General features: G+C 44.4%; 1 protein-coding gene and 1 long non-coding RNA gene across 3 annotated transcripts; one reads left to right on the forward strand and one right to left on the reverse strand.

Annotated features, from left to right (window-relative positions):
• Positions 1 to 17,353: 17,353 nt before the first annotated feature.
• LOC113525268 (uncharacterized) lies at positions 17,354 to 19,166 on the reverse strand. The gene is made up of 4 exons (XR_004580133.2): positions 19,097 to 19,166; positions 18,780 to 18,802; positions 18,527 to 18,667; positions 17,354 to 17,578 (listed from the first exon to the last, which is right to left on the reverse strand). It is a non-coding gene; the product is annotated as an uncharacterized LOC113525268 (long non-coding RNA).
• Positions 19,167 to 31,338: 12,172 nt separating this feature from the next.
• Positions 31,339 to 58,133, forward strand: LOC113525266 (E3 ubiquitin-protein ligase Mdm2). 2 transcript variants are annotated; one of them, XM_026911739.3, is made up of 11 exons: positions 31,340 to 31,499; positions 38,392 to 38,456; positions 38,548 to 38,622; positions 52,176 to 52,309; positions 52,597 to 52,646; positions 52,759 to 52,817; positions 54,571 to 54,646; positions 56,362 to 56,447; positions 56,575 to 56,718; positions 56,952 to 57,017; positions 57,205 to 58,133. In XM_026911739.3, the coding sequence occupies exons 2-11, from the start codon at positions 38,397 to 38,399 to the stop codon at positions 57,763 to 57,765; spliced, it is 1,311 nt and encodes a 436-aa protein (XP_026767540.3). In that variant the 5' UTR covers positions 31,340 to 31,499; positions 38,392 to 38,396; the 3' UTR covers positions 57,766 to 58,133. The 2 variants fall into 2 exon arrangements, with proteins under 2 accessions (XP_034169658.2, XP_026767540.3); XM_034313767.2 differs by lacking the exons at positions 52,176 to 52,309; positions 52,597 to 52,646; positions 52,759 to 52,817 and having other exon boundaries at positions 31,339 to 31,499.
• Positions 58,134 to 72,089: the final 13,956 nt, after the last annotated feature.

Genomic DNA, 72,089 nt, shown 5'->3' on the forward strand with positions numbered 1-72,089 from the left:
TGCAGGTCAGAGTAATGGGCATATTGAAAGGTATGTGCATGTTGAAAGGTTGCTCTTATTGGTGGAAAGAGGTTCTTGCTGGGAACTGATCCTGCCGTGGCAAATACTTCTGCAAATCAGAATAAGAAAAATAAGTTGCAAAGTCAAGGGGTTCTAGATGCCAAAAATCTATAGACTTTATTGAATCAAACAACAAAGCCGAGATGGTCTGCAGAGCATCTGATTTACATAATCGTGGCCCATGCTTTTATACAATTCTAAAACAATAATCTCATTGGATGGAGTTTTCTCTTTTTTCTTTTAATCACACATCTGCCTCTCGTCACAATTATTTCACTGTCCCCTTATCTTAGTTTTAACCGCGGCGAGAGTTCAGTTAGTTTATGTTTCAAAAACAACACTAGCCTTCACCTTAAAAAATTCCATCTTCAAGGTCACACCAGTCCGTTCTCACAGAAACATCCCTGCAGGACCACAGGCCTAGAGTCACCCTTCTAAATGCACTAGAAATGGTACAGTGTAGTATATAAATGAAGCTCTAAAAGTTAATACATGAGGTGATTTAAGGTCACTTTTCAATACTGTTGCATAGATACTGATTGATATAATACTGATTAACAAATGATATTGATATAGATGACAGGAAATTCCTCCATACATCCCTCCTCTGGGGCTTATCAAGCCCCACCTACCTCAAGAGAGCAATCTCACAATCCGGTTCTTTCATACATATTAACTAGTGATCAATGCCTGATCACTCCTTCTTCTTACCAATAACCAAATCCTGAAAACGCTCTCTTGTGGAGAACAGGACCAAACGTCTCCCCTCACACTCGAATAGGAAGGAGTAAAAGATCCTGTCTCCCTAACCTAGCTGTCAATAAACAAATCAACATTGTGTTTTAAGCATGAGCATGCATTTGGTTCAGCACTTGCCTGTGGTTGTCACGGTTATGTAGAGTAATACTGATTGTTACATAATTTCTCAAAATTGATTATAATATTGCTTAATCATATAATTGCTAATAAAAATCTATCAACAACAATCAACATAATCAGAATAAAGGCAAAGTACAAGTCTTTCTTGAGATAACTTCTTCAACCCAGATACTTTGTGTATCGTAGAGGGTCACCCTTGGGGAGAGGTTAGGCTAGCACTTACACCCAGGGCCTGGCTCATCCCATAACTACTTCTTCTTCGTCCTCACTGGAGGAACTGGAATCCTCTTCTTCCTTCCCTTGCTCCGGAATCCAATCTGGCTTAGGGGGCCAGTCCAGAGTACAGTCTGGACTAGTGCCAGCAGGCTCACTTGCCAGTCCATCATCATCAAGCATAGGTTTGTTCATAAGAGCCATTTGTTTAACAGTTGCTTGAACAAGAAAAGATCTTAATATGGGCACAACACAGCAAAACAGTAGTCCTGCAACAACCACTACAATTGCTATCATAACTCCCACTTTTGTCAATATAGCTCCCCAATTTCCAAACGGTGAAAACCAATCCCAAGAATGCTGATCTCTCCCTGCATTTCCAGCTACTTCATGCCCTAACTTTTTCAACTTATTCGTAGCGTCAGTAAATGCTCCTTCAGTGGCAGTGTTGTTAGGGATAAAAGTACAACATTACATAACACACACTCCTCCTTTTTCTGCCAACAACCACATCCAATGCTTGCCTGTTCTGCCATGTCATTACTAGTAGCATCTAACTGTTCACCTAATGGTGATAGTGCCGCATCTGTATAATTAATGAACCGCTGTTGGTTGTAGTAAATATAATTAATCCACTCTGTATTCTTGTTAGGAGTTATCCATATCAAAATAGACTCAAATCCTGACATTATCTCATTTCTTGCTTTAAATTGTTCAGGTATTCCTCTAGGCTGGCCTATTGAGTCTATGTACACCTTTAAAACCTCTAGTTTTTTCAAGGAACTGATCATACTCCCAGTCAACTATCACAGTTCTTTGAATCAACCGTACTCTAGTGCAGATTCCCTTCCAATTTTTAGGTAAATTCATTCTTAAGTGTGTCCCTGCACAGAGCCAAAAATGATCTGCTACTGCCTGAGATTGGTCAGTCAAAGCGAACCGCAATGGTGGAGTTTGATTCAAGTGTCATCTAAGTGAGAGTTGGATAGTACTACTGTCATATTGGTGGTTACTGTTGCTAGTGCATGACCTTCAGACCACTGGATATATTCTATGTGTCCAAAGAGGCGGGAATCCAAGTGCCACATTACTGCACAGTTACCTTGGAATTTACCCAAATCATGTCTCCCATATGACTTGTTAAAGCATTCATACTCCAAAGTGTAATCTATGTTATACTGCTGTGGTGTCTCTCTACGTTTTTCTTTATTCTAACATCCAGTCGTGGGCACCACCCTTTCCATGCCTCTGTGTTATGCATTAAATTATAAAGCGGGTTGCCTAAATATGTTAAACACTCAGCTGGGCAGTACGAGTAGTCTGTTGTATTATCCCAATTCTGTTATATAATCCCAATATTGCCTATTGTATTCTGTACAATGTCTGTAATCGAATGGGGTCGGTACCACTACAACCCTGCTCAATGGAGAAGGTGAACATACCAAACAATTACCCTTATTCAAACTACCAGCAGTGTATTCAGCCCACTTATACCACTTACTATCTTGTGCTACCTGTAACAATGCATCATACGTCATCTCTTTTGCAGTGTCATTTAACATCTCATGTGTAACTTCTTGATACACAAGGTTAACTAGTCTCTCATTGCCTTTACTCATCTGAGAGAGCTGACAATGGCTACTCTTCTCCCCTTCAGCAGACATAGCAGGCTCATCACTTTCAGGTGGAACATCAGATGCAACAGTTGGCTCATCTTCTCCTTCAGGTTCCACCTGGGCTGAACCTGGTTCGCTGTCCCCTGCATGACTAAGGCCTGCTTCTGGTTCTCTCTCTCCTTCATCTTCTATTTCTCCCTGACTGCGTTCTGGGGAGTCTGCCACTAAATCTCCCTCTTCTTCAATGGTTTGAATATCTTCTTGTCCCCTGGGTCTAAGCCTAGGCACCCTTGTACAGTGATTCAAATGATATCAGGTAGTATTACCTTCAACTTGCACCGCTGTAGGTGTTGCTCTTACCACTGTGTATGGTCCTTCTCTTCTAGGCTCATTCCACTTTCTGAACACTCTTAGGTATACCTTATCTCCAGGAACAACTGGACACGGCACTTCAGCATCTTCTCTTGGCTCCCTGCTTTGTTCCTGTGAACAGATAGCTTCATGTATTGCGGTTAGTTGATGCATGTAAGCTCTCAGTTCCATTTGTAGCCGATCCAGAGGTGGTCCATCATAAGGACCCCTCAAATATGGCACAGGCATGGGTCGACCCGTGAGCATTTCATGTGGTGACAGGCTAGTAATTCTATTGATCTGCATGCGATAACTCATCAGAGCAAGAGGTAAAGCATCAACCCAATTCAGTTTTGTATCAGCGCATATCTTATTAAGTTTAGCCTTAAGAGTACCATTCGCCATTGACTGAGGGTGATAAACACACCCCAAACGCTGTTTTATTCATAACTGCTGCAACACTGTTTTTACTGTCCTCTGAACAAATGCCGAACCATTGTCAGAACTTATCTGAGATGGTATGCCAAACCTAGGAATCACTTCTCTTGTCAGAAACTTAATCACTGTTCCTGCAGCCTGATCTTTTGATGGCACAGCTTCTACCCAACTACTGAACCTATCTATTATCACCAACAGATACCTTTTTCCTCCTACACTTCTTACCATGTCTACATAATCTATTACCAGATGTTTGAATTGTCCTTCTGGTACTGGTATGTGCCCTATTGGTGCTGATGTTCCCTTCCTGACATTATTCTGTGCACAGACTTCACATTCAGATAAGAAATGATCTACCATAGCCTGTAGATATGGAAACCAATAACCCTGTTGTTTTATTTTCCGTAATACCTCCCCCCTTCCACAGTGGTCAAAGCCATGAGTATCTGAAATTAATACAGTGAGAAGTGCTGTGGGTGCAATTATAAGTCCTTCATATATAGTCCTTCATATGAGCGCCATATACCATTTACATCTCTAGTAGCTCCTCTCTGACGCCACACTGAATGCTCATAAACATCTGCCTGTCCCTGAATGCGAACAATATCATCCAAATTGGGCTCAGGCTGAATGAGTACCATTGGGGCCATTACTGCTACCTGGCACTCTGAAGCTTTCTTAGCTTCTATGTCTGCAGCATTGTTGCCTTTGATAACAAAATCATTTCCTTTCTTATGTGCCTGGCATTTGATAATTGCTAAAGGCCTTGGATGCATCATAGCTGAAATCAGCTGAACTATTTGCTCAGCATGTTGTATGGGCGACCCATCACTTTTCTTAAATCCTCTCTGCTTCCAGACAGCTCCAAATAAATGACAAACACCATGAGCATAAGCAGAGTCAGTATATATATTTGCGATTTGACCTTTAGCTAACTGACATGCTGCAGTAAGAGCTTTCAATTCAGCCAACTGAGCAGAACACGGTTGCTTACAATGCTGTGAAATTACCGTTACAATGTCCTCATTCTGTCTTCTCAACACTGAAAACCCTGCACGATTACCCAAATAGTCTCTGAAACAAGAACCATCCACAAAATATTCAACATCTGCTTCTGGAATAGGTGAGAACTCTAAGTCAGGTCGAAGTCGAGTAAAAGCCAGTGAGTTTGCTACACAATCATGAGGCTGTCCTTCATATTCTAAAGGAACCATGTCAGCTTAATTTACTGTTGTGCAGCACTTAATAGTGATGTCTGGGTCATCATCAGAAGAGATGAATAGGCTAAGCACCTAGCCTGAGTTAGAACAAATCTCCCTTGTTCTAATAATTCCACTACATTGTGAAATAGGCTGTTTCTTTCTACCACTGCATATTTCCTGCATTAGCACTGCTGATGCATATCCATCTGCTTTGTTAGCTACACACAGATGAAATAGTTAAGTATAATCTGGAGTGGCTAAAGCTGGTGCAACCTGAAGCTCCTTTTTCAATTATTCAAAAGCTAACAGTGCTTCACTGTTCCACACTAATGGTGAGCACAAATTCTGATGCCCTGCTTGCTTCATGATTGCCCTCAAAGGTGCAGTTTTAATTGCATAATCCTCTATCCAGTCAGAACTAAATCCTGTCATTCCTAAAAAGGTCATCATTTGCCCTACTGTCTGTGGTAGTGGCGCTTTACTGATACCCTCTATCTGAGCTGGAGCAATTGCCTTAGTTCTGTATGCAATTAGTCTCCCTAAATACTCAACTTGTGGCTGACAGTACTGTAGCTTAATTTTAGATGCCTTATGTCCTCCCAGGGCTAATTTAGTAAGTACCTTAATGGAATCTGTGTGGCATTGTTCCAAGGAGGCGGAGCAAATCAGCAGATCATCTGCGTATTGCAACAATATGATATCTATCATAAGATCTTCCAAATCAGCCTTAAGAACTTGGTTGAACACATGTGGTGAGTGTTTGAATCCTTGAGGAAGTCTTGTGTACTTGTATTGCTTCCCAGCATATGTGAAGGCAAATAAAAGTCTACTTTCTTCAGCCAGAGGAACACTAAAAAAGGCAGAGCAAAGATCAATTACAGTAAAATATTTGGCATCAGGAGGAACATTAGTCAGCAATGTGTGAGGGTTGGGAACTTCCGCTGGTCAATCTTCTACCACCTCATTAACTGCTCGCAAATCATGCACTAAACGCCATTTTGATTTATCAGCTTTAATAACGGGCAATATTGGGGTATTACAATATCTCATTGTCTCAACTAGGACTCCAGCCTGAACCAATCCCTCAATAGTTTGCTTAATGCCTGCCTCTGCTTCAGGACGCAGTGGATATCATTGCTTTCTAGGTAACCGAGCACCTGATTTAATTCTAATTCTGACTGGGCTAGCAGACTTCACTAGACCTACATCAGTATCAAGTCGGGGCCACAAGTTAACTGGTACCTGTTTTTCCATTTCTCTCAACAATTCAGCTGTCTTGGACTCTGAGTTGACTGCCTCACTCATGGACATCTGTGCTTTTTCAGTGATCACCAACACCTGTGGAATTCCTGTCATGAGAGTAGTACACAAAATCTTAATATATGACTTATCTTTTGAAAGAAAAAATAAGGGATGTTCTGTAGCATGCCATTTACTTCTTTCTGCTTTTGCCATCATGGAACCTAAGTCTTTTGATTCCCAGTCTTTTCCCACATAAAGAGTGACATGGTGAACAGAATTAGGGACCTGAAACCACTTGTCAATAAAATCATCATTAATACAATCATCACAAGGATCTATTTGCATAGCAGCTCCCTGTTTCCCTATAATTATGCATCTAGACACCAAGGGAACTTTTTGACCCTCTGTTTCTTTTAACCACCTTTTTTCAAGCTCTGGGTCACGTGATGAATCATATAACATTGTACAATGATACTCAGACTTAGGCATTGTTGCACCTGGGATCTGCGCTTCAATAAATTTTCTCCACTTACTAATTACTAGCTTTACTTCACTACTTACCTGTCCTAACCAATACACATTAGCTTTCAGCTCAGAAAGCACCATTTGAGTTTTTACCCCTGTTATATCTACATAAACTCCTTCTGGAGAGCACCAGATTTGGAGTCCAAGTTTACACAATGCATCTCTTCCCAACAAATTAACAGGAGTTTGTTCTGATACTAAAATAGGCAAAGTCACCTTTTTATCTTTAGTCTGCAGACTAACTGGAGCCGTCATTGGAATTAGCTGCATTTGTCCCGAGAATGGGGAGGTGAGAGGCATAATTTGGACTTACACAAGTGTGAGAGGCTCCAGTGTCTACCATCATGGGTGTTAATTTGTCCTCTATTTTAACCAGCAGCATAGGTTCTTGATCAGCATCAGTTGTTAGAATTAGAAGCTGACCCTCCCCAGTAGGATTCTCTGGGCACCCCTAGTACCCCTGATTAGACTCACCCCATGGGTTCACTGGGCCTTGTGGAGATTGTCGATAGGACTGGACCCAACCATCCCCTTCACCACCAGGTTGCTGTTGCCATGGATTGGTGGGGCAATCATGCCTGTTATGTCCAGGTTGTCCACAACCCCAACATATTCCTCGAGGACCAGAAGTGGGTCCTCCTCTTCCTCTTCCTCTTGGGGGTGGCCTTCTTTGCCAGTTCATGTTATTTGGCTGCTGATAGACATTAATAATCAGCACTGCAGGCTGTTGTGGAACTACGGGAGCAGCTGGCACAGCTGGCGCAGCTGGCACACTTTACTGGACAGTAGGTGGTGGAGGTGGTGGTGGTGCATTCAAAGGAGCCATCACTGCTGATGAGCAACCATTATTGCTGTTCTGAACAATGATGACATCACAGGATCTGCCTCTGGATCCCTTTCCAGTTCTTGTCTCCATCTTTTTAGTTGTTTCTGCACATAAGTGGTGGGATTTTCTGTTTTTCCCAGCTGTTCTCCTTTCAGCGACCTTGGGTCTATGGGAGATGGATACTCTGCCCTCAGTGTTTGCCATAGGCATGGACGATATTGATCAAACTGTGTCCCATCCATTACTGGAGAGTTCACTGCTCTTTGTAGGTTAGCAGCTGTGAGGATCTCTTTCATTCTTAATCCTCCTAAAATTTTGCTTTCTCTCTCTTGTCCTCTCTCCCTTTACTTTTGTCCTTGGCTTTGTAGTTCTTTATCAGTGTTTCCATCTCCTCACACAGAGATACATCAAATGTTCCCTCCTCTGGCCACTGTGTTTTCTTATCTTTAGTTCTCTTTCTCCACTTCTTTGAGCACTTCTCTATAATTTCTTCACATAAGGGATATCTGGCTCTTAATAACTCTATGGGTGAGGATGCCATGATTGGTCCCTGTATTCTGCTTCTGCCTGTTGCCATCCTCCTTGGAGACGGTTCACTATTACAGTCTGGAATAAAAGTCACTAAGATTTATCTTAGAGTCAGCCCTTCTACAGTCTTAGGTTCACGTGGCTCAATAATTCTTTTTGCAGAAAGCCAAGTAACTCTTCTTAAGACTACTGACACCTCAAGGTCAGGGTTATTTAACTGTCTCCCAGTTACTCCCTTGCCTGAGTCTTAGTTCAGTGTGCTGTCAAAACGAAAAGAATAGCATTGCTCAAACAGCTCACTATGTCTGTACTGATATATACTCGGAAAACATCTCTGGGTTACGCATGTAACGAGACGCTGCGTCGAAACGCTATGGGAACACCTTCAGCGTGACCGTGCTCTGAATCGCGTGTGTAATCACTCCAATGGATGGGCAAGACATCACAGGCGGGGTGACGTAGCGACCCGGAAGCTTAAAAGCACGAGCGGTGGGCGCCGCGCCAGAGGAATGAAGCAAGCGCTGCAGGGATGCCGGAAGTGTGGCACTGAGACGCAGCATCTCGTTCCCTTGGGGAACCATGGTTACATGCGTAACCCAGAGACGTTCCCCTTCAGGAACTCGAGCTGCATCGAAACGCTATGGAACGAGTATGCCCACGCTGCCAGACTTACAGGGCAAGAGAACAGAAGAGCCGGGATTGGCTCGCATATCCAGGCCATAAAACCTGGCGAACGTCAGGGGCGTGGACCAACCCGCAGCATTGCAGATGTCCTTTATGGAAACACCTGCCAGAAAGGCCTTCTCGTGGAGTGAGCCTTGACCCCCAAGGGTGAGGGGAGACCAGAGGACTCGTAGGCCAAACAGATGGCATCCACGATCCACCGACTGAGGGTCTGCTTAGTACCCGGAAGACCCCTCTTAGGGGGACCAAAGCACACAAAAACAGGGCAGCTCTGTGGACTTATGCATCCAGTGCTCGCACTGGGCACATACAATTAAGCCTCTGATGGTCGGACTCCTGAAAGGGAGGAGGACAGAAGGCCTGCAGTACGACCGGCCGTGGTGCCGAGGAGGGAACTTTCGGTACATAACCCGCTCGAGGGTAGAGAAACGCTTTGGCCAAACTGGGCGCAGAGTCTAAATAAGAGGGGGCCACAGAGAGGGCCTGAAGATCCCCCACTCTCTTAAGAGAGGAAATAGCCAAAAGAAAGGCAGTCTTTAAGGTCAAAAGACGGTCAGAAATCTCCTCTATAGGATTGAAGGGGGTTTTACAGAGAGCCTCTAACACCACGGCCAGGTCCAACGGAGGGATACGGGATTGCACCGGAGGCCTGAGCCTCAGCGCACCGCGGAGGAAATGTGTAACCAGGGGGTGTCTGCCCACAGACTGACCACCGAGAGGAGGCCGCAATGGCCGCCACATAAACCTTCAGGGTGGAGTGGGGTCAACCCTGTGGAGAAACGGGCCTGCAGGAACTCCAGCACTGTACCAACTGGGCAGTTAACTGGGTCGAGCCGGCGGTCTCCGCACCAGGAAGTGAAACGTTTCCACTTCAAGGCGTACAGTTTCCTCGTTGAGGGAGCTCTGGATTTGAGAATGGTCTCAACAACCTCGGCTGAGAGACCAGAAGCTATGAGTTGTGCCCCCTCAGAGGCCACACCCACAGCTTCCACAACTCGGGGCGGGGGTGGAATATGGCACCCCCCGCCTGTGAGAGGAGATCCCTCCTGACGGGAATGTCCCATGGAGAGCCGTCGAGAAGGGAAATCAGGTCTGAGAACCATACTCGGCCCGGCTAGAATGGGGCTACTAGCAACAGATGGACCCCGTCCCGGCACACTCTCTCCAGAACTCCCGGGAGCAGAGCGACCAGGGGAAAGGCGTACAGACGCAACCTCGGCCACGTCTGTAACATAGCATCCAGTCCGAGAGGAGCTGGATGAGTCAGAGAGAACCAGAGGGGACAGTGTGATGTCTCCTGAGTCGCAAACAGATCCACCTGAGCCCGGCCGAACATTCCCCATATCTGCTCCACCACCTCAGGGTGGAGCCTCCATTCCCCGGGCACCAGTCCCTGCCTCGACAGGGCATCTGCTCCCATATTGATACGGCCGGGGATGTAAACCGCTCTCAGCGAGAGGAGTTTCCCCTGGGACCACACAAGGATCTGGAGTGCCAGCCTGTAAAGGGGGCGCGAACGCAGACCTCCCTGGTGGTTGATATAAGAGACCACTGCTGTGTTGTCAGTGCGCACCAACACGTGGCGACCTCTTAGGTCCGGGAGAAAGTGTTTCAATGCTAGAAACACAGCCAGCATCTCCAGGCAGTTGATTTGCCAGGTGAGATGGCGGCCGCTCCACAGACCGTGGGCTGAGTGGCCACTCATGACCGCTCCTCATCTGGTGAGAGATGCACCCATCGCTAGTGTTACATGGCGACAAGGAGCTCCCAGCACCGGGCCCTGGGACAAGAACCAAGGTTCCCTCCACATGTCTAAGGCACGTAGGCACTGCCGCATGACCTTGATCATGCAGAGCGGGTTTCCCCTCAGGGAGAACCCCCTGGTCTTGAGCCACCACTGCTGGAACTGCTTTACAGTGAGTGACCGGCCTTCTCTCACTCTCGCGACTGCAGTGAGGATCGACCCGATCCGAGCAGGAGACAGACGTGCCTGCATCGTGGTTGAATCCCACACCACGCTCACATAAGAGATTCTCTGTACTGGAGAAAGCACACTTTTCTTGGCGTTCAGTCTTAACCCCAGCTCTTTCATGTGGGCGAGAACGACATTTCGATGCCGAACCACCACCTGCTCCAATCGAGCTAATATCAACCAATCATCGATATAGTTCAGTATGCGGATGCCCTGGAGTCACATAGGAGCCAGAGCAGCATCTACACACTTCGTGAAAGTGCGGGGTGAGAGTGCCAGGTCGAATGGAAGAACCCGATATTGGTAAGCTTCGCCCCCGAAAGCAAACCTCAGGAACTTCCTGTGTTGGGGAAGGATGGAGATATGGAAGTATGCGTCTTTTAGATCGATCATGACAAACCAGACCTCGGACCTGATCTGATACTTAAAAATAAATTGTAAAATTAAATAAAATTAAATAAATAAATAAATAAATAAATAAAACCTGCAACCCTAGTATTTTAGCCTTAAACCTAACCCTAATACCTAATCCTAACCTTATTTTCTATCCCCAAAAGCTTAACCCTAGTTTAAAGACCTAACCCTAGGCCTAAACCTAACCCTAACCCTTACCTTAACTGTTATCCTAAACTTAATCCTAGAATACAGGTGGATCATGACTGTAATCCTAACCTCAATCCATTCTAGAACACAAATTTAAACTCCTATAATACGATTGGACAACAATATGCATTATTCAAATTAGGCAAACTGCAGAGGATTGTGGGAGTAGGGTCTTTTAATATCTTATCTTCAATACGTCAAAAACAAAAGAAGATAGGCCCTAACAGTTTTCTATGTTTGCAAGTATTTCACTTGCCAAGTGAAATTAGCTGGTCATGATCTTAGCCAGTAGGTGTCACTATTTACTCACCATAATGGTGCAGAGCGGGCCATGTAATGACCTGGACTGGCAATCCAACCAAAAATTTCAGCAATTTGGAGATTGCTCAGCCTTTTTGGCAGGTGATCTCCAGAGGGTCCTCCCAGTAGAAGCTTGTTGGCCTGCATCGGGGTCATCCGCTGGGACTAACGGCCCCCACCCACCTCGCGGGGCAGAAAACTCTGCTAGAGTGGCTTGGGAAACCTTGCGGTGTTAACAAAGAGCCACTCGCAGAGAGGTGAGTTTCTCAACTGCACCTACATGTAGGAAATAATAAAACAAAATAAAATAAAACAAATTAATTGATTGATTAATCAAATAAAAATAATAAATAAATAAGTAAACCTATTTTAATATTAACAAGTAATGGTTAATATTTGCCATATTTAAAGCATGGTTATTTTACTATAAGTAACATTTTATTAGAAAAAGCATCTCCAAACAAGCATACTAAGAACACAAATAATTAACAAAAAAAATTTAATAAATAAATAAATATATATAAATACTTAATTAAATTAATTATTTAATTAGTTAAACTAAGAATGAATATGTAAACACCATCCAATTGGATATGGGACACAAGCCGAGGACTGATCCACCTGCGGCTGGCCGCCTCAGACGAGGGTGTACAGTGTTTAAAAGGCCGAAACACCTGACGACTCTGAGGTACACTGCTGATGATGTTTCCTGAAATTCATTAGATAAGGCTTAATATTCTAACACTGAGATTAAGTAATTTGTATTTAATAAAATTGAATTAATTAATAAGGAACCTTGGTCCTAAACCTAACACCTCACCCTAACACTTACCACTTACACTCCTTTTTCTCACACCTGCCCAGCCTTAGATTTGTCAAATGATGGTAAAAAGGATGGGTAGGTGAGCAGAAATATGTCCATACAGACATAGAGGGTTGACCTGCTCAGTCTAGTGGCTCGCCCTCACTCTGCTCTCCCTCCCATAACACCAATCAAAATCCAACTGAAAGTCAACAGTGACAATTGAAAAGCCCAGTAATTACCAGAGCTATAGCAGTGCTTAACAGGCGCCGGCCCGTGCACTTCCCTTGGCTCCCTATACAACCACGCAGTTTTCAGACTGTGATGGGGGGGGTCATTGTAAATTCACTAACCCTAACCCTAACCCCTAACCCTAACCCTAACCTCCACCCTAGTATCTTAGCCTTAATCCTAACCCTAACACTTAACCCTACCCTTAGACTGATATCCAGAACCCTAGCCCTAAACCTAAAAAATAAATTAAAAAATTAAATTAAATTAAATTAAGTTAAATTAAACTAAATAAATAAATATTTAAAAAAAAAAACGTAACCCTAGTATTTCAGCCTTAAACCTAACCCTAACACCTAATCCTAACCCTAACCTTATTTTTTATCCCCAAAAGCTTAACCCTAGTTTAAAGACCTAACCCTAGGCCTAAACCTAACCCTAACCCTTACCTTAACTGTAATCCTAAACTTAATCCTAGAATACAGGTGGATCATGACTGTAATCCTAACCTCAATCCATTCTGGAACACAAATTTAAACTTCTATAATACCATTGGACAACAATATGCATTATTCAAATTAGGCAAACTGCAGAGGATTGTGGGAGTAGGGTCTTTTAATATCTTATCTTCAATACCTCAAAAACAAAAAAAGATAGGCCCTAACAGTTTTCTATCCATTAGCATCCATTAATGTTTAACGACCTGTCGTTTAGCCTAGACAGGCTGGAGCCATCTTAGGTCCGTTGGGTGTGAAGGGATGTCTTTGTCCTGTGTGTGGCTGGAGAGACAGTCAGTTTCTTCAGTTTGATAGTCTCGATTCCTACAGCTCTGTGACCAACAAAAGCTTATGATTCTTACACTTTTTGTTCATCAAGATTTTCACAAATGAACACAGCTTTTATGAATTTGAAGCCTAAATACAATCACCAGAAGTAAAAAGCTAAAGTTAGGCTATAAACAACCTACACCATGGTCACACGACTTAAATGTCACCACCACTAAGCTTCTGGAAGTTCTAAAATGCAAACTAATTTCCAGATTTAGGACTCATTACTCATTTTATACTGATAAAACCTTTGGTTAAATAATATTTAGAGTACAGTATAATACTATTCATTTAAAAAAGACAAGGCTGAGGACTATGTAAACACCTAGCAACAGCGTGGCTCAGCACAAGTCTGGGTTTTGTGATTTATGTGTTTTCTCTGTTATCGTTTGGGGGTTTGTGACAGTGGGCTGGCAGCCCACACACGGGAATCATTCATCGCTCCTCACACGACTGCCAGCGGGTCCTGAAAAGACAGTGCCGATTCAGCACCCCCATTGTTTTGGACAGCCGGAGTACGCATGGCTGTGAGGCAGAGCGAGTTAATGCAGCATGTCTGGCAGCCAATGAGGACCGCAATGCCAAACTACCATCACAGAGAAGATAGAGGGCTATAAAAGGATCCAGCGGCTGCTATCCAAGGTAGGAGAGGTTTATGATCCCTCTAATGTTTTTCCCTATATTCCCAACAGACGGGGATGTCAGCGAGGAAGACAAGCCTCACCCTCTGCACGCCGACAGCCCGACTCGCTGAGAGCATCTGCTGTGCACCCTCAGTCCCGCTGCTGCTGCCTGCTCACTGTGCTCAAACCTGGGATGATGTCTACCTCAAGTCTTCACTCACAACTCCCTCACCTTCACCCCGACCTTTTGCCTTCATCAATTTCTTCAGTAAAGAGCATGTTCCCCACATTCCTGTCTCTAGGTACTTGTGTTCAGCGGGAAGCCCGCAACCCCAGAGAGATGCTGGAGGCTCTGGAGCGAGCAATGTCTATGCTGGAGATCGGCAGGGGTGACCGTCGTGAGTTCTCCCGACCTCCACTGACGAGATGCCTGGATTTGCACACCCAAGGGGAGGGGAAACCCAGCCAAACCCGCTCTGTTTCTGGGATGCCGCAGGATGTGTCCATGCTGACTGAGCCGGACCCTGCTGCTCCTTGTGTGGAAAAGCCCTGGCTCACCGGATGCACCCTCCATAAGGCAACCCCTCGCCTACCCACCATCCCAGTCAAGGTCAATGGCAGGCCAATCTTGGCCCTCCTGGATTCCGGGAGGAAGGTCACCCTGGCCTGTCCCTCCATTTTCATTTCTCCTTGAACCAGTGGTTCCCTGACAGTTTCATGCGTCCACGGGGACGTCTGAGAGGTCCCAGCAGCCCACGTCACTGTGAACCACCAAGTTAAGGAGTGGCCCCTCCTTGTGGGCCTCATCTCGGAGCTCCCCGTTCCCCTGCTCCTTGGCCGAGACTGGCCTGGGTTTGCCAAAGCCAGGGCTCCACGAGCCACAAGGAAGAGGAGGACCAGGAAGACGTGGTCTAGGGACTGGCCAGCCTGCCTAGCCCAGGGTGAAGGAGACGCCGGAGTGACCTCAGCAGGTGAGCCCCCCTCCCAACTAATCCTGTGTCCTGTGTATTCCCAGGTTGCTCAGGAAGGAAACTTCAGCTGGGAGCAAAAGAAGGATGCCAGACTGAAGAACTGCTGGGCCCAGATGTGGGTCATTGAGGGAGTGCACCAGCAACCTGACCAGCGGCTGCCAACTACCCACTTCCTGGTATGAGGGGACCTACTCTATCTCAAGACGGAGCATCCAGACCAACTGTGTAAACTGCTGGTTTTGCCCCGCAGCCACACCCAGGCCCTTATGCACCTGGCCCATGCGCACCCACGGGGGGTATACCTGAGGGCCCGGAATGCCCTTGAAAAACTTAAGGACCGGTTCCCCTGGCCCGGTATGCCCTTTATGTCTTAACTAATGGCAGATCTGTGTCAGCTGTTGCAGATGAAACACCTGAGGACGTCTCCGTCGCCCAGACTGACGGACTGTTAGAGGTTTAACCAAACTCTGAAGAGGATGCTCCGGAGGGTGGTAGACTAGGAGGCAAGCACATCGACAAGGTGATGCCCATTGTTAAAGAGCACATGGAGGCTGCTCAGCAGGAACAGAGGAGGGCCTACAACTGTCCCGCTCAGCCCCGAGAGAAATTCATGGTCCTCCAGGAGGTGGGCCCCATCAACTACCACATGCAGCAGCCAGGTAAGCACACAGACACACATATATATCACATCAATTTGCTTAAGAAGTGGACTGAGCCTGCTCCTGTTGTGTCTGCATTTGTGAGCCTTTCCCCAGATCCACCGGAGCGTACCTTGGTCCGCTGAGTAGAGGAGCTCACGCCAGCCCAAAGCCAGGAGCTGGCTGAGCTGGTGGACCAGATTGCAGACATCTTTTCGTCCGGCCTTAGGCACCCGGTCCACCACGACATCAAAACCCCTGCAGGAGTCGTGGTCCGACAGCCGTCCCCATGTTCCAGAGGCCTGCTGCAGGGCAATCAAGGAAGAGGTCAGCCGGATACTCCAGGATGGCATCATTGAGGAGTCCACCAGCCCCTGGTACAGCCCCATCGTTGTGGTGCCCAAACCTGACGGGAGCATCCGGCTGTGCAACGACTTCCGGAAGCTGAACCAGGTTTTGGAGTTTGACAGCTACCCCCTTCCTAGGGTCAAAGACCTGGTGGAGTGACTGGGGAGGGCCTGCTTCATCTCTACTGCACTTGACTAAAGGTTACTGGTGGGTGGCCCTGAGTCTGGAGGCCAAGCCCAATACATACTTCTCCACCTCCGGTGGCCACTTGCAGTACCAGGTCCTCCCCTTTGGGCTGCACGGGGCTCCAGCCACGTGGCGTATGGACATCGTCCTATGGCTCCGTCACCAATACACCACGGTCTACATCGACGACATTGTAATACACTCCTCCACCTGGTCCGACCACCTGCACCACCTTAGGGAGGTCCTAGGGGAGCTCCGGAAGTCTGGGCTGACTGCCAACCCCAAGAAATGCCACCTGGGACTAACGGAGCCACAGTATCTGGAGTATCAAATCAGCCAGGGCCTCCTTATGCCACAGGAAAAGAAAGTGGAAGCCGTGCATGAGTACCCGAAACCCACCACCAAAAAGCAGATATGTGCCTTCTTTGGATTGGCCAGGTATTATAGACATTTCGTGCCCAACTTTTCCTCGATTGCCTCTTCCCTCTCAGATGTCACCAGGAAAGGCCAGCCCGACCAGGTGCAATGGATTCGGGGTCCTCAAGCATTTGAGGACCTGAAATGAGCAGTCATGACACATCAGAGACAGGACTGGGGGCTGTCCTCTTGCAGATCTTCGACAGGGAGCAGCACCCGGTCCTCTTTGTGAGCCGAAAGCTGACCCCCACGGAGAGGAACTACGCTGCCATGGAAAGGGAGGCCCTGGTCATCAAGTGGGCCATGGAGGAGCTCAAGTACTACCTGGCCGGACGCCCCTTCACCTAAGAGACTGACCACACTCCTCTCCAATGGATGGCCAAGGCAAAAGATACCGCCTATTTCAAGCCTTCATTCACAGTTCCCTCACTTTCACCCTTGCCTATTGCCTTCACCAATTTCTTCAATAAAGAGCACATTCCCCACATTCCTGCCTCTAGGTACTTGTGTTCAGCCTACTCATGGTCTAGCATGTCACAGTGTTATCCACATTTAAAGTGATTTAGCTGCCTCTGGCACAATATAATGATGATCTATGGCATGCATTTGTCTCTATGGCCATTAGAATGCCTGGCCCTCACAAATGCTCAGCAACCTGTATGTGTGTGTGTGTGTAAGTAAGAGAGAGGGTCAGAAAAGAAGAGAGACACAGAAATACCATAACAATGCCTTTATGCTCTCACCAAAGATTCAAACGTCAAACATAACTTTTTAAACATTTTTTCAAACATAATTTCTTAACACAAAAATTTAAAAAATAAAATAAGATCTTAACAACATGTAACACTTAACGCTTTCAAAATCTTTTATATTAAACATATTAAAATTTTAACTTTGAACATTGTTTTCTTTTTTCATTGATTTATTTTTTTTCTTCCTCCTTCCCCTTCTTGTCAGGATCCTGGACATACAAGAAAAGGATGTTTGTTATTGTTGTAGTGTTTTGGTGTTTTGTGTTTTTTCTTTTTTTGTGCTTTACCTCCAACTCTTTTGGTTTTTCTTCTTTGGTATTTTGTCCTCCTTCTTCCTCTTTTTTCTAGAAATTCATTAAAAATATAATTTAAAAACCTCAAAAATATACAGTCTTAAATGCTTCTGTTTGGTATTCTTTTTCAATTTAACACGAAGGTTTTCAGTACAAATGATATTTTCAGCAAAAGTAGAATCTTTGAAATCTTTACTTGAATTTCAGACTTTTAGTATTTGGTACGTCCCCTTTTTGCAAGTTTGTGCAAAAGCTGATGATCCATTTTAGATTTAGAGTGTTGTCTGATCACACTCTTCAATAGTAGAGACTAGACATGAGGAAAATCTTACCTTTTATACAAAGCAGAACCTTGACCAAAACATGGTCAATATCATACATTTGCTTAAATTTAAATGGGGACCTAGAAATTGTGTAATTCAATTCAATTTTATTTGTATAGCACTTTTAATAACGGACATTGTCACAAAGCAGTTTTACAGAAATATATAAATTCGGGATATAAATTTTAAATTTATGAATTTATCCCTAATGAGCAAGCCAGAGGCGACGGTGGTGAGGAAAAACTCCCCGAGACGATATGAGGAAGAAACCTTGAGAGGAACCAGACTGAAAAGGGAACCCATCCTCATCTGGGTGACACCGGATAGTGCGATTATAAATCATTCCCGTCTATAACTGTACACTATATGGTCAAAAAGTGCAATTGTGTAACCAAGAAACATTACAGTTTTCACATGGAGTATATTTTGTTGATATCAATTGTTCACTGTAACATCTTCAATACTGAATAGTTAAGATGTTGCACATTTCCTTTTTTTGTTTTAGAATTTGTAAAACTTTCTGTTTAATTCCAGTTTTAAATTTTAAAAAATCCCAGATTTTCAATGTGGTCTCAAACTTCTGGGCCCCACTGTATTTTATTTTGCAGTTCAATGTGTGAGATGGAATGTATGCATATGTGGAGGTATGCTGTGCGTGTATGTTTTCCACACTTACCATACGTTTTGCTTGCTGAGCTTCTTCATAGCGCTGCTCGCACTGCTGGTGGTGTCTCTTATAGCGATCCATACGCCGGCGAAGGCGCTCAGCGGGATCTTCCCTAGGTGTTCCTTCCTTAGGGCCCTCTTTTTCCATGTTCTAAACAATTTAAAAGGAAAAGTGCAAATTCCATATTAGGCACAATAAACTACATGCACACTAACTCAAATATATAGCAGTAATGTAAATTTTAGCATAAAAGATTACTTACGTTTGATCAGGTTTGGAAGAAGTCTGGAATTGTTAAAGGTTTAAAAAGATGAGATATTGTTCATTTATAACGCACACTGAAATTGGCCCAAATTGACCAATAATTTTTTAATCCAGAAATTTGATTTTTAGATTATTTTATGACCTCTGCATTATTGAACCAGTAAAAAAACATTTAAATTTCCAGACATTACTACATTATTACAATATTTCAACAAAGCATTAAATGTTGTAGAAAAAATGTTTGTATGTCAGTAAGAAAGTAACATAATACACCACTTTTCAAACAGAAACATAATGAAGGCTGTCAGGTTTTACCTGCAAAAAGAGAAGCAGGTGTGTCAGTCAGAGTCTCCAGAAGAACTGTGGCAGATTCTGCAAGATGCTCAGTAAGAAAAATTATAATTATAATTCAGAAGGCATTAGATTTATTTTTGTCATTTTTGTTCAGTTAAAAGATGCATTTCAGGTGCGGTTCTCAGGAAGTGTCTTAATTGCAACCTTGAAAATGGACTGAAATTGGCCCAATTAGACAGGAGGAAGACATCAAATGTTGTATTTTAATATAAAAAAGCTAAATAAACACTCATAATCTGGTCTCTTACTGATATAGAACTGCTCTGATTTTCTGATCATTTTCTAACCTCCGACTTTTGTTCTTCACTGTGCTTGTTTCAACCATACATACTATTTTTCACCATATTAAATCTATCTTTTAAAAGAATATGTCATATAAAGATCTCCTCATCACTGGAGTCAATCTTAATTGGTTATTAAGCTGTGTCCAGGGCCGAGTGAAGCTTCCTGTGTTGAGTCAAATTAATCTGCAGGCTCCACTGCTGGTGGTGCCCTTCCATCAATTCTGTCAAAATGACAGTTCCAAGCTGTCATTTTTAGTTTTTACAGCATATTAAATCTCTCTTTCCCTTCTGTATGTTTCTTTAAGTTTCAGCTTTGCAAACGTTGTCCCCTCAGCATCAAAAGACTCCTGGTTTTCCACACACACCTGCCTGGCTGGTCATGGGGGAAAAGAGACAGCTTGTTGATGGCATCTGGAAGACAGCATCTGGAAGAAGTAAAGCTTTGCAGTTCTCTCCTTTAATTTTTCAGCCAGAAATCACAAGAAGTTTTACAGTCAAAAAGAGAAGGGCACCCCGGAACACCTAAAGGCAAACTTGGGGTCATTGAACTTGGGGCCTCTGTGTAATGCCGGCAGTTGAGCAGCAGGTATTTTTTTTTTGGACTGAAAAAGGAACCTCAGCTGGTGTGGCGATGATGAGAGGAGGGGGTCCCTGGTTCTGGGCCTCATCTAGGTCGTTTGCCCTTCTCGGAGCACCAGCGGCCTTGAGCAGAAAGACATGAAAAGTGGGTGAGATATGATATTGTGGAGGTAAGGCCAAACGGTAAGAAACTGGGGTTATTTGTTTAACGACTTTGAATGGACCCAAGTACCTGGGATTGAGTTTGCGGCAGAGTAGTCGGAGCCGAAGGTCTCGAGTGAGAGCCAGACCCACGATCCCAGGACATACTCAGCTTTGAGACGTCGGTGGTGATCTGCTTGTACCTTCGGTCTCCTGATGGCACGTTGGAGATGAGTATGGGCATCATTCCAGGTAGTTTCACTCCTCCTGAGCCGGTCATTAACTGCGGGTAATTCTGTGGGCTCCCCGGACCAGGGAAAGAGAGGTGGGTGGAATCCAAGCACGCATTGGAAGGGTGTAAGCCCGGTGGATTGTTTGCGCAGGGAATTTTGTGCGTATTCTGCCCAAAACAGATATCGGCTCCAATCAGCTTGATTGCGGTGACAGTAGGATCTTAGAAAGCGAGTGATCTCTTGATTACCCATTGGATTCAGGATGGTAGCCCGAGGTAAGACTTATGTTAAGAGATGTTTGAAGAAAGCTGCCCATACGCGAGAAGTGAACTGAGGGCCTCTGTCCGAGACGATATCTTCGGGGAGTCCGTAGAAGCAGAACACATAACTGCACAGAGTCTCTGCTGTTTCTAGGGCTGTGGGTAGTCTGGGTAAGGGTATCAGGCGACAGGACTTAGAGAAGCGATCAACAACAGTAAGAATGGTGGTATTGCCTCTGGAGTTGGGGAGGTCAGTGATAAAGTCGATGGCGATGTGGGACCAGGGTCTCTGAGGAACAGTTAGAGGCTGGAGCAAACCCGCCGGTAACTGTTTAGAGGATTTGGTGGTGTTGCAAGTTACGCAGTTCTTAATGTATGCAATGGTGTCAGTACGAAGTGAGGGCCACCAGAATTTGTTGGTGAGAAATTGGATGGACGCAGTTATTCCGGGGTGTCCGGAGCCGGGGAGGTCGTGAGCCTGTTGAATAACTCTGTTCCTCAAGGAAAGAGGTACAAAGGTCCTGGTGAGAGGACATGCAGCAGGTATGGGATCCATGCCCGGCGTCTCCACAATTTCAGTCATGATGTCCTACTGCACCGGTGCCACAATGAGAGTGGAAGGTAAGATGGGATCGGGAGAAAGGGGTTGGTATGCGGACTCGAAATGGCGAGAAAGCGCATCTGCTTTGGTGTTCTTGGAACCTGGACGATAAGTTACTGTGAACTGAAACCGTGTGAAGAATAATGCCCACCTAGCCTGTCTGTAATTGAGTCTCTTTGCAGTACGGAAATATTCCAGATTGCGATGGTCGGTGAGAACTGAGAAGGGAAATTTGGCTCCCTCAAGCCAATGTCGCCACTCCTCCAAGGCCACCTTCATAGCCAATAGTACGCGGTTCCCCACATCATAATTCTGTTCCGCTTGGTTAAGCTTGCGAGAGAAGTAGGCACAGGGGAAGAGTTTGGGTGGACTGCCATGATGTTGCAAACGAACGACCCCGACGCCTGTGCTGGAGGTGTCTACCTCCACTATGAACTCACGCTCAGGATCAGGGTGATGGAGTATAGGTACAGTGGAGAAACGTGCCTTGAGGTGATTAAAGGCACTGTCAGCTACGGGCGACCAGGATAAGCGACCTCCCCTCCAGGGGGGCTGCGATGGAGCTGAAGTCTCTAATGAATCGTCTGTAAAAGTTAGCGAATCTAAGGAATCTCTGCATCTCCTTGACAGTCGTAGGTTGGGGCCAGTTCAGGACGGCCTGCACTTTGCGATTATTCATCACTGACCACATACCCCAGGAACGTGGTGGAAGTCTGGTGAAACTCACATTTCTCTGCTTTAGCATATAACTGGTGGGAAATCAAACGTAGAACGGCTCTGACATGGTAAATGTGTGTTTCAAGAGAGTCAAACGATGACCCATCTACTGAGCATGTCATGGAATACATCGTTTATGAATGCTTGGAAGACTGAAGGACTGTTGACGAGCCCGAACGGCATGATCCGGTACTCATAGTGCCCAGAAGTGGTGGAGAAGGCCGTCTTCCACTCGTCCCCCTCAGATTGTAGGCATGAACTCCATTCGTGATTGGGATGGGGACCACAGAGGCCAGATTCGTTACACCCGCAGGCACTACCCATTAATGATTCTTCCACAGGTTCACCTAAGGAAACCTTGTTACGACTTTTACTTCTTGTAGATAATCAAGTTTAATCGGCTACTTGGCCTCTGCCATGGTCCGTGAGGAGCCTCGGGGTGCCGATCCAAGGACCTAGCTAGGACTTCCGATCTGTAGTAGCGACGGGCAGTGTGTACAAAGGGCATGGACTGAATTAATGTGAGCTTATGACCTGTGCTTACTGGGAATTCCTCGTTCATGGGGAAAAATTGCGGTCCTCATCCCAATCACGAATGGAGTTCAGCAGATCTGATGCTGACCATTGTGGATCACGTACAGCCCCAGACATCTAAGGGCATTACAGACCTGTTATTGCTCCATCTCATGTGGCTGAAAGCCACTTGTCCCTCTATGAAGTTGGACGCAGAACTATTTAGGATCCCGGAGTCTCGTTTGCTATTGGGATTATATATAAATATATACAGTCAGGTCCGGAAGTATTTGGACAATGACGGAGTGTTTGTGATTTTGCCTTTATACACCACTTCGATCACGTCTTGTTTGAAATAAAACAATCAAAATATAATCGAAGTGTAGACTTTCAGCTTTATTTTAAGAGGTTCCACAAAAATATGGCATTTACCATTTAGGAATTACAGCCATTTTAAGCAAAGTACCTCCATTTTCAGGGGCTCAAAGGTATTTGGACAATTGACTGATAAGAAGTTAATTGACCAGGTGCGGTCTATTCCCTCATTACTTCAAGACAAACGAAGCAGATTAAAGGTCTGGAGTTGATATCAGGTATTGAGCTGGCATTTGGCAGCTGTTTGACTGGAGCTACCAATATAAAGTCCAAGGAGATCTCAATGCAAGTGAAAGAGGCCATCATTAGGCTGAAAAAACAACATAAATCTATAACAGAGATAGCAAAAACCTTAGGTCTGGCCAAATCAACAGTTGGGTACATTCTTAAAAAGAAAGAAAGCACTGGTGAGCTCAACAACATCCAAAGGCCTGGAAGATCATGGAAGACAACTAAACTAATCTAAAGTGGATGATCGCAGAATCCTTTCCTTGGTGAAAAACTCTTTCACAACATCAACAGAAGTCGATAGAAGTATCGAATTGAATAAATATATACAACAAGTCACATTAAACAATAAAGAATATTTATTGATATATACAAGCAATTTTGATAACATAAGTTGACATAATTTTGACTTTAAATGAAAAACATCTAGTTCTCTTCATTGTCTTGCTGGACAGTCCAAATATCACCAAGGTTCAAGTTCACCACAGAAGGCATAACTTTCTTCCTCAAAATGGCTTGGTATTTCTGTGAATCCATGACGCCCATCACACGGTCAAAATTGCCAGTTTCTGCAGCAGAAAAACATCCCCACATCATCACTGACCCACCTCCATTCTTGACCATGGGGATAGTATTCTTCTGGTCATAAGCCTCATCTTTCTTGCACCAGACAAACCACTGATCCATCTGATCAAACAGTTCCAGTTCTGTTTTGTCACTCCATATAACTATGTCCCAGAACTTGCAGCCTATCCAAATTCCTTCTGGCATATTCCAATATTCCAGTCAACCCTTTTTGTGCTCCTTGGTCAAGAGTGGCATGCGTCTTGGAGTCAGGCTATGAAGTCCTTGGTTATTAAGTGATCTTCTTATGGTTGCCACTGACACATTTGTCCCAGTCTTCATTAGGTCATCCTGTAAGCATTTTGCAGTAAAACGGGGGTTTTTCTTCATTGTCCTGATGAGATGGCTAAGGCCTCTTGATGAAATTTTGGGCTTTCTCCCACGGCCAGGCAGGTTTGCTGCTGTGCCAAAATTTTTAACTTCCATACAATCCTCACAGTGCTGTCTCTAGGAATGTTCAAGGTCTTGGAAATCTTATACCCATTGACCTTTGGTGCAATGAAATTATCTCCTCTCTCGGGAGAAATTATCTCATCTCATCTCTCTCTCTCTCTCTCTCTCTCTCTCTTTTGTGACAGCTCTTTAGTCGTCACCATGGTTGCAACACACCTTGAACACATCCCTGGGTGGTGTTTATATAATGTCATCACATCTGAAGCAAATTAAGGGTCGTTATTGAGTTCCTAATGGGTTAATCATGTTTTAACCAAACTTTAGTTCATATAGACTAGCAGTAGGTTTTAAAATCAGCAATATTATATACGGGTTGAGTACATGTGACATGGCAGTATTAACAAAATATCCTGCTACTCTGAAATATTACATCATTCATTTTCTTTGTTCATTTGTTGTATCATTCAACCGATAAAGACTTAATTTAAAGCAAAATCTAGCTATGCAGAAAAGTTTAAAGTTAAAGCCATACTTCCTTCGGGGGTTTGAATATTTCTACTTGCAACTGTATATACAAATATTGTCACATATCCCAAACTGCCTTACGGCCTACAAACATGGCCGCCATGAACTCCAGTTCTCAACTCACCTCACTACCTTTAATAATGGCCGACTCGGATTTCAACTCCCAACATGCTTGCTCACTGTCATGTTCATGACAGTCTGTGATTGCACACACCTGGACTCGAAGGCGAAAGCCATGAGCTAGTGTCGGCCCATTTGGTTTTGTGTTTTTGTTTGAGTTGTTGAAGGTGCGCTGTGCAAATAAATACAAAAAAGTGCGGTGCAAATTCTGTCTGTCTCCTGAGTCTTCCTCCACACCCTTGCACACCATGTTCTTCAGTGAGGTGGAAACCTGGGATGCTGGAAGACTCAGGCACCCCCATTGAAGCCTCCCCACTCAGTAAGATCATAAAGTTCCTTGCCACCCTCCACCAAACCAACACCAATCTCTCCTCAACCTGCCACCACATCTCCAGGTGTCCCCTACCACCATGCCACACCTGATGTTCACCAAGATGGCCTCCACGGATGATAAGGATGCCTTCTTGGAGCTTTTTAAGCATGCTGCATCTCTGTAGAAATGGCCGGAGGAGGAAAGGGCTCTCGTCCATCATATACTCTTTCTGGTTCGCCAGCTACTCTTTTTCTTTGCAATTTAGTTTCTTTTGCAATACAAGTCTCTTGTATAATTAAGCAGCATTGAATCCCTCTGCAACCCTAGTTTGGGCAGAATTGACAACGCTTGTAAACCTCTTTGGGTGAAGGTTCTTGCCACACAAGTGGCTTCAAAACCCAGCTGTGCAACCAATTCTCATTTATTTTCAATGGTAGTGCTAAACCACTATGGATGTGATATAATTTTGTCCACTGACACTCTTGTGGTGCTCTTCCGTACTTTTGTGCCACTGGGAAATTTGAAGTCGCCATTTTACTCTTGTCCAAGTAAAAGAGACAACGCATGTTGCTGGACTACTTTTGTTCACTTTATTCAATGCATTCTCAGCTCCTCGATCAAAGGTAAATTACTCTATATTACATCAGTGTTTTATAACCATTAATGCTGAAATCAGATTAGTTTCTCCGTACTCATGCATGTAATGCTCCTCCTATGAGAGAGTTACTGCTTTTAACACTCTCCAAAAAAAAACTGTCCAAAATATGATAACAACACAGCCCATATGTATTCATGTAAGCCTGAAACATGAATATTACCACACTAACGTCTAAGCTAATGTTAACAGCAGCAAAATTTATTTACCAGTGCTAACATTAGTGAATTTGCCTATATCTACATACACCATTATTTCGAGGGTAAAACTTTCCAAAACACCACCAACTTCAAAATGTATGTGCCATCGTTCTCACCATTATGTACATATCTGCATTTTGTGAAACTGTAATATGAATTTAATCCTTTCCTTACCTGATATAACTACAAGGATGGTTCTAGATCCAAAAACACACTGGTGCTTTCCAGATCCAAATTGACCTTTGGAAGACTACAAACTGTTCATGGTCATCATGATTTCGCGGTCAACTGCATGTCAGTGCATGTGTCACTGTATGGAAGGATCTATATGGTCAACTATAAAATATGAAATGTAGCAAGGAGAGAATTTGCTGACAGAAACAATTTTGACTGGCCAAACCATTTGGTCACTAAAGATCAATGACATTTAACCCAAATAGCAAGCTGACATTGATCCATTGTTGATTTTTTTTTTTATCAGAATCATAATTTTGGTTGAGATCGAAATTTCTATGTCAGATCAACAGTGGACTATTATTGAAAGCTGACAGCTTATAATGTTGAAAACAATGACATTGAAGTAACATCTATTTATAGTAGAAAGGATGTCAGCCAAAAATAATTAAAACATATGGAAAAAGATGTAGGAGGACCCAGGAATTCTGCAGATGTAACTCTATTCCCTACAGTTGTGAAGATATAAACCACAAGGTAAATTTGTCTGTTGACGGTGGAGTGGCTAGCCGCTTTATGTCCCAGGGGGCCTTGGGTCTGTGTTACTTTCTGGCTCTTCCTTTTAGTTATGCTGTCATAGCTAGTCTTGCCAGAGTCCCTGCTTGAACTCTGCACACAATGTATATTTTCTTTAACCATTACATGACCTAACCATCTGTGTTTCTGTCTCTCTCTCTCTTACTCTCTCTCTCTCTTACTCTCTCTGTCAAGCTACACGAGGTCTCCGGACCTGCCTGATCCATCCTGATGCCCTTCTGGCTGGAGTTCTCATCACCTGAAAATCACTCTCTGCAGCTGAGGATGGTACCACTTAGAAACCATGAAGATGGCTTTGGACAGTTTTGCACTCAAGTCTCCATCCGTGAACAGTTGATAAATTCAAAAAAATAGACTTCATGTTAAAACTGTAATGAATTCAAAAATAACTCTGATTCTTATACTGATCAGTTGGTCATAAGCTCATAAGCTCCTAGTTACACATTCACACTTTTTGACCATATACTATTCAGTTTAGAAGGGAATTATTTATAATCGCACTATCTTGAATTTATATATTTCTGTAAAGCTTCTTTGTGATAATGTGTATTGTTAAAAGCACTATACAAATAAAATTGAATTGAATTAAATTTTACTATAGTGCCCCCTTCAGGTGGGTATATATCATTTCTTTTGGCTGAGGACAGGGTGGGATATGGGACATAACTACCAAATTTGGTGGTGATATTTCAATGATAACCCTGTCTTATAGCTGTTTAAGTATATTGGACTCTGCCTCACTAGAATTGATTGACAGGTGGTGCCATATTATTTAAAAATCACAACATGTTTTTTTCATAAGGATTGAGGTTCACACTGTGATGAGTGATTTGACCCTTAAATTTGTGAGGATGGGCCGAAAAAAAAAATTCTCAGAATAGTTTACAAAAGTAGGTTTCACATATTCTAAGTGGGTGAAGTTTAATGATTCTTGAGGATATTTTTGTTGGGAGAACCCAGGGATATTCTAAAAAAAATGTAAGAATTTTGTTTGTAGGACTCACAGTTCATGAGGTATTGACCAAAATGTAAAGCCCACTACTATAGCGCCACCATTAGGCTGATCGGGCCTTTGTCACTTGCCTGAGTAGCTTGGTCTGCATGATTAGTTTTAAGGCAGAAGAAGAAGAAGAAAAAGAAGAAGGAGAAGAAGAAGACAGAAAAAATCCTGACAATTACAAGAGGGTTCCAGCACCTTTGGTGCTTGGACCCCTAAAAAATAAAAAAAATTTAACAAAAACAGTAGGATTGTAGCACCTTTGGTGCTTGGACCCCTAAAAACATAAGCTTTTTCACACCGTCCATTCTTTCTGACTAAACCCACTTAATTACCACACATAACACATGTAATTACTATGGGATGAAATTAGTTCCAAAATTATTAAAAAATGCATACACAATTATCCATGAACTTGATAAATGTTGCAAATGAATCTTACTATCCACAAACAAATGCCTTACAATTTGAGTCTGGGAAATTCAGAATTAAATGATTAAATTATTTGTGCAAATAAAGACATAGTTGTGACTACAAATGTTCTATTTTGTATTACTGTATCATTTGTGCATACCAAAAAGATGATGTGCATTTGTGGATTAGGTGACATGCGTGCATTCATTGACATCTTTTCTGACTCAATTCTGTTCAGTTCATTTTGATTTTGAGAATTTATTTCTGCAGTTTTAGCCTTGCGCTATCCACACACAACTGTGCTTAGGCAAGCAGCTACTAGATGGCAGTCTTAGGTTTACAGAGTTGGTGGCACCTGCCTACTTGTGCTTGATTTGAGAACAAGTGCTACTGGACATTTTTGGCATGTTCCCAAAGAACCTCAGAATATCTAGTAAAACGGATAATGCTAATTTAAACCAGTAAGCTGGATGGGTATGTACAACCAATTTGAACTACGTAACAGGATGACAAGTCTTCAAGCTTACTTTTTTATCTAGTTAAAAGAAAAAACAATTACCAGCGTGGGCTTTGACTTATCAGAATTTGTACCAGACTGGACAGGGACAATTGTATAAATTATTTTTTTTTTTATCTTTGTCTTTTGTGATACTTTGTTTCTTGGTTGTGGGTCTTGGGTACTCTCTCACTGCTTCCACTTTCTACTCCTCTAGCATCAGGAGCCCCCTGCTGATGTGGTACCTGAGGTACTGTGCCTCGGTTAGACTAGGGTGGGGTTGGCGATCAGCCCAGACTTCCGGAGCTCCCCCAGGACCTCCCTGAGATGGTGTAGGTGGAGGAGTGTATGAAAACGTTGTCCATGTATGCAACAGCATACTGGGTGGTGGGGCCACAGGACAACTTCTGTCAGATGCTGGAAAGTGGCTGGTGCTTCGTGCAGGCTCAATGGGAGGACCTGGTACTCCCAGTGGCCGTGGGAGGTGGAAAAGTCCATCTTGGGTTTGGCCTCCAGGCTCAAGGCCCCCTACCAGTAGCCCTTAGTCGGGTCAAGGGTTGAAATGAGCCAGGCCTTCCCCAGCCGCTCCACCAGGTCCTCAACCCTAGGGAAGGTGTAGCTGTCAAAGTCCAAGATCTGGTTCAGCTTCCAGAAGTCATTACACAGCCTGATACTCCCATCAGGCTTGGGCAGCACGAAGATGGGGCTGGACCAGGGACTGGTGGACTCCTCATTGATTCCATCTCGGAGCATCCGGCTGACTTCCTCCTTGATTGCCCTGCAGCGGGTCTCGGGGACGCTGTAGGGCTGCTGTCGGGCCACAACTACTGGTGGGGTCTTTATGTTGTGGTGGACCAGATGCGTGAGCCCGGGGATTGAGGAGAAGACATTGGAAAACTGATCCACCAGCTCAAACAACTCCTGGCTCTAGGCCGGCGTGAGCTCCTCTCTTTGGTGGACCAAGGTACATTCTGACCGGATCTGTGGAAGGCTCGTGTATACAAACACCACAGGGGCAGGGACAGTCCACTTTTTTAACAGGTTTATATGGTATATTTGAGTGTCTTTGCACTTACCTGGCTGCTGCAGGCGGTAGTTGACAGGGCTCACCTTCTCAAGGACTGTGAACAGGCCCTACCATCGAGAAAGGAATTTGCAGGTGGCATCGGGAAGAAGGAGGAGGACCTTGTTTGCAGGCTCCTCTGCTCTCGCTGGGCAGCCTCCATATGCTCGCTGACAAGGGGCATCACCTTGTTAATCCACTCCGGCATCTCCTGGATGTAGACGATAAGGGAGCGGTAGGGGGAGGGCTGCTCTTCCCGTGATTCCCAGGCCATGTCCAGCAACCCCTGCGGTCGCCGGGATGTCTCGGACAGTTGAAGAGGACTTAGGGGAGGAGAAGGTCCCAGTTCTTCCCCTCCTCATCTCCCACCCTCTGGAGCATCCTCTTCAGTGTCTGGTTGAAGCACTCTATCAGTCTATTGGTCTGGGGGTGGTAGACAGACGTGCTCAGATGTTTCACCTGCAACAACCGACACAGAGCCGCCATTATTTTAAACATAAAAGGCGCACCTCGTTCGGTGATGATGTCTTTCGTGACTCCAACATGGCTGAAGAGGAGCAGGAGCTCACGGGTGATGTTCAGGGAGGTGGACTTCCAAAGGGGAACTGCCTCGGGTAGTGGGTTGTATAGTCTATGAAGACTAAGATGTATTTGTTGCCCGGGGCAGACTTTGGCAGGGGTCTTACGAGGTCCATGCCTACTCTCTCGAAGGGGACACCGATAATGGGGAGAGGGATGAGGGGCATGGGAGCAGGCTTATAAGGGGTAGTCCTCTTACACTGGGGGCACTGCTGGCAGAAGGCACAGACTTCTGTGTCCATTCCAGGCCAGAGGAAGCGGTCCTTCAGTTTTTCCAGGGTAGTAAGGGCCCCCAAGTGTCCCCCCAGCAGGTGCGAGTGGGCCAGGTGCGTGATGGCCTGGGTACGGCTGCGAGGATCCATGCACAGGCTGCCGGCCCGCCGACACAACTCATCGTTAGTACTCAAAAAAAAAAAACACCATACTTTTAACTGCTGTATTTTTCTTGATTTTTCTTAGACACTTTCCCAAAATGTTTAAATCAAAAACTGAAGCAAAGAAAGGCAAAGGATGGTTTGCTCAGCTTCTATCAAGTGCACAGACCTCATAGTTTGCGTGTTACCCACAATTCTAACACCAAAGGCTACCACAGAACTGGAACTAGGGAAAAAAGTAGTGTCAGTCCCAGAGGACTGCAAACATGAAGATGTAAGTGATAATAATATTGCTAGTGTTGATTTGGTATTTCTGTATGCAGTATTCAACAAGCTATATGATATGTTGCACTTAAATACCACACCAGCATGACTGTAGTGCTTTAAAATCCTCACACTGTAATTTACAGGAAGAAAACACTTTTCTCAGGCCTCCAGGTAAGTCTGTTCCCCCTGGCTTCCCAGTGTAATAGAGACTGTTCTATAGATGGAACTTGTTATACATAAAGATGACACTTAAATACCTCACCAGCGTGGCTGTAGTGCTTTATAACTCCTCACACTGTAATATACAGGAGTCTCAGTGGAAACGAATGCTCTGGGGGTGAAGTGTGTTGAATAGTTTACCTGATTAAAGATGTACACAGTACTGGCATCAGAAGAATTTCACGTTGTTAGACAGTTTGTAATTAAATACATACATTAAAGTATGGAATGTATTGTCACAGCGAACGTCATTTCGCACATGCGCAGTGAAGGCAAACGGGACACGCTGACACTGGACTAATGTAACAGGAGACTCAGCGCGCGCCTTGTTTACGCGCGCGTGCAGCACGTGCGAGCGAGCTGATTTCGAAAAAAATATCTTCAACCGTCAAATTTTAACCGCCGACCATCAGAGTTCGTAAGGTAGGAAATGTTTAGCTTTTGGTTAACTCTTATTTAAGCGCGTTGTTTTTTTTTGTTTGTTTTTTAAGTAATAAATCGTATTTGTTGTCAGAGAACATATCTAGGATGTCTATTTTAACTGCACACTATTTGTTTGACGTTAACTAATGTCTAATGTTATAATGTAAATTCTAACAAGCTACAAGGAGAGTTTATAGTCATTTTAGCTCGCAAAAATGCTTGTCAGGGTATTATATAATTAAATCCAGCTAGCAAGATAACACTGCTGTTTAGGCGATGCTAATGTAAACATGCTTGATTCTGGGCTTTGCTCAGAGAATGCATTTTACTGGCAAGATAAGAGGTAGGAATTTATAGTGGTGTTTGTTGACATTACACATGGGTAAGGTTACAAAAAAGAAGCAGTAAAATAATTTATTTTGCAGTTGGCAGCTGTCAGTTGTTATTGTCAGGACTTGTGCATTTTCTCTTGCAGCTGTTGTAAAAGCAAAACATTTTAAACCAGATATCATTACCTAACATTTAACTTGCATTAGATTTATGTGCATGCAGTACATGTTTTGCTGGAAGATTCTAATCAGTTCAGGGTTATGCACATGTACATCACATTTTTAAATATGTTGAGGTGTTAACTCAACCCCAAGCATGTGTACTAGACATACACATGATGTAACCTCTCTAGCTGTGTGCTGAGAGAATCAGTGTTTAAGCTGTTCAGTCTTGGCACGAGGTTGTGTTCTCATTACACAATGCTGGAGGCTGGTTTAAACCGCCCTGTCACGGTACGTTCACTCATACAGCGACTTGCAGCGACAAAGCGACAGGAGACCGTTCATTTTCAGTGAGAGCTGGTGACTTCCTGCAACAGGACTGACAGCGACTGTTGGCTACGAGTTGTTGAGAAAAGTTTCTGCAAATTTGGAGCCACTTGGTGCAGAGACTACCAATGGGAGTGAAGACAGTACAGCGTACGTGATCTGTAAACCGCCATGTTGCCTGCGGGTCCAAATTGTTTCGTGGACCCAGACAATCCAGCACTTGCACTTTTGCTGCAGATAGATGGCCACAATGGCAAAGAACACACACTGCTTTTCCTTCATCTCTTAGGATATGATGCCTACATACACTGGTGAATTTTATATACAAACGCTCTCCCTCCAGGATGTTTAATTTTAGCGGTTTGTTGTCAAAAGTGGAAGGCTAGTTGCACCACCCACTGATAAATGTTACTATGGCAACCAGTAGTAGGAACGCCTACTGGCGACTTCATGTTTGAGCGTAATGAGACATGTCCGGGCATGTAGCGTGCGACACCGATTCAGCACAGTGATGGGAATTCCGTCTCTTTTTAGTGAGCCAGATCCTTTGGCTAAGCTCAGCTATAAGAGCCGACTCTTTCGGCTCCCAAACGGCTCTTCATTTAGTACCCTTTCTGGCTTTTAGAATTCAGCCAGATTTAGCAATGTTTTGACCTATTGTTGGTATGTGTGCACATATTATTCAGTGTAATTATACTAAAGCCCTAAAGAGGCAAAGACCCCTCTTGTATTCGTTTGTGTTCTTATTAATATTATTCTTCTTCCACCATGGAAGTCTATGGCAGCCCATAGAACCGTGTGGTAAAAAGTTGTGAAATTTTGCACACAGATAGAGGACAGTCTGACCTGTTACCACACCAAGTTCGAAGTCTCTATCTCAAAACCTCTAGCGCCACCAACAGCTCAAAGTTGCACTCATGTTTATGCTAATAACTTTTCAACCATAAGGGCTAGAGGAAAAAAAAAGCTTCCTCTAGTTCCTTGGCCCATGCTGAGTTGAATGCCACGATTTTAATTTTGATGAGATTGACAAGATTTTCCACCATTTTGAATTTTCTGAAAAACCTACTTTTTCAAACTCCTCCTAGACCATTCATCTGATTTTCATCAAAATCGAATCAGCTCATCATCAGACCATGCCGACAAAAAATTGTGGAATTCAAGTTGATTAGGACGTGAGGCTATATCTCCGTAACACTTTAGAGTATTCAGACTAAACTTAGTATATGTCATAGCCATCATGACTTGAGGGTAGCCACACAGTTTTGGAACAGCACCACGAGATGTGAAAAAAAAGCATGCTTTTGCTTTTTGGACCGTTCATCCAATTTTCACCATATTCGACTCAGATCATCTTCCGTCCATGCCAGACCAAACCGAACTGTCAGTCCGAAACCACTGATATTAATTTTTCCAAAATAGGCCATTTTGTCTGTCCACTATTTTGAGTCATGTTAAAAACCTACCTTTTCAGAGTCCTCCTAGACCATTTATCCAATCTTCACCACATTTTACATAGATGATTATCGGAGTATGCTATCAAAAAACTTTTTGATATCTCCAACCATTTCCATTAAATGCTTTGACATAAGCACCGCATAGTGTTTTATGAAATATTTTGGCAACACTACTGCTATTTGCACAGAAACTTGATATGTAAATCATGACCATGCTCTGACGCTTGATTATCTCCTTACTTTGTCTCTGTTGTGCTTGGCCCCATAATTGCTGCTTGCAGCTTTATTTTTACATTATGTTTGGTATAAAAACCTTAAATAATGTAAAAACCTCAAACACTATTACACGTGTATTGAAAGTTGTATTTATATTGAACTATCCAAAATAAAAACCATTCCAAACAAACGACACTCAGTGGAATACGGTGTGTCATATAATGAATACAAAATAAATTACAATGTGCAAAACAGCAGTATCTGGCAGTTTTAGCTGTATTTATTGTAGCAACTCTAGGATACAGTGGGCTGAACACAGACACACAAGAGGCGGATTGCAGGAAAAATAGTACTCTTTTATTAAGGAAAGTCTGTGAGGTGGGGAAAGGGAGAGGGAAGTGAGGTATGCGGAGGTGTTCTGGGTGAGACAGCCAGGGAGCGTAGTTTTCCTCTGATCCGGTGTCTCCTGTGAGAGACACTACAGTTAGGGAAGAAATTGCTCACCTGCCTGTGTATGGACAGCCCTTTTATGCTCTCCTGGTGGCTGCAGGATGGCGGAGAGCTGCTGCTGTAATCATTAGCCACCAGCCGTGTGTGTTTAAGCCACCCTGCCTTACAGCCACGTGCTGTTGGGCTGTCCAAAACAGAAGGGGTGCTGAAGCGGAGCTATTCTTTCACCACCACAGTGGCAGATGTGTGAGGAGCACTTTTCTTTCTTAGTGCGCTGGCTATTCACACTATTAACAATGAAACAGTGAATCATTGTCTTTGGGGAGATTGGCCTAAAGAAAGACTAAGTGCCTCAGCTTAGAGGAGCTGGTCTGGTTTCATCTCTCTGTTATTATCTGCCCTGTTTTGGAGAAGATTATTTCTGAAGGGACTGATGTTGCTACCTGTCATCACTTTGATGGTGAGTAGACTGAAGCCTTGGTCTCCCACCAGCTTAGCAGGTCTGCAGCTCTTTGGATATAGGGCTTCTCAAGATAGGATCACAGTAACAAAATTATGCTTTGTTTTATTATGCGATATATGGACTTTGTTCAGTTTATTCTTCTCTATTATTACTGCCATAACATTCACCTCTAATATGCAGTTATATAATAATAAATAATGTAATAACAATTGTCCACTGTACCTGTCTGCATTGATCTCCACAGTGACCTGCTCAAAGGGTTCCAGAACGGTGCATGTCTCTCGCACTTCCTCCTAACCACAGCAAAGCACGTTTTTTACTTGCCACTCTTTTGCCACTTCTCTGAAGTGTGTCTGTCACTAAACTCAAAACAGTCCAGAAGACAGGACACCATTTTATCGTTTTCAATGAAGTGACATATAACAGACATGAAGGAAGTGGTGGCTCTGGATGTCCAGCTGTCAGTTGTCACCCAAACTGCTGGCACTTTCTTGCAGTGAAGCATGTTCTCTGTCATGCAGTTTTTTGAATAGTTGTTTAGAGTGTTTTCCTGCTTGGAAGAACATACATTGGATTGAGAGCATGTGTGTAGCTTCTAAATCCCTTGTCCTCCATGATTGAGAATGGTTGGAAATCCCTTGCAGTCATTTTAGGTAATACCTCATCAGCTGTGTTCTGTCTGACTCATCATGATTGATGCTGAACACAATTTTTTTTCTTCCTGGAATGGACAAGACACCTCCTTCTTATCTTTTCATCATTGACTAAAACTGAATAAAGGTAATGATGATGGCAACTTCATCCATCCTCTATTTTACGGAAAATCTAATCCCTCTCGACCTGATAAACACAACATTTAGTCAGTGCATGGAGTGTGCATGGCCGAGCAGTGTGGCAAAAAGATCATCCTATTATTCTGTCTTGTTTTAATTTCCAAAAAAACTAAATTGGCAACTCACGCTAACTCTTGTCTCATACTAGCATGCTAAACAGTATGCAAAAAAAATCACTTTTTTCTGCACTAAAGAGTGTTCTCAAATCTAACGCCTGCGTGCTGCGCCAGCACCATGGTGACGTTCTACAATTCTACGTTGAAATGGACCCTGCTCTCACGCTATTCTATCACCATGGTTACCGTGTGCACTCCAGTCTTCCACACTGACACTGAACAGTATTCTAAATCAGCCAATCATGTGGCAGCAGCGCAATGCAAAAGATCATGCAGATACAGGTCAAGACCGTCAGTAAATGTTCACCTCAAACATCAGAATGAAGAAAAGTATAATCTGTGTGACTTTGATCGTGGCATGGATATTGGTACTAGATGGGCTGGTTTGCGTATTTCAGAAACTGCTGATCTCCTGGGAGTCTTTAGCATTTACACATAATGGTCAAAAAAGTAAAAACATTGAGTGACTGTTCTATAGTTGGAAACGCCTTGTTGATAAGAGAGGTCAGAGGAAAATGGCCAGAATGGTTTGAACTGCAAGGAAGAATATAGTAACTCAGATAACCACTCTTTAGAACTGCAGTGAGCAGAAGAACATCTCAGAATGCACATCAAACCTTGTGGTGAACAACAGAAGAAGACCCCATCAGGTTCCACTCCTGTCAGCCAAAAACAAGAATCTGAGGCTATCATGGGCACAGACTCACCCAAACTGGACAGTTGAAGATTATAAAAAATATCACTTGGCCTATTTCCAGTCTTCAACTGTCCAGTTTGTATATGCCACCTTTCTAGGAAACAGTTTGGTTGTGTCTGTGCCCATGATAGCCTCAGATTCCTGTTCTTGTCATGAGGAAATCCATGGAGACAGATGCGCATGCAGAACTTCTTTATTTAGGGAACCATAACCCAAGGAAACAGGCACAGGAAACACCATAACACCAGGATAACCAGAAACTGAGCCAAACTAAGAAAACAAGACTAGAAAATGCTTAAACTATTAAAACAGACTATGCATAGTACAAACTATAACAAATGCAATAAAACCAGAGACACAAACATAACCTGACTTGACAGCAACTAAAAGAAAAAAAACCAAAGAACTTAAATAGAGTAACTAATCAAGAAAACAGGAAACTCATGAGCATAGTTAATACAGGAAATCAGGGAGACAACAGAAGTCATCTTGCGAGACAGCCAGGGTACCTTCTAGCAGCTCAAGTTGGAAGTGCCCCAGATACCATGACAGTTCTTGGGTGACAGGAATGGAACGTGATGTGGTCTTCTGCTGTTGTAGCCCATCCATGGTAAGGTTTTATGTGTAGCGCAGCTTCTTTCAGTTGTTGTTTGTTTTGGGTGGTTTCTCCCTTCAGTCTCCTCTTAAGGAGGTGAAATGCTTGGGTTAAGGTCTGGTGATTGACTTGGCCAGTCTAAAACTTTCCACTTTTTTTTTCCCTGATGAAGTCCGTTGTTGTGTTGGCAGTGTGTTTTGGATGAAGTTCCTCCCAATTAGATTGGATGCATTTCTCTGTAAATTGGCAGACAGAATGTTTCTGTAGACTTCTGAATTCATTCTGCTGCTACCATCATGAGTTCCATCATCAATAAACATTAGTGAGCCTGTTCCAGAAGCAGCCATGCAAGCCCAAGCCATGACACTGCCTCCTCCATGTTCCACAGATGTGCTTATATGTTTTGGATCATGAGCAGATCCTTTCTTTCTCCACACTTTGGCCTTTCCATCACTTTGGTAGAGGTTAATCTTGGTTCCAGAACTTTTCTGGCTCATCTCTGTATTTCTTTGCGAATTCCAATCTGACCTTCTGATACTTACTGCTGATGAATGCTTTTGCATTTTGTGATATGGCCTCTATATTTCTGCACTTGAAGTCTTCTCGAATGGTGGATTGTGATACCTTCAACCCTGCCCTGTGGAGGTTGCTGGTGATGTCACTAACTGTTGTTTTTGGGTTTTTCTTCACAGCTCTCACAATGTTTCTGTCATTAACTGCTGTTGTTTCTTTGGCCGACCTGTTCAGTGTCTGGTTGTTAATACACCAGTGGGTTCTTTCTTTTTCAGGGCATTCCAAATTGTTGTATTGGCTATTCCCAATGCTTGAGCAATGACTCTGATAGATTTTCCCTCTTTTCTCAGCTTCAAAATGGCATGCTTTTCTCCCATAGACAGCTCTCTGGTCTTCATGTTGGTTTATCCCATTTTTTCAAGTGATCAAAAATATTGGAACCTGTGACTGACAGGTGTTTCTTGTTGCCCAGGTGTGCCCTGCTAAATTGATTGTTTAAAAAATTAATAGCTCTGAATGTCTACTCTTGGGTTTTGCCTGTGAAGACTGCATTTGTTGTTAAAAAGGTGTGTTCAAAATTTTGAAGGGGTAATATAGAATGTAATGAATGTAATATAGAGATTTATTTATTTGATTCAGGTGCTTTGCTGTGTTTCATTGAACAAGCTGTTAGATAACAAGCTGTAATCATACCTGCATTTGTTGTTTCTTGTGTTTTTTTTTTCACTCCACAGATACCATGGCTACAGAAAATTGTCTGAGCAGTTCGCAGCTAAACAGGATTTACAATGAAAAGCTGGTGAGTTAAACTAGCATTCAGGAAGCTCTCTGAAACCTCGGAGTTGTGATGTCAATCTTTATTTATATATCCTTTCTTTTTTTTTCTTCAGTTAAGACCCAGAGTGCAATTACATACCCTGTTAAAAGATGCAGGTGCAGATAAGGATGTTTTCACCATGAAGGAGGTAAGAGGGGTGCATATGGGGGGAAAGGGGTCTTACCTGTCATTAGGGGTGTAAATCGCAAGTTTCATGACAATATGATCTAATATTGATTCTTTTAGCCAGTGATTTCAGTTTGATCGATTCGAGGGCCTGCGATCGATATTAAACGATGTGTCTGTTTCTTACAATCAGTAACATTTAATTCACAGATAGAACCAAAATATATTTTGAAAAGTTTCTTGAGCTTTTGTCATTATGAAATGCTATTTCAGTGCAAATAAGGACTTAAAGTTAAGTAAAGTTGACATTTTCTGAACACTGAACAAAACAAACCTGGAAAAAAAACCTTTCCTACACCATGGTGGGATTTTTCTGTAGAATTTCACATAAATGTTTAGTGCTTCAGTAAGAGCATAGGGTAAGTGTGCCCATTAAGCCCACCAAAATCTGTTTTCAGGTATTTTTCATATATATTGATCTGATTTATAAGGGAGATTTGTAAAAATGCAAGTCTTTCATTTGGAAAAGAATAACTAATGAAGACCAGATTTTTAAATCAACAGTCCACAAGACGGCGCAATGAATAAATACAAACCAAACGGCGCTGTTATATTGTTTACAAACCTGGCTGTTAACAAAGTGCATAAGTGCATTTATTTTTAAATTAAAGTGCATAAAATTATAAAATCAAAAGATTTAACCTAGGCTCTCAGGCCAGCTCCACTGTTTTGTGTGTGTGTGTGGGTGTGTGTGTGTATGTGTATATACAAACACACAGCACTCTCTGAAAATATTGGGACAGCAAGGCCAATTTTCTGTGTTTTTATACACACACACACACACACACATATACATACATATACATATATACATAGATATACAGTATATGTACGTACATATACATATATAATAATCTATAGGTTCTCTAATGATTCACAACATCTTTACAGTATCATGATCTATATAGTCAGGTCAAGTATTTGGACAGTGACACAATTTTCATGGTTTTGCCTCTGTACACCACCACAATGGATTTGAAATGTGTAGACTTTCAGCTTTAATTTAAGGGGTTTAACAAAAATATTGCATTAACCATTTAGGATTTTTTTTTACAGAGTCACTCCATTTTCACAGGTAAAATTTCACAGGTCCATTTTCACATTACAAAAGTAATTAGACAAACTAACATAATCATAAATATTTGGATTATTTTTAATACTTGGATGCAAATCCTTTGCAGTCAGTGACTGCCTGAAGTCTGTGTTGTAGCCAGTAATGAAGATCAAAGATCACTTCGGAGAGCAGAGGTTCGAGGCCATAGACTTTATTCTTCCAAAAAATAAAGCCGAGCGGTTCTCTGCAGAGAAAGCTCCCCAACTCTTCAGAGGGCCAACATTCCCATATATGCTTATGTTAGTGTTTAAGGCAGCCTTTCTCACTTAAATTTAAAATTTCTCCCCACTTAGCAGGATACCGATGCCTATGTAAGGTCATATAGATCACGTTCAGGCCTCTGTGTTACCTTGAGCACTACACTGGTTCCATACATCTATAACATTGAGGATTACATGTTATCAAATATGAGTACACATTTCATGGTTAACATTTTATGCTTACAATATTTTTTATATTTATTTATATACAATATTTCATGGACATCACCAAATGCTAAATTTCCTCTCTTGAGCTGCTTTGCCAGGCCTTTACTGCAGCCGCCTTCAGTTGCTGCTTGTTTATGGGTCTTTTTGTCTTCAGTAAGTGAAAAGCAGCTCAATTTGGCTGAGGTCATCGGACATTTAAAAACATTTAATTTCTTTGCCTTAAGAAGCCTTTGAGCTGCTTTCATGGTAAATGGTGGCAGTGATAGCACGCAGAGTGGGACTAAATTATAAAGTGTTATCTTATTCCACTGCTCTCATATGACCAAGGACGGAAATAAGTGCGGCCAAAGGTTAAATGCATGTTTTAATTTTATGATTTAAATATCTGACTCCAATACATTTAATTACTAATCTGACTTCAAAGAATTATCTTCTAGTTATTGCTAGAAGTATATTATGTCAAGAATTTCCCCCTCGCGTTGAGTATCAGAGCGCTCAGCTCAGCGTGACATCGCACGCTTCCAGGTTAGGACTTTTTTACTGTTTACTTTCACATGTGTGTTCTGTTTTGGTTCATGTCCTGTCTCCACCCATGTCCTGTCATTGGTTGTCTCCCCATGTGTCATCATTGTTCTCACCTGTTCCAAATTTAGGTGTTTCAATAATAAATGAATAAATGTGATACGCCTATGTAATAAAATTTGAGCACAGATATCCTAGCTATATGAAAGTCAAGAGGAAGAATAAAAGAATGTTAAGAAAGCAAAAATAAAAATAGGATAACTGTAAAATTTACCTATATAAAGTACACTTGAAGTAATGTTACAGTAAATTGTGAATGATCCCTCAGCAATTATTTTCATGCTGTGTGCGTCGTCTTTAATGAAAGTTCACAGAAATTATTCAGAATGGAAAGTGACCAACTGAGTTTTTTATCCACGTTTCATTTCACATGCGGCTGCGTCCACTGCAGCCACACTGCACAGCTACATATACAGTTAGCCCGAGCTAAATATAATACCGTGCAACATCCTGCTCTTTCTTCAGCTGTGTAGCCCTGACTGCTAGCTGCATAGCTTGCAAGTAATGGTGATCTTCAGGCTGTCTATGTGCGGCCATCCCCAGCAGCAGCGAGTGATCTCCAAGTGATAAGAACTCCAACCAGAAGTAGGGCATCAGGATGGATCAGGCAGGTCCGGAGAGCAGAAGGGGTCAGGATCACTGGTATCTCAGAAAGATATGTTTTGTGCCAGGGTTGTCTCATCCTAGAGAACTGTACGTTAATTAAATTCCTGAGGAACACATAAAGTGCAGTCTTCCCAACACACTGGATCTATTTCAGTATGCCTACTATCCAACCGCTCAACAAAGATTGCCATATCTGCTTCCATCCACCTTTCTCTGACCCATCTGGACAAAAAGGACAACTATGTAAGGATGCTGTTCATAGACTTCAGTTCAGCATGCAACGCAGTCATCCCACAGAAACTAAAGTGGGCCAGCTGGGTTTGAACATCTCCCTCTGAAACTGGATTCTGAACTTTTTGACCACAGTGAACACCAGCACTCCCCAAGGCTGTGTGCTCAGTCCACTGCTGTTTACCCTGCTGACTCACGACTGTGCTGCACAGTACAGTTCAAATCACATCATCAGGTTTGCTGACGACAATATAGTCGTGGGCCTCATCAGCAACAATGATGAACCAGCATACAGAGAGGAGGTGAACCAGCTTGTAGAATGGTGTAGAGACAATAGTCTATCTCTTAATGTTGATAATAATAAAACAGATGATTGTAGACTTCAGGTAGACCACTCATGACTGCACATCAAGGGAACAACTTGTAGCGCTGCCACATAAAGGGGTCTTTATAATACATACTTTTATACTGTTTTAAAAAACATCGAGGTATTTAGGTCATTACACAGTACACAGTTCTATTTGAAAGTGAGTCCAGTGAGAATAGTGCAAAGAGTATAAGAGTACAATATAAGTAGCTGAAATAGTGTAGACATAAGAATAGCAGCCTATGTACAGTATAATAAATATTGTAGCAGCATAATGTAATGTACAAAACTTGCAAAAAAAAAAAAATTGCAAAGAGGATGGAGGATGCACAGTTGTCTGTGTGTGTGTGTTCCTTCAGTCTAGTTTCTGAGTATTGAGGAGTCTGATGGCATGGGGGAAGAAACTATTGCACAGTCTGGTCGTGAGGGCCCAAATGCTTCGTTACCGTTTATCAGACAGCAGGAGGGTGAAGAGTGTATGAGAGGGGTGTGTTGGGTCAGCCACAATGCTGGTGGCTTTGCGGATGCATCGTGAGGTGTGAATGTCTGTGAGGAAGGGAAGAGAGACCCCGATGATCTTCTCAGCTGTCCTCACCATCTGCTGAAGGGTCTTGCAATCCAAGACGGTGCAATTCGCAAACCAGGCAGTGATGCAGCTGCTCAGGATGCTCTCGATAGTCCCTCTGTAGTGGTGACGATGGGGGGTGGGAGATCTGCTTTCCTCAGTCTTCTCAGAAATTACAGGTGCTGCTGGGCTTTCTTAGTTATGGAACTGGTGTTGAGTGACCAGGTGAGGTTCTCCGCCAGGTGAACACCAAGAAATTTGGTGCTTTTGACGATCTCCACGGAGGAGCCATTGGCGAACTTGATGATGTGATTCAAGCTGTGCATTGCTACACAGTCGTGAGTAAGCAGAGTGAACAGCAATGTCCCGATCCGGACTGACTGAGGTCTCCCAGTCAGGAAGTCCAGGATCCAGTTGCAGAGGGAGGTGTTCAGGCCCAGCAGGTTCAGCTTTCCAAACAGGTGCTGAGGAATGATTGTGTTGAATGCAGAACTGAAGTCTATGAACAGCATTCGAACATATGTGTCTTTATTGTCCAGGTGGGTGAGGGCCAGATGGAGGGTGGTGGTGATGGCGTCATCTGTTGAGAGGTTGGGGCGGTAAGCGAATTGCAGGGGATCCGGTGAGGGAGGCAGCAGGGTCTTAATGTGCCTCTTGACGAGCCTCTCGAAGCACTTCATGATGATGGGTGTAAGTGCAATGGGACGGTCATTGAGGCAGGACACTGAAGACTTCTTTGGCACAGGGGTGATGGTGGTGGCCTTGAAGAACGTTGGAACAATGGTACTGCTCAGGGAGGTGTTGAAGATGTCCGTGAAAACATCCGCCAGCTGATCTGCACATCCTCTGAGCACCCTGCCAGGAATGTTGTCTTGTCCAGCGGCCTTCCGCAGCTTGACTGGCCGTGGTTAGACACAGCACCTGGTCATTGGGAGGAGGGGTGGACTTCCTCGCTGTCACATCATTCTGCGCCTCAAACCGAGCGTAGAAGTTGTTCAGCGCGTCTGGGAGGGAGGCATCACTGTGCCCATTGTCTATCCCAGTAGTCATTGTACTGTCTTGTGCTGTCTGCCCAGTCAACAATTTGATCTCACAGTGATCTCACCATGAGCTCCCAGGATACTCATGATGTGGTCACAATGTGAGGTCACAGCGAGCTAAAAGTGTAACCGCGCAGCGCACTCACTGTGTGCTCATAATGTTGTTACTACAAATACTGTTGTTTTGGTGACTTTTCGAATCTTAACTTGTATTTCTTTTTCCCCTTGGAAATTCTTGACAGATCCTGAAACACAGAGAACAATAAGTCAGTGAAATGTATTGCTAACAACTACTGGTCTTGACATTACATTTTCTGTAGCAGTGTTCAGATGCACAAACTTCAAAATCTACACTTACTTTTCAAACTAATTTCAGGAGCACTGGTGGCAACACCTTTTTCCCATCTTTTCCTGTGCGGTTGTAAAGACAGAGAACACTGTCTGTCATAATGCTCTTCATACTCTGTCTTACCATCTCTCCTACACTGGAGCTTCCATGGGTATGGATGAGATAGTTGACCTGACAAAAACATACAGAATATTATTGTAATTAAAAGATGCTAGGCTTAAACATTTTAAAGCACATTGTTATCACCTGCACACTAAATAAATAATCAATTAAACAGATTTTTTGTCTCAAATGCACTGAATATTTGTGTAGCCTTACTAACATAAAGCTCTCTGTAATTTTTGTCCTCTTCAAGCTTCTGACAGAAGGCTTCAAATGTTTCAGAACTGGAACATTGTTGTTCAAAAAGTTCCTCACAGCCATCTTCATCTGCCTGCTTTATGAGAACAACCTTAATTTTTGCTGGGTCTTTCATGATGACAGTTTGCCTCTCTTCCAACATTTGATCTGTTGGAGCATCTTAGTATTCAGATCTGAATAATTTTAATAATCAGGTTCACTCATAGCTGTATAATTTAATAATGTCTAAATAACATTTCACATACCAAACAATTTTTCCATGGTGATTTTGGATTTTTCGTCCTTTGGTTCCTTCTCTGCTACTAAAAACAAAATGCCATACATGAAGTCAGATAAATATCCCTTCTTTATAATCAATTAAACAGAATTATTCTTAATGAATGCACATAATACCAGATGACAGGACAGATATTGGGGAGCTGGTGTTCAACTGAGGATTTTCTTCAGCATTCAAGTTATGTTGTTTACAAAATTCTGAAAGAACAAAACAGAAGTGAGTGGCTCTACATCAATACATTAATGCATGGTGTTTGTTATTTTAACTGATCAGCATACCAGGTGAAGCAGGCAAATTGAAACATATCCGCGTTTCTGCATCAGTGTATGTAATGTGTGCTGTAGGTGCGAAACTTTTAGGAATCTTATCCAAGATGTGGATGATCTTATCCCCGGTGAACAATATTTAAACTACTTCCTCACAACCTGCTAAAAATTTTGCATTCATAATGAGCTCACGTATTACTCACACTGTGAGGATCACAGTATGAGGATCGTTTGACCTCACAATGACCTCACATATTACTCACACTGTGAGGTCCTGGAGAAACGTTGTTTCGTTTCACTATGTACTAACTGGCTGTATATGGTTGAAATGACAATAAACACCACTTGACTTGACTTGACTCATTGCTTATGGTTATATCGTTCTACACGTCTTTTTTTTTTGCCCTTACATGCTAGTATGGCATAGTGAGTCTTGGACAGGTGGCGCTTTCAGGCACGTGATTCCAGGTGACGCCAGCAGAAACAGGAAGACTGGGGTTTTTTTTTAAAAGGAAGGGGAACGCCGAGGCGGGAACCAGCGGGAATACTCCGAAAGAACTATATCTGTCCTCCACACTTTTTCTGGATTTGTTACTTTATGATCGCTACCAACACGGATTACCCCTATCAGTTTTGCAGCATTTGACTGAATCTGAGCAGAAAGTACATCTCCATAGGCTTCAGAATTCATCCTGCTACTTCTATCAGCAGTCACATCATCAATAAATACTACTGACCCAGTTCCACTGGCAGCCATACATGCCCATGCCATAACACTTCCTCCACCATGTTTGACAGATCATGTGGTATGATTTGGATCATGAGCTTTTCCTTTCCTTCTCCATACACTTCCCATCATTCTGGTACAAGTTAATCTTGCATCAGAACTGGTCAGGCTTTGTTTAGAGTTTTTTTTTTGTTATAAATTTTTTATTTTATTTTATTTTATTTTATTTAGTAAAGTCTAATCTGGCCTTTCTGTTCTTGAGTGTTCTTCAGTGGTTTAAATCTATACATTCATGAAGGCGTCTCTTGATTGTAGACTTTGATAATGATACACCTACCTCCTCCAGAGTGTTCTTGACTTGGCTAGATGTTGTGAAGGAGTTTTTCTTCACCAAGGAAAGAATTCTGCATTCATCCACTTTAGTTCCCCTTCAGGAACTCGAGCTGCGTCACGAAACGCTATGGGAACGCCCCCGCGTGACCGCGCTCTGAATCACGTGTCTAATCCGTCCAATGGATGGGCGAGACGTCACGGGCGGGGTGACGTAGCGACCCGGAAGCATAAAAGCCCGAGCGGCGAGCCCCGCGTTAGCTTCCTGTTTTCAGCAAGCGCTCTGTGTTTATTGTCTGTCTATTTTTGTCTTTTGGTGTTTTATCGTTGGCATGCCTAAAGCCAAGGATAAGACGAAGGGCGAGAGCGGGCAGCGCTTCAGGCCGTGTGTTCCTCCCTGTCCGCGATTTATTACGGGCGGGGATACACACAGTCTGTGCGTTGCCTGTTTGGGAGCGGAGCATGTTCAGTCGGCTCTTGAGGGAGCCGGCTGCGCACATTGCGAGCGTTTACCGCTGCGCACTCTCCGCTCCCGCTGGGCTCTCTTTGAGGAGGGAGCCCTCACTAGCGTGCCTCGCGGTGCCGGCCCCGCTTCTGCCGAGGCAGAGCGGCGGTTGCGCTCGTGGGGCTCGCAGATGGACCTGGCGGAGGGAATGGAGACGGGCCCGTCCCTTTCTCCTTCCTCACCCTCCAGGTCCTCTGTCCCCTCCCTGGGCTCGGAAGCACGCTCTGCGGTTTCTTCCCCCCGGGGAGCGGACTCGGCGCTCCACCTATCGTCCTCCGAGGAGGTCGATGTGGAGAGCGTCGACCCTGAGCCGCAGTCTCCTCAATACGGGGAGCTGCTCGAGGTGGTTACGCGGGCAGTCGCTAAGCTTAGCATTGACTGGCCCGCTGAGTCACGGCCTGAGCCTCAGGGCTCTAGACTGGAGGAGCGTTTTTTGCGCAGTAGGCCGCCACCTCCGCCCCGGAGCCTGCCCTTTTTTCCGGACCTCCACACTGAGGTGTCGAGGTCCTGGAATAGGCCATTTTCGGCCCGGTTGTTCAGCCCCACGTCTTCCCATTACGCTAATGTGGCGGGGCTGGACTACTCCGGTTACAGGGCGATGCCCAGGGTTGAACAGACGCTAGCCAGCTATCTGTCCCCTGCTGCTGCATCGTCCCTGAAGGCTCCGGCGTTGCCTACCAAGCCGCTGTGGACCACCTCAGCGCTGGTAGGCAAGGCGTACACGGCAGCAGGTCAGGCCGGTGCGTGTCTGCACACCATGGCGGTGTTACAGGCGTACCAGGCTGACCTGCTTACAGAGCTGGATGAGCAGGGGGAGAGTACGTCTGAGCAGGTAGCTGAGCTCAGGCGGGCCGCTGATCTGTCCCTCCGCGCCACCAAGGAGACCGCCCGTGCTATCGGTCGGTCTATGGCAGTCCTGGTGGCGGCGGAGAGGCATCTCTGGCTGACCCTGTCCGATATGAAAGAGAAGGACAGGGTCATGCTCATGGACGCCCCGCTTACTCCCTCGGGCCTGTTTGGCGACGCAGTAGACTCCGTCGTCGAGAGATACCAGCAGGCCCGTGCTCAGGCGGCGGCGTTCCAGCGGTTCCTCCCCCATCGCTCTCTAGCTCGTGGGGCTGCCGGGCGGGGGCAGCCTCCTCCGTGTACGGCCCCCTCCTACAGGGAGGCCCAAAAGCAGAGCGTCGCCTCCCGTGCTCCCCCGAGGCGGGAGCAGGAGTCGCGACGACGCTCTGGGCCCGGCCCTTCGGGCACTAAGGCGGATCTGAGGACCGTCCTCATGTCCAGAAGGGCCGCAGCTAAGAAGCCCTGATGGTTTTGGCCCAGGGCTTCCGAGGGCGGGCCCCTCTGGGGCGACGCGGCGTACACCTCATCTCACGGTGCCCGGGTCCCCCCAGTGCCCTCAGGAGGTCGATCTGCCAACCCTGCCACCTATGGTGCTTCAGGGCGCAGCGGTCTCCGGCGAGCGCCTCTCCCAGTTCTCGCCCGGCAACGTAGCGGGTCTGGGAGGCTCGCGGCCTCTCCTGAGGCCTTCGCAGCGGTTAGCTCATTTCCCCCATGTCGGTTCGCCGCCTCAGGGCACCCAGCTAACCGCTTCTATTACACCAGAGGTCAGTCTCGAGAGACTGATTCCCTTAGTGAGCTTTCTGGCAGCGTGGAAACTTCTGCCGAATGTGTCTCATTGGGTCCTGCGTACTGTAGAAAGAGGCTACCGAATTCAATTCGGCTCGCCTCCACCTTGTTTTTCTGGGGTTCTTCCCACTGTGGTGGGTCCCGAACAGGCTCTGGTATTGGAGCAGGAAGTACGTACTCTCCTGAGGAAGGAGGCCATCGAGGTGGTCCCTCCTCACGACAGGGAGTCAGGGTTCTACAGCCGGTACTTCATTGTTCCCAAGAAGGGGGGAGGGCTGCGTCCCATTTTGGACTTGCGGCAATTGAACCTCTCAGTCGCTCGACTGAAGTTCAGGATGCTTACGGTCACTCAGGTCGTGTCTCAGATCAGGTCCGAGGACTGGTTCGTCACGATCGACCTAAAAGATGCGTATTTCCACATCTCCATCCTTCCCCCGCACAGGAAGTTCCTGAGGTTTGCTTTCTGGGGCGAAGCTTACCAGTATCGGGTTCTTCCCTTCGGCCTAGCACTCTCACCCCGCACCTTCACGAAGTGCGTGGATGCTGCCCTGGCTCCTATGCGACTACAGGGCATCCGCATACTGAACTATATCGACGACTGGTTGATTTTAGCTCATTCAGAGCAGATTGCGGCTCGGCATCGAGATGCCGTTCTCGCCCATATGAAGGAACTGGGGTTAAGACTAAACGCCGAGAAAAGCGTGCTTTCTCCAGCTCAGAGAACCGCTTATCTAGGCGTCGTGTGGGATTCGACCACGATGCAGGCACGTTTGTCTCCTGCTCGGATCGAGTCGGTCCTCACAGCGGTCGCGAGAGTGAAAGTAGGCCGGTCACTCACTGTAAAGCAGTTTCAGAGACTGCTGGGCCTATTGGCAGCTGCGTCCAACGTGATACCGTTTGGCCTGCTGCACATGAGACCCCTACAGTGGTGGCTCAAGACCAGGGGGTTTTTCCGAAACAGAGGAAACCCGCTCCGCATGATCAAGGTCACGCGACGATGCCGCCGTGCCTTAGCTGTGTGGAGAGAACCTGGGTTCTTGTCTCAGGGCCCGGTCCTGGGAGCTCCTGGTCGCCGCGTAGTGCTAGCGACGGATGCGTCCCTCACCGGATTGGGAGCGGTCATGAGTGGCCGTCCTGCCCGTGGTCTGTGGAGCAGCTGCCATCTCACTTGGCACATCAACCGCCTGGAGATGCTGGCCGTGTTTCTAGCTCTGAAACACTTTCTCCCAGACCTAAGAGGCCGCCACGTGTTGGTGCGCACCGACAACACGACGGTGGTCTCTTACATCAACCGCCAGGGAGGTCTGCGTTCGCGCCCCCTTTACAGGCTGGCGCTCCAGATCCTTGTGTGGTCCCAAGGGAACCTCCTCTCATTGAGAGCGGCCTACATCCCTGGTCATCTCAACGTGGGAGCGGACGCCCTGTCCAGGCAGGGGCCGGTGCCCGGGGAATGGAGACTCCACCCCGAGGTGGTGGAGCTCATATGGCGTATGTTCGGCAGAGCCCAGGTGGATCTGTTTGCGACGCAGGAGACGTCGCACTGTCCCCTTTGGTTCTCTCTGATTCATCCAGCTCCTCTTGGACTGGATGCCATGGTACAGCCGTGGCCGAGGCTGCGTCTGTACGCCTTTCCTCCGGTCGCTCTGCTCCTGGGAGTTCTGGAGAGAGTGCGCCGGGACGGAATTCGTCTACTGTTAGTAGCCCCGTTCTGGCCGGGCCGAGTATGGTTCTCGGACCTGATTTCCCTCCTAGACGGCTCCCCATGGGAGATTCCGATCAGGAGGGATCTCCTCTCACAGACGGGGGGCCATCTTCACCCCCGCCCGGAGCTGTGGAAGCTGTGGGTGTGGCCTCTGAGGGGGCACAACTCCGCGCTTCCGATCTCTCAACCGAGGTTGTGGAGACCATCCTCCAGTCCAGAGCTCCCTCTACGAGGAAACTGTACGCCCTGAAGTGGAAACTTTTCACTTCCTGGTGCGGAGACCGCCGGCTTGACCCTGTTCACTGCCCAGTTGGTACAGTGCTGGAGTTCTTGCAGGCCCGCCTCTCCGCGGGACTGACCCACTCCACCCTGAAGGTGTACGTGGCGGCTATTGCGGCCTGCCACGCCCCTCTCGATGGCCAGTCAGTGGGCAGGCACCCCTGGGTGACACGTTTCCTCCACGGTGCGCTGAGGATCAAACCTCCAGCTCGATCTCGGGTCCCCTCGTGGGACCTGGCCGTGGTTTTAGAGGCTCTCTGCAAACCCCCCTTCGAGCCCATAGAGGAGATTTCAGACCGTCTTCTGACGTTGAAAACTGCCTTTCTCTTGGCAATTTCCTCTCTTAGGAGAGTGGGGGATCTTCAGGCCCTCTCGGTGGCCCCTTCCTATTTAGACTTTGTGCCTGGTTTGGCCAAAGCATTCTTGTACCCCCGAGCGGGGTACGTACCGAAAGTCCCCTCCTCGGCACCACGGCCGGTCATGCTGCAGGCTTTCTGTCCTCCTCCCTTTAGGGAGCCCGACCATCGGAAGCTCAATTGTACGTGTCCAGTGCGAGCACTGGACGCGTACGTCCACAGAACTGCCCTGTGGAGAAAGGCGGACCAGTTGCTTGTTTGCTTTGGTCCCCCTAAGAGGGGTTTTCCTGCTTCTAAGCAGACCCTCAGCCGGTGGATTGTAGAATCCATTTCTCTGGCTTTCGAGTCCTCTGGTCTCCCCAGTCCCCTGGGGGTCAAGGCTCACTCTACCCGAGCGGTGGCGGCCTCTAAGGCCTTTCTGGCAGGTGTGTCCTTACAGGACATCTGCAACGCGGCGGGATGGTCCACGCCCCTGACCTTTGCCAGGTTTTATGACCTAGATACCCGAGCCACTCCCGGCTCCTCTGTCCTTGTGCCTTAGGCTTGCCTCCTCCTGGAGGCAGGGACTTGTAAGTCTGGCGGCGTGGGTATACTCGTTCCCATAGCGTTTCGTGACGCAGCTCGAGTTCCTGAAGGGGAACGTCTCCAGGTTACGTATGTAACCATGGTTCCCCGAGGGAACGAGATGCTGCGTCTCAGTGCCACACTTCCGGCGTCCCTGCGGCGCTTGCTTCATTTTCCAGTAAGCTAACGCGGGGCTCGCCGCTCGGGCTTTTATGCATCCGGGTTGCTACGTCACCCCGCCCGTGACGTCTCGCCCATCCATTGGACGGATTAGACACGTGATTCAGAGCGCGGTCACGCGGGGGCGTTCCCATAGCGTTTCGTGACGCAGCGTCTCGTTCCCTCGGGGAACCATGGTTACATACGTAACCTGGAGACGTTTTCTTTAGTGGTCTTCCAGGCCTTTGGATTTGCTGAGCCGGTGCATTCCTTCTTTTAAGAATGTACCGAATTGTTGATTTGGCCACTCCTAAAGTTTCTGCTATCTCTCTGATAGGTCTGTTTTGGTTTTTCAGCCTAATGATGGCCTCCTTCACGTGCATCAACACCTCTTTGGACCACATATAGAGAGTTACCATAAACAGCTACCAAATGCAAATTCAACACTTGGAATCAACTACAGACCTTTTATCTCCTTAATTTGTCATGAATAAGGAGGAAACAGGCCACAGCTGGCCATGAAACTGCCCATCAGTCAATTGTCCAATTACTTTGATCCTGTGAAAAAGGAGGTGTTCTGTAAAAAAAAAAAATGGTTGTAATTCCTAAACGGTTAATGCAATATTTTTGTTAAACCCCTTGAATTAAAGCTGAAAGTCTCCACTTCAGGCACATCTTGATTGCTTCATTTCAAATCCATTGTGGTGGTGTACAGAAGCAAAATTACAAAATTTGTGTCACTGTCCAAATACACTGTTCAAACACTTAGGTTTTCTAACGATGCACAACATGTGGCACGATCTATAGGTTCTCTAATGTTACATGATATGTATCACAAAATAAATGAATACTAAGTATGTGAAAAAACATCTATCATCTGTTTGTAATTGTTATTAAAAAAATACTAATGATATCTCAGAAAAGTGTATCATATCAATATAATATTGTCGTATCACCCAGCCCTAATACCCAGCACACTGACAGTTCAGTAGTCACTCTCGTTCCTCTAATCCACATGACGTATCTGTGGATCCCTACAAGCCCTTATGTTGTGTGTTTTTGTGAATGTGACTCAGGTTATGTTTTACCTGGGCAAGTACATCATGAGCAAGGAGTTATACGACAAGCAGCAGCAGCACATCGTGCACTGTGGAAACAATGCTCTCGGTGCTGTGTTCGGAGTGGCCAGCTTCTCCGTCAAAGAACCACGGTGTGTATCTTTTTAACAACATTCACCAACTGTCGAACAGCTGAAACAGCCGTAGTGCTCATGACTTCTTTTAATGTAGGGCGGGGTTTACGAAGTGACAGGTTTCCTTATTCTCTAATCCATCTGAAAATGAAACCTTTTACAGAGTAACAAACGCATGTGTCTTCTCTTCTGGAGTAATTGTTCATGAAGCAGGTTTTGCCTTTAGAACATCTGTATCTAAATTTTTTACAGGATGAGACACAAAAGTTGTACAGGATGTTATTTTGAGCTCTTTGTCTTTCCAGAGCTTTGTTTGCAATGATTTCTAAACATCTCATAGCAGTGAAAATTCCAGGTACGAACACTTACCTTTTTTGCTGACATCTTTACATGTTTTTTTAAACATAATTGAGAATTTTATTTAAAGTTTCAGTAATTTATTATCTGTCTGTTGTATTCTTTCTCAGAGTCTCAGTCAACATTTAGAGAAGGTAGAGCTCTAAGTGAAGCTGACCAAGGGCCAGAGGTAAATACATCTAACACTTTTCTTCATGGACTGGTTAGAGAATTTCAGACTGAGAAGAGATTACCTGTTACATATACATGCTATACTGTATATGTACAACACTATAAGTCTGCTGTTTTAATATTTTGACCAGTTAAACTGGTACAGCACTGCTACCATGTTGCGCCATACGTTCATGCTAGCAAGCGACGACTCAAGAGCCAGTTATTCATCTTTGACGTACATGAGCAAAACAGAGCCACATTTTCACGACGAAACAACTTGAATTCAGATTTACTAAATTCTGCACAAATTAGTTATGCTGCAGTAACACGACGATCCAAGCAATTGCCTTGAACGATTCCTCAGACCAAGCCTACTGTTTCTTCAGTTCCCTGCTCACAACATCAGTTCCTGCTTACTGCTTGATGAAAAACTTATTACCGTGATTTCATCATATCCTGTCATTAAATGTGTATATAGACATTACAAAGGAAAAATAAAGCTTGAAATAGGGCTGGGCAATACGGCAATATAATATCAGTATTGTGATAAATCATGTTAAGATACATTTTTCTGTGATATCAAGATGTTATGATATCTTTTAAAATATTTTTTTCTTTTTAAAATAACAACTACAACCTCTGGAAGCAGATTTAGTTTTGTTTTCTACTCTGAAGGTACATTCACTCATACAGTGACTCGCAGCGACACCACTGACCATTCATTTTCAATGAGAGCTGGCAACTTCCGGCAACATGAGCAACTAGATGTGGGTGTGTCCAGCAACGTGACAAAGTTGAGAAAAGTTCAACTTTATGCAAATTTGGAGCCACCTGGTGCAGAGACTACCAATGGGAGTGAAGACAGTAGAGCGCACGTGATCTGTGATCTGCCATGCTGCCTGCGGGTCTGAATTGTTTCGTGGACCCAGACAGTCCGGCACTTGCACTTTTGCTGCAGATAGGTGGCCACAATGGCAAAGAACACACACTGCTTTTCCTTCATCTCATAGGATATGATGCCTACATACACTGATGAATTTTATATACAAACGCTCTCCCTCCAGGATGTTTAATTTTAGCTGCAAAAATTGGAAGGCTGGTTGCACCACCCACTGATATATAACTATGGCAACCAGTAGTAGAAATGCTTACTGGTGCCTTCATAGTACAGCGACTGGCGACTTGCAGCAATAAAATCACTGCATGTGTGAACGTATCTTGAATCTGTAAGAATAAATTATTTTTTTTAACAAATTTTACATTTTTGATTTTTTTAAATTTGTAAGTATTAATATAAGTATTAAATTTGTAAGTATCAATTTCCAAAGGTTTATGTTTAAATAACAACTGTTTTGCTGGCAGTTTGTTAGAAAAGCTATATATCATGATGCATATCACGTATCGTAGCAATATCTTGAAATAATATGATATTTTTGTCATCTCACCTCAACCCTAGCATGGAAGGAAGTATCAGAGATTGTTGCTGTCCCTCCTGAGAATATAGTTAGCTCACTTTGCTAATCTAACCTGAGAGCGAAGCTAGTATGAAGCTGAGTATGTAACATGTTGAACGAACTTGTAGTATCTAGGGTTCTGGGCTTTATGTATTGGCTACTCCCAGAAGCAAAAAAAAAAAAAAAAAGGTCACCCCCATAATCAACAGCACTAGTGGTTGCACAATGGTTGGTTACACAAGAGACATGCTACAAGTGTGAATATAGGTTTAGACTTAGCAGTGTGTCTAAATCTAAATGGTGTTTGTGTTGTAGGAGACAAACCCACAATCATCTACCTCCACACAACAGCAGCAACAACTGCGCAAGAGACGACAGAGCAGTGATCCCAGTGAGCACACACACACAAAACCCAAACAGAAAGCATTAATACTGATAAGACACAGAAATTGGAGTGGCACTAGTGTGTGTCCTGAAGCCAGGGTGTATTTCCAAGCCAAAGTCGATATGACCAGGAGTCAGCAGGAATGGTAATGTGACAGCAGAGCAATAAAGTTGACTACATGCTAATCACAATCAAATGAAGTTTCAAACCTGTAATCTTAATTTCAGTTTCTGGTATGCTTGATGAAGTGGTAAAGAACTGAGGAGTTAACGGTCATACCGTTCATCCAAAAATGAAATGCATACAGTTCCTTAGAAGTGATTCATATGATAGTATACAGTAGCTTCAATTTGATTTGTACATTTAATTTTTTTTTTTATTTTGGTTTTTAGTGGTATTACTGAACCAAACTGTCTTTTGGCTGTGAGTGTGTGATGATTAAACCATGGTTAAACCGTTGGTTTTAAGTTTCCTTTGCTTCTTAACTGTAATAACCTCGTAGCTCAAGCTCAAAACTAAAAAAAATCACTCAAAAATAGTTTATTGCTCCAAGCATTTGTGGTCAAGCGGTTGTGCAGCATATCAGGATGCTCAAACAGCTCAGACAAGTAATTAGTTTCAAAATGAAAGAAATTAAATTATTGGGTGTAGCAACACAGGGCTGCGAGGGGCTGAACACAGACACAGGAGAGAGCAAAATAAGTGTCAAAGGTGACATTTATTTTTAATAAAGTGGGTGAGTGAAGGAGTGAGGAGTAGAAGTGTAGGTGAGGGCCTGGAAGGTCACTGGCGGCAGCACGAGTTCTCTTGAGATGTTCTGGGAGGTGGCCTTCTGGAAGGGGACCGCCTCAGGGTACCGGGTGGCATACCTGCATAGTGCCAATTCCAAAGTCTGCCCAGGGCCATGAGTACATCCTGGTCATCGTCAACTACGAGGTCCATCCCCACCCGTTTGAAAGGGACATTGATGATTAGGAGCGAGATGAGGGGAGTGGGAAGAGGTTTTTCAGGGGGGTTCTTTGCCACTAGGGCAGCTCTGGCAGAAGCGGCGTAGCTCTGCATCCATCCCTGGCCAGAGGAATTGGTGTGTGTGTGAATCACCTTCAGCTCCTGTCCCAGCGTCATCTTCTTCTAGGGTCATGCATGCCGCCCAGCCCCAGAGTTGCTTCTTGGATGGCTGCCTCTGCTGACGTCGCAATCTTCACATTGGAGGTGCAGGGGCTGCAGTCTGGAATCTGGGCCAATCACGTTCAATCAGGAGACGTAGTGGCAACTCTGGCACGAGACCCACCAGCAACGCCCACTCGCTGGTCGGGAGCCGGTCCTGGGCGGTGGGTACCTCCCTCTTGTCTCAATGGATGCAGGAAACAGCGAGGCTCCCAAATGTCCAGGCTGTTCGTGGCAGGACCGTTGGCCGGGCAAGGGTAATGGTGCTCCTAGTGTCCAGGAGAGCTGTAATGGGCGTGCGGTCTACCCCCACTATAACTGTGGGAGCCTGCCACAGGGCGTGGGCGTGGATGGCGCAGCCTGCAAGCCAGGGCTTAGCGACCGACTGTGGGGAGCGCGGGTCCGGTTCAGTGGGCATGGGTTCATCAGGTGGGGAGGTAAAGGCGAGCACCTTTTTTTCTTCCATGCGCAGCTCTTTAGCCTGCCGTCACATGGGTTATATCTGTTTTGATTTGTTTAAGACCATTTTGGTTTGTTTGTTTGTCGTCTTTCAGTAAGTCTCTCAGATGAGGAGGAATCCAGTGAGCCTAGGAAGAGGCACAAGTCTGACAGCATCTCCCTGACATTTGATGACAACATGGTATTTGTAATATTTAATTAAAACTAAACAGTGGCTTTAGAACTTACAATATATACAAGTCACCCTGCAGTATTCCTCCATTTTGTTCCCTTTGCCTGTCTGACCTGTCTGTCTTTCTGTTCTACAGGACATAGATAGATCTCACAGTGATGAGGCAGATGAGAGTGACGATTCTGACACTGATAACTTCAGTGTGGAGTTTGAGGTGGAGTCTATCGATTCAGATGGCTACAGCGAGAATGATGAAGACTCTGTACCGGGAGAAGATGAGGTCTCAACTCTATTCTGTGAAACTATTCTTGTTAAAATAAGCACCACTTTTAGCTCTTTATAAATAAACTCCTGCCTCAAAAACGTGTTTCTGAATAGGGAATGGTAGCTTCCTCTTGTGGTCATTGGTTGTAAGTGCAAGCAGGAACTGTGGTCTGTACTCACAGTCAGTTGTTGTTAAGATATTTGTGAAATCGATTTTTGTTTTTATTTATTCTTACGTTTTCTTTATAGGTTTATGATACAATCAGTGCAGAGGATGAGTACTCTTTTGATGAAGATACAGAGATCACTGAGGAGGTATGGTTTTTTTTCTTGTCCTTCTTATTTTTTTTGGGTCACAGATTTTTGGATAAATTGCATTTATAATATGTAGCCTCTTTAACTGTATTGTATCGCCCACTTCACATTATCAAGTCATGTTACATAATCCCTGAAAAGCTTTTTACTTGATGTATGTGAATGTTTGTTTCGCACATGTGTGAAGTTTGACGAGCCAAACCCTCCACTCCCTGACCACTGCAAAAGCTGCTGGAAGGTTCATCCGGGATGGCTTCCCGAGACTTGCTCTGTGTCCGAGAACCCCAGCAATGACACGTGTAACAACACGCAAACCAACACCACCTGCTCCAACACGAACCTCGAAGCCAAAGTACCGTGTGCCGAATCTCCCACTCCGACTCTCGACCCGGATGAAGGCGTGGACGTCCCGGATGGCAAGAGCTCGCGCTCACAGAGTACTTCCTGCTCCGACCCCCAGGGCTTGTCTCTCTGCTGCCTGCAGCCCTCCACCTCATCCACCCAGGAGAAAATGCCAGAGCTGGAGCGCACCACCAGCTTAAACAGCACCAAGTCATGCTTGCCCACATCCTGCCTGGAGCCCTGTGTCATCTGCCAGAGCAGACCTAAGAACGGCTGCATCGTCCACAGACGCACTGGACACCTCGTGGCCTGCTACGTCTGCGCCAAGAAGCTTAAAAAGCACAACAAGCTCTGCCCCGTGTGCAGGGAGCCCATTCAGTCCGTTGTCTTCACCTACGTCAGCTGAGGGGGAAACAGATACGCACGAAGTTAATTTACCTCACTGTTCCTTAGAACGTTTAAGTGTTGCAATGCCCTATGCTCTCACTAGCAAGTGACAAAGCGACTGTTCCTTTTCAAATGTACGAGGCCCAACTTCAGCAGCATTTAAATTGAGATTTTCCCAGTTCTATGCTGTAATGTAACAAGCGTAAATGATTGTCTGGACTGTTTCCTTGAATCATTCCTATGGCACGTTCAGTCCAACATTTCTTCAACTTCAGTTCTTACCTGCAGTTAGTTCCCATGCACTGTTTGATGCACTAAAATTTAAGAAAAATTTATAACTATGGTTTTACTTCATTACATATGTTGAAATAAAGCAAGCAAAAATTGCTTTTTTGTTTTGTAATGAAAAAAAATGTTAGTGTTGTTTAAAAATGATTTATTTAAATAAAGTTTAACCTCAGATCAAATGTGTGTGTAGAGATGCAATATACACTGATCAACCACCTGTCTAATATTCTGGTGGCACTCTGACTGATCTGTGGCTATGCAGCCCCCTACACAGCAAGCTGCGATGCACTGTAACAGGCCCCACAAACAGGTAAACCTCCAGACACTCAGAGTTTGTTTTTTGCCAGCGTGTTCTCCCTGGATGAGCTGCTGGTCTCTCCTGCTAGCTTGCTTCTTTGCTCATTCAATTAGGCCTTCCATCATGAGACTCCACTATCAAAATAAAAGTCCTTCTTTCTCTCTACAGGACGTCAGTGAAACATAAAAATCCCATGTGTTTCCCAAACCAAATATCAGAATCACTCGAAACAAATCACTGCAATAACAAATGTCAACTCAACAGATGTACCAGTTTTAGTGGTACTCAAATTAGTGCTCGAATTAGACTATACTCTATTAATACTATACAGCATGCCTTGCTGGATCTCCCATCACATCCGCTCATTTTTCCCATCCTGTATATCAGCTTTCTCCATCAACTGATTTACCCAATCATCCTGGTTCTGGGCAGCTGCTATTTCGGATAGAATTGTTGGTAAGTCAGAATTCCAGCCCGGGATCTTCTTTGCCATGCCGCTGAATCATTGTTGTAGTTGCTCACCTGGTTTCACCCCCATGTCCCCCACAACTGTCGTCTCATCAATGTGAAAGTAGAGCCTGTGTCCACAATAGCTTCTACCTGCAATCCCCTGATTCGAACAGCACTGGAGGGGGTTGGCCTACATCAAAGCTAGGTGATGAGTGTGTTCTTTATGAGGTCTCGAAACATCCATATGACAAGAAGGGGTCTCTTTTTCCCTTTTTCCTGGGCTTTGAGGTTGTTCACTTTAGCCCAGTACCCTCGCTTCGCATTAAGGTCTCTTTCGACCATGGACCCGATCTTCACAAGCTGCTCTACACTATGGACCGCCCCTCTCAGGCTTCCCGCCAGTGAAGGGTTGCAGTTATTTAAAATGCTGCCAACTACATCCTCTTCTGGAAGGTCAGCCTTCAATTTTAGGCACAAGGCCCCATAGTCATAGCAAAGTATCTAATGCATTCATTGGATCCCTGGATCATGGCCTTGAGTTGCTCCTCTACTTCTGTGAGTAGGTTGGAAGGAATGCTCCCAAGAATGCCCTTTTAAATTCTACTCTGTTATGGATCTTCTCTTGGCCATCCAACAGTTACTGGAGAATGAGGAAATTTTCACATTTCTCCACGAATGCCATCACATCACTTGTGTCCCTAGTAGCACCAAAACTAGGGAATTCTATGTTCATTGGGGATCTAGTATAGGAAGCAGCTGGCATATTAGAAGTTGTCCCTTTGTTCTCTGGAGAGGTAGCTCCAAATGGAAAAATGGACCACTGGGTTACTGACTTTCCTGAGACTAGCGACTTCCTGTTTCCATTGTCCATCCCTTCTTTGTAGACATTCTACCACTCCTTGTTCTAATTTGGCCAATGATCTATGCATGAATATTTCAATCTCTTCAAATTGCTGAGTTACAGATTCTGAATCCCATTTCTCTGTTCACTGAGCTCTCACTGGCAGAACAAAAGTCATCTTTTAAAGAGTTAATTTCCATTTAACTGTTGGAGAGTGTTAGGACTTGGACTATCTTGGCCTCTAGAGGCTGCTATTGCTTCTGTGTTTTGTGTTTTTGTTTTGACAGCCATGTGCTTTTGTTTTTCCATGTGCCTTGTGCCCCGCCTAGTCCTCATTACTCACACCTGTTTTCAGTTTGCCCCCTTGATTTGTTTGTGTATTTATACCCCCTCAGTTTGGCCTTTTGTCACGGAGTCTTTTTGCTGTTATGTTTAAGACTAGTAACCTCTGTTCCGTGTTCCTTACTTATGTCTTTGTGTTGTTTTTGGTACTTTGCTTTCTTGTGAACTTTTTGGACTTCGTATTTGCTGTTGTTGGATCTTCTGAACGTTTGGATTTTTGCCTCTTTTTTTCTGATTTTTGGTTTCTTGGACTGTGCACTTTTGGATTTTTTTATTTTTTTTTCCCTTGTATCTTCTGAGCGTTTGGATTCTACTTTTGTTATTTTTTGGCCTTGGATGTTGGATTTTAATTAATAAACTGTTTCCTTACTTACTCTCGCCTCACTCCTCTGTACTTGTGTCATTCCCCTGGTGGCCCAGTGGGGGTTTGCTGGATTACTACGACGGCGACCTGGGTTCGATTCCCAGCAAAACCCTAATAGAGAGAGGTTTGATATCTCAGAATCCTTTAATTTTACTCCCTACAGGGTTCACAGCAGGTTGAGTATCCTCATCACTCTCTTCAGCTTAACTATCGATGTAGAGTTTGCTTAAGGGAGACCTGATTTCTATTACTGGTACTGGGTCTCTGTAGGCAGGGCCGGCCAAGGCTCTGCTGGCACCCTAGGCAAGATTTTAGATTTTTGTGCAAAAATTTCACAATCTCTTCTGAATTTGAGAACTGCATAGCACGGGTGGTCTCCTTGGTGGCGCGGAGGGAAAGGTCAGTGGCCCACCTGAGCTCCTCCAGGTGCTCAGACGGCATCTCCCCCTCATCCAGCTCTTTGAGCAGGTCGGCCTGGTATGCCTGTAAGACGCCCATAGTGTGCAGACACGCACCGGCCTGACCCGCTGCCGCATACGCTTTGCCCACGAGCGCCGAGGTGGTACGCAACGGCTTAGTGGGCAGCACCAGAGCCTTCAGGGACGATGCCGCGTCAGGGAACAGATAGCATGCTAGCATCTGTTCAACCCTGGGCATCGTCCTATAACCAGCCACGTCAAGCCCCGCCACGTTAGCATAATGAGAGGAGGCGGGAGTAAATAGACGGGCAGAAAAGGGCCTGTTCCACGACCTCGACACCTTGGTGTGGAGGTCAGGAAAGAACGGCAGGCTCCGGGGTGGAGGTGGCGGTCTGCTGCGCAAAAAGCGCTCATCAAGCTTCGACCTCGCCGGCGAAACCCGAGTCTCAGCGGGCCAGTCGATACTCAACTTAGCGACGGCCCGCGAAACCACCTCCAGCAGCTCCTCATATTGAGGAGACTGCGGCTCAGGATCGGCGCCCTCCACGTCAACCTCCTCGGAGGAAGACAGGCGGAGTGCCGGGCCCGGGGAGCGGACGGTAGATCTGGAGGGTGAGGAAGGAGAAAAGGGCTCGCCCGTCTCCATTCCCTCCGCCAGATCTAGCTGCGAGCCCCACGAATGCAGACGCTGCTCTGCCTCGGCAGAAGCGGGGCCGGCACCGCGAGGCTCACGAGTGAAGGCTCCCTCCTCAAAGAGAGCCTCCTCGAGAGCCGACTCTGCGTGCTCTGCGCTCTCGCCTGGTTTCAGTTTCGTTTTGTCCTTGGCTTTAGGCATGCCGCAGACAACACAGAAAGACAAACAATGGACAGACAATATCACACAGAGCGCTTGCTGAATGACAGAAAGCTAGCGCGGCGTTTGCCGCTCGGGCTTTTATGCTTCCGGGTCGCTACGTCACCCTGCCCGTGACGTCTCGCCCATACATTGGACTGATTACACATGGTATTCAGAGCGCGGTCACGCTGAAGGCGTTCCCATAGCGTTTCGACGCAGCTCGAGTTCCTGAAGGGGAACTTGCTATTTTCTCAAAATAAAGGGCTAGGGTTAGGGTTACATAGTGAGACAGCTGGTCAGGACACGCTCTATCGTTTCTCTGTAGAAGGTGGTGAGGATGGGAGGGGAGTTTGGCTATCTTCAGCTTCCGAAGGAAGTGGAGGCGCTGCTGGTCCTTCTTGACTAGGCAGGTGGTGTTCAGAGTCTAGGAGAGGTCCTCCATCATGTGCACTTGGAGCTTTTGACTCTCTACACATTTGTTCCATTGATGTGCAGCGGTGAGTGGTCCACTTGGGTCCTCCTAAAGTCAACAATCATCTCTTTAGTCTTATCAACATTAAGAGAGAGATTGTTGTCTCTACACCATTCTGCGAGTGGGTTCACCTCCTCTCTGTATGCTGACTCTGATCAAATGCTCTTGTTGATGAGGCCCACAACTGTAGTGTGGTGTTGCTGATCCTGATGTCCTGAGGTCTCTCAGTCAAAAAGTCCAGGATCCAGTTGCAGAGGGAGATGGTCCCCCCAGCAGGCTCAGCTTTGTTGTCAGTTTCTGTGGGATGATTATGTTGAATGCTGAACTGAAGTCTATGAATAGCATCCTTACATAGCTGTCCTTTTTGTCCAGAAGGATCAGAGAAAGGTGGATGCTAGCAGATATGGCATCCTCTGTTGAGTGGTTGGGATGGTAGGCGTACTGAAATGGGTCCAGTGTGGTGGGAAGACTGCACTTTATGTGTTTCATGACTAGCCACTCACAGCAAGTCATGATGACAGGTGCGAGTGCAACAGGCTGGTAGTCATTCAGGCAGGACACAGATGATTTCTTCGGCACAGGGATGATGTTGGTCGTCTTGAAGCACACAATGACGACTGCTCGGGTCAGGGAAATGTTGAAGATGTCTGTGAGGACATCTGCAAGCTGATCAGCGCATTCCCTGAGCACCCGGCCAGGTATGTTCTCAGGACCTGCAGCTTTTTGTGGTTTAACTCTGGACAGACTTTTCCTGAGATCTACTGCAGACAGACAAAGTACTTGGTTGGTGGGAGTTGGGGTGGTGTTCCACGCTGGGATGTTGTTCTCTGTTTCGAACCATGCATAGAAATCATTCAGTGCATCTGGGAGCAGACTATCACAGACAAGTAGCGTAGCTTTGTAGTCTGTGATGGCCTGAATGCCTTGCCACATACTTGGTGTTCTTGGTGTTTATGTTTATGTGTTTATGTGACTGTAGATTCTTTCTGCATAGTTGTGCTTTGCCTCTCTAATAGCCTGGAACAGATCGGCCCTGGCTGTGTGGAGGGCTGCCTTGTCGTCAGACCTGAAGGCAGTGTCTTGGATTTTCAGCAGCAAGCGCACTTCAGCAGTCATCCATGGTTTCTGGTTTGTGTGTGTGGTGATGGTCTTGAAGGAAGTCACATCATCTATGCACTTGATGTAGTAGCCAGTCACTGATGCTGTGTATTGCTCCAAATCTGTGGTGTTGTGGTATGCAGCAGCTTCTCTGGACATATTCCAGTCTGTGTGCTCAAAGCAGTCTTGAAGACTGAGATGGCTCCTTCAGACCAGGTTCTCACATGTTTCAGAACCAGTTTGGCATGTTTCAGAAGCGGTCTGTGTGCTGGGATTATCATAACAGAGATGTGATCCAAGCGGCAGAGGTGGGGGTGGGGTGCAGCCTTGTAAGCTCAGTGAATGTTGGCGTAAACAAGGTCTAAAGTCTTTGTACCACGGGTTGTGAAATCAACATGCTGGTGGAATTTTGGCAGCATTGATTTCAGATTCACGTGATTCAGTCTCCAGCAATGAAAAATCTGTCAGGTGTGCTGTCTGTGGTTACCGATAGCCCCATAGAGTTCACTTAACACTTCCCTTGTGTTAGCGCTGGGTGGAATATACACTGTGACAATGAGTACGGTGGTAAACTCTCTGGGCAGGTAGTACGGCCAGCATTTCACATTCATAAACTCCACCAGCGACGAACAGTAGCTTGAGACCACAACGGCATTCCTGCACCATTCACTGTTTACATAAACACACAGCTATCCTGTCGGTGCGATGTGCGATTAGCCCGGCTAGCTGAAAGGCTGCGTCCAGAATGCTGTCATTGAGCCATGTTTCCGTAACAATGAAGACACAGCTGTTAGCTGTAGTCCAAGTAAGTCCAGTTTATTGTCCAGAGAGCAAACATTGGAGAGGAGAGTGGATGGTAGAGCCGAATGGCTAAGGTTAGTCTTTAGCCAGGCCCTGGGACCACGCTATTGCCTGATGCTGCTGGCCGGGAGAAAGGGCGCTGGAAACGGTGTGCGAGCCAGCTGAAGCGTGGTAAGCGAGCCGGCATCCGTGCTAGGTTCACGTAGCAGTCTGAGGTCGCATAGCTCTTCCAGCAGTTCATCGTTTATTCCTCCCGAGCTTTGTTCTCCAATGTCCAGCAAAAGTTGGCGATGATAGACATCTTCACCAGTGCTTCTGATGTACATCTCTTTAACAAGTTTCCCAATTGGTGTAGGCTACATGTAACAAGTGCCATATTTCAAAAAATAATGTACCTTTTGTGTTTGTGTCAATATGCTGAAGTAAATTGGTCACCATGTCACTCTGGCTTCCAAGTCTAGCCACATTTAAAATGTTTGGGGCTAGAACTTGAAGAGCAGTCTCTAGATTATTCCGTCCGGCAGTTGCATGGTTTCAGTAGATGTGGTTTCTAAAACTAGGGACAGTCTTGTAGCTTCTCTAACACCCCTCTATATTACATACTATTTTGAAGTCTCGCTGGTGTTGATGAAGTAGATGTAAATGTTTCAGGTACTTGGGTATTGTATACTTAATGACATCACAGAATGGACATTTGTAGAACTCCATTAAATATCTCTGAAGACTTCTTTGGAATCAATAAAGTTGATGGTTTGGAGCCATTTGCAGACATCATCTGTTGTCCATTTGTCTACCTCTGTGTAATCTTGAAAAAGGAAAGAGACTGGGAACAGAAAGGGATTACTGATTTCATATCATGTAGACATGTCACTACTTTAATATCCTGTTAGCCTAAAGTGAGCTTCTTTTCTGGCTGCAGTTGTGTCCCTGACCAAAACATGCATCCCCTATATTTTAGTGTGCATTGTAAATAGTTGATAATTGTACATAATACTGTAGTTAGTTTTAAATCATTAATCAATTTAAGAATCACACAAAAAGAGTCACACAAATATAAATGTAAATATTAGTGTTGTCAACTTAAAGCGTTTAGTGATTTCCATGTTGTCCGTTTTGTGCAGCACATGTTTTTAGACTGTGTGAAAGACATACGGTTCTTAGTCATTTACAAAGCCACAGATTTCGCACAGTTCATCATAAACATAAGTTGTGAGGGGTATATTGTATGTAGAGGATAATTTGATAGGTATATTTGATAGTGAATGTTATACGCAAACTGTGATCTTATGTATCTTGTTGTCAGGTCAACTCCATCTGTGAACTGAGTTCCCCAGAATACACTGCGGCCTACAGACATAGCCACCTCAGACTACGCTACCCAGAACCCACCACCATTGGCACGTTCACAATCACCGGATTATTGAACACACTTACCTGTTCTCAATCACATACACACTTTCATTCACAAGAATTTGCAAAGTAAATGCTTAGTTTGTGCATCTGCCTGTGACATTTACCAAGCCTTATTTTCCGTGACACTTGTTAACATATTAAATATGATTCAATTCAAATTGTACCTGCTGTTTATGATGTTTTTAGATTTCATAATTTTTATCTGTCACTTGGAGTGCTGGACAAACAAACATTTTCACTGCTGCTGATGCACAAAAACAATAATCAATAGATCAGAGTTCATCAAAACAAATATTGACCATGATGTGATGGCTCAGTCCCACCTGCAAAGTCAGTCACTGTTTGTCTTTTATATTTTTTTAGGTGTTGAAACTTATTTTTTTAGCTTTATTTTCCAGTTATGACACAGAAAAAAATTATATATACATATACATGAAATTACAACAGCCATTTTTCTTTTATAAACAAAACAGGAAAAAAAAAAATGCAACTCACAGCACAGGTGGTGCGTAGAGTCATGTACTTGCTTTACTGATCACTAGTGTAGGACCATAAGACATTGCAGTTACTTTGCAGTGAGAGAGGGTAAACAGTCCAGAAAGGTGCCCCAAAGTCTTTGGTGTCTTCCTAACACTGAAAAGGATTTTCTCGGGAGTGCAGTATGAAATGATTTTGTTGATCCAATGCCTTCTTGATGGAGGATGTGCAGATTTCCAGTTCATTAATATGCATTTTTTACGAGCAGTTCCAGCCAGAAGGGTGAAATATTTTTATTATGGGAAGAATCTAATGAGTTGCTATCACCCAAATTCTAGGATCATTGCTTATGCCAGTACTTATAACATTTGAAGATACATTGAATATATATTCTCATTTAAAACAGGGCAATTCCAAAGTATGTGTAGCAAATCTTTTCATCTTTGACATTTTGAAGATATATCAGAGTTCAATATGTGAAGTTTTTGAGGAGTGTAATATGTTCGATGCAGAATATTAAACTGGATTTGCCTGTGCTTGGTTGATATAAACATAGTTTGCATTCTTTCCATGACATAGTCCCATTCTACGTGATCATATGTACAGGCAAGATCTCTTTCCTATTTCTGTTTCAAGATTACATTATCAAATGGCTTAAAATTATTTGTTATTGTGCTGTAGATTACAGAAGCAGTACCTCTTGGAGATGACGTAATCTTGTTAAACAAAACGTTTTCAAACTATGACAGTGCTGGAATATTGGGAAATGTCTGAGGGGTAATTTCTTTCACCCAATGTCTAATTTGCAGGTATTTAAAGAAGTTATGTTTTCGGGTTATAATATGTCTGAAATAGCAGATCGAAGCTCATTAAGGAATCATTGGCACACAAATCCCCCAAGGTCTTTATACCTTTACTTGTCCACGCTTTTAGAGTACTATCCGCTACTCCTGAAAGTATAGCTGGGTTCTCCCAAAGAGGTGAATGTCTAAGCAGAGTTACACTAAGGCCAAGTAATTGATGCAATTCCACCCAAGCAGAATATGTATGGAGTATTACTGGATTCTTAGTGAATTTAGACAAGCTTCCTTTTAGCCTCAAAAAGGGAACAATCCTTAGTGGGATGGAATTTATCTCCCACTGTTCTATCGATGTCCAACTAGTATTAACTTTATCAGGGAATGACCAGATCCATATTGGGCGAAATTGCAAAGCTAAATAGTAGTGTCTAAAATTTGGGAGGTTCATATATACAGTCAGGTCCATAAATATTGGGACAGTGACACAGTTTTGGTAATTTTGCCTCTGTACACCACCACAGTGGATTTGAAATGAAGCAGTCAAGATGTGACTGAAGCGTAGACTTTCAGCTTTAATTCAAGGGGTTTAACAAAAATATTGCATTAACTGTTTAGGAATTACAGCCATTTTTTACAGAGTTACTCCATTTTCACAGGCTCAAAAGTAATGGGACAATTGACTGATAAGCAGTTTCATGGCCAGCTGTGGCCTGTTTCCTCCTTATATCATGATAAATTAAGGAGATAAAAGATCTGGAGCTGATTCCAAGTGTTGAATTTGCATTTGGTAGCTGTTCATGGGAACTCTCAATATGCCGTCAAAAGAGGTTTTGATGCAAGTGAAGGAGGCCATCATTAGGCTGAAAAACCAAAACAGACCTATCAGAGAGATAGCAGAAACTTTAGGAGGGCCAAATCAACAATTTGGTACATTCTTAAAAAGTAGGAATGCACTGGCGAGCTCAGCAACACCAAAAGGCCTGGGAGACCACAGAAAACAACTAAAGTGGATGATTGCAGAATTCTTTTCTTATTGAAGAACAACCCCTTCACAACATCTAGCCAAGTCAGGAACACTCTGGAGGAGGTAGGCCTATCATTGTCAAAGTCTACAATCAAGAGCCACCTTCAGGAATGTAAATACAGACCATTTACCTCAAGATGCAAATCGCTGGTAACACTCAAGAACACAAAGGCCAGATTAGACTTTGCTAAAAAACCTCTAAAAAAGCCTGACCAGTTCTGATGCAAGATTAACTTGTACCAGAATGATGGGAAAAGAAAAGTATGGAGAAGGAAAGGAAGGGCTCATGATCCAAAGCATACCACATCATCTGTCAAACATGTGGAGGAAGTGTTATGGCATGGGCATGTTTGGCTGCCAATGGAACTGGGTCACTGGTGTTTATTGATAATGTGACTGTTGATAGAAGTAGCAGGATGAATTCTGAAGTGTACAGAGCTATACTTTCTGCTCAGATTCAGTCAAATGCTGCAAAACTGATAGGACAGCGCTTCACAGTACAGATGGATAACAACCCAAAACATACTGTGAAAGCAGCCCAAGAGCTTGGAAATTAAATGTTCTTAAATGGCCGAGTCAGTCACCTGACCTCAACCCAACTGAGCTGCTATTCACTTACTGAAGACAAATCTGAAGGCAGAATGACCCACAAACAAGCAGCAACTGAAGATGGCTGCAGTAAAGACCTGGCAAATCATCTCAAGGGAGGAAACTCAGCATTTGGTGATGTCCATGGGGTCCAGACTTCAGGTAGTCATTGACTGCAAAGGATTTACCTCCAAGTAATAAAAATAATCCTAATATTTATGGTTATATTAGTTTGTCCCATTACTTTTGAGCCTGTGAAAATGGAGTAACTCTGTAAAAAATGGCTGTAATTCCTAAACAGTTAATGCAATATTTTTGTTAAACCCCTTGAATTAAAGCTGAAAGTCTACGCTTCAGTCACATCTTGACTGCTTCATTTCAAATCCACTGTGGTGGTGTACAGAGGCAAAATTACCAAAACTGTGTCACTGTCCCAATATTTATGGACCTGACTGTATATATATATATATATATATATATATATATATATATATATATATATATAAATAAATAAATAAGTATTTAGGTAAAATGTTCATTTTTATGACATTGATTCTTTTATGACATTAATTAACAATAAGGGTAATTCTTTCCATTTTTGCACTTTATCAAGAAGTTTGGAATAATTGTTTTGAAGCATATGTTATACCTATGTAAATATCTAAATATTCAAACCCACTGGGGTACAAAGTTAATGGTTTAACTATATATTTTAAATCATCTGGGACATTAAGAGGAAGAGCTTCACTCTTGTCATAATTCAATCCAGAGGTATCACTGTATTTCTTAAGTACTTTTAATAATGGGGGACAGAAGATTGCAGATTGGTCAAATATATTAATAGGTCATTGGCATAAATAATTTGTGTTCAGTAATGTCCAATTTGATGCCATTTATTGCAGTATGGGACCTTAGTGCAATAGCAAGGGGTTTGATAGCCAGGGCAAATAATAAGGGGATATTGGGCAGCCTTGTCTACAGCCCCTTGACAGTTTAAAAGTGCTTGACATAACCCTGTTAGTAAATATTTGTGTTTTGGGGCAGTTAAATATGGGTTTTAAATATCCAATAAACTTAAAGCAGAAGTTCATGGCTTCTAAGGTTGCAAAAAGAAAAGTAAGCTCAATTCTCTCAAAAGCCTTTTCAGCATCCATAGACAGAATAAACATGGGTATATTCTGCTTTTGGGCAATATTAATTATATGAAGGAGCCTTCTGACATTATCAGCGCCTTGTCTATTCTTAACAAAGCCCATCTGATCTGGATGTATTACTTTGGATATAATAGTCTCCAGCCTTAGGGCAAGCAATTTGGTCAGAACATGATAATCCACATTGAGGAGACTTAACGGCCTGTAAGACCCACATTTCTGCCTGTCTTTACCCGGTTTAGGAAGTAGTGTTATTGTTGACAGTTCTAGAGAATGTGGAAGTGATCCTTTCTCAAGCAATTCTTTAATCATGTTTATTAGGGGAGGTACTAATATATTGGAAAATGCATTAAACTATTCTATTGGGAAGTTATCTGGTCCTGGGGCCTTGTTGTTTTCCAGTGCATTAATGGCCTGGAGGACCACTTACTCAGTTGTGTCTGCATTCAGTAGTTTATTGTCTTCATCATAGATCTTGGGAAGCTGTATTTTACTTAAAAAGCTTTTAGCACCAACATTTTCCTGGTTGTGATCAGATTTGTATAATGATTCAGAAAAATCCTTAAATAAAGTATTACTTTTCCTCAGGATCTAATATAGAATGAATGTGCCAATCGGATTCTTCTTTTCTGATTTGCCATAACAACATCCTGCTAGTCAGAATGACCTTTATTGCCAAGTACCCTGGGTTTACATGTACAAGAAATTTGTCTTGGTGTACTGGTGCTTGATAATACAATAAAATACAAGAAATAAAAATAATATTAATAAGGTAAACAAATATAAAAATATAAAAATTTAGGAAAATAAAAATAGAGACATTAACTGTACATTAGTGCAGGATGTGCAAAAGTGGGCCAGTGCAAATGCTCACAGTTTGAAGTAAGAAGGTGCAGTAGAGCAGTCTGAGTTGTGTGTTAATGTAACACATATGAAACAGCAAAGTGGGGTTTTTCGTTAATGTATTGTGTAATGTTCATGGAGGCGGATAAGAGACCATGGTGGGTCCTGGGTATTGTTGATGAGGCCAGTTGTGGATGGAAAGAAACTGTTTTTGTGGCGTGAGGTTTTAGTCTTGATGGACCGCAGCCTCTTGCTGGAGGGGAGTGCCTCGAAAAGTTTATGTCCAAGGTGAGAGGGGTCAGCCACAATCTTAACTGCCTGCTTCAGGGTCCTGGAAGTGTACAGGTCCTGAAGAGGTGGCAGATTGCAGCCACGCTGCAGTCAGCTTTTGTCCTTGGCAGTGGCACCAGCGTACCAAATGCTGATGGAGGAGGTGAGTATGGACTCGATAATGGAGGTGTAGAAGTGCACCATCATTGTCTTTGGTAGGTTGAACTTCTTTAGCTGCCGCAGGAAGTACATCTGCTGGTGCGCTTTTCAATCAGGGAGTTCATGTTCAGCACCCACTTGAGGTCCTGGGCGATGATGGTTCCCAGGAAGTGGAAGGAGTCCACAGTATCTACTGGGGCGTCACACAGGATGATGGGGGCGGGTGGAGCTGGGTTCTTCCTGAAGTCTAACACCATCTCCACTGTTTTCACAGCATTGAGCTCCATGTTGTTCTGACTGCACCAGGTCACCAGATGGTCAATCTCCCACCTGTTGGCAGACTCATCCCCCTCAGAGATGAGCCCAATGAGGGTGGTGTCATCCGCAAACTTCAGTAGTTTGACAGACTGGTGACTGGAGGTGCTGCTGTTTGTTTTAAAGGGAGAAGAGTAGAAAGAACACAGCCTTGGGAGGAGCCAGTACTGACGGTCCTGGAGTCAGAGACATGTTTTCCCAGTCTCACGTGCTGCCTCTTCTCAGTCAGGAAGTCTGTGATCCACCTGCAGGTGGAATCGGGCACACTCAGCTGGGAGAGCTTGTCCTGTAGCAGAGCCGGGATGATTTTATTGAAAGCACAACTGAAATCCACAAACAGGTTCCTGGCATAGGTTCCTGAGGAGTCCTAGTGCTGGAGGAAGAAGTGGAGGGCCATATTAATTCAATTCAATTCAATTTTATTTGTGTAGTGCTTTTAACAATGGACATTGTCACAAAGCAGCTTTACAGAAATAAATGTATTTGGTATATATATATATATATTTATATATATATAGTAAATATGTGAATTTATCCCTGTTAACTGTGTCATCTACAGATCTGTTGGCTCTGTAGGCAAACTGCAGCGGGTCCAGGTGAGGGTCTGTGATGGATTTGAGGTGAGACAGCAAGAGGTGCTCAAAGGACTTCATTACCACAGATGTCAGAGCGACAGGTTTGTAGTTATTAAGTCCTGTGATCCTGGGTTTTTTTGGGGATGGGGATGATGGTGGAGGTCTTGACGCAGGCTGGCACATGGCATAACTCCAGTGAGGTGTTAAAGATATCTGTAAACACTGGAGACAGCTGATCAGCACAGTACTTCAGGGTGGATGGAGAGGCAGAGTCTGGTCCTGCTGCTTTGCGTGGGTCACCCTGCTGCTCACCCTGGTGCGTGATGGTACACAGCTATTCTCACAGAAGCTTATGTATGGTCGGGAGACGTCACTTCCTGTTTTCGTATTGTTTTGCCGGGAGTTTCTTGCCTGCATCGGCGTCTTAACTATACTGTTTCTTTCTTTTTTTAAATCAATAATATCGTGCTATCGTTTTCATCTGTTGTATTTTTCACGTTCTCTTCTACCGTATTTTCAT

This window comes from Pangasianodon hypophthalmus, chromosome 19 (genome assembly GCF_027358585.1).
Source record: "Pangasianodon hypophthalmus isolate fPanHyp1 chromosome 19, fPanHyp1.pri, whole genome shotgun sequence".
NCBI classification, from domain to species: Eukaryota; Metazoa; Chordata; class Actinopteri; order Siluriformes; family Pangasiidae; genus Pangasianodon; species Pangasianodon hypophthalmus.

Coding starts and splice junctions, on each gene's coding strand:
- LOC113525266 (XM_026911739.3), top strand. CDS start 38,397: ATGGCTACAGAAAATTGTCTGAGCAGTTCGCAGCTAAACAGGATTTAC. Junction 38,623..52,175: donor ATGTTTTCACCATGAAGGAG/GTAAGAGGGGTG, acceptor AATGTGACTCAG/GTTATGTTTTACCTGGGCAA. Junction 52,818..54,570: donor AAGCTGACCAAGGGCCAGAG/GTAAATACATCT, acceptor TTTGTGTTGTAG/GAGACAAACCCACAATCATC.